The sequence below is a fragment of the Metopolophium dirhodum genome, chromosome 1 (genome assembly GCF_019925205.1).
Source record: "Metopolophium dirhodum isolate CAU chromosome 1, ASM1992520v1, whole genome shotgun sequence".
Classification (NCBI taxonomy): Eukaryota; Metazoa; Arthropoda; class Insecta; order Hemiptera; family Aphididae; genus Metopolophium; species Metopolophium dirhodum.
In genome coordinates, this window is record NC_083560.1 from 146,242,188 (window position 1) to 146,292,817 (window position 50,630).

Sequence of the window (50,630 nt, forward strand, 5' to 3'; positions counted from 1 at the left end):
CAGCTGCGTCCATCGAAGATGAAATTGTCAATTTGTGAACATCAGCGAAAGCAGCCAGTTTATAATAAAGACTATCGAATGACGTAATGAGAGTTTGACTATTTTTCACTAATGTCAGTTATCTCATCAGGGGCTGTTTTTGAATTAACGGCCGATTCCATTATTTGGACATCATCCTCAACTGCAGTTCGAAGAGGGGTGAGCTCACTGATCATTTTTGAAATCTTGGCTCGTTTTCCAGAGTTTGTACGGTCATTATTGAAGTCAATAGAAGCTTGGGCAAAAGATTTCAATTTGGTAATGCAGCGAAGAATGCGCGATTTTGCGTCACTGTAAATAGCGTCCGCCATTGCTGTCCGAATTCATTTGATGCAGCTACAGTTCTACAAAGTAACGTAGAGTATGCGTGGATAACTTCTAGGTCCACAATAATTCAACGACAGTACAGATTTAAAGATGTAGGTACTAGTTTGTGTCTTACAATAACAATAATATCAATGGAGAATAATGATCATGGACTAAAAAAAATGCTTCGTATACCATAGTCATGGTTTGTATTAGTCATCTGGCCCGAAGGACCAAAAAATGTACGCGTCCCACAATAGGGACTACCCGAAGGTGACAACTCGGTGACAACCGAGACGAGATTTCGTGTGTTGATGGCCGTCAATGTCACCACAAACCGACGACAATTTTTGGGTAGGCAACCAAATGTACACTTGCAAGAAGGTGTGGTGAGTAGGCAACCAAATGTGCACGGCGACGACAACGACGAGGACGGGAGGGAACTACCGAGGAATGAGGATGGTGCAAGCTATTTATGGGTGGAGGGTCGTCTCTGTGGTCGAATTGGTTTGGTGCAATGACCACAAAGCTCACAAACACGGGGACAATACTTAATTCTAATGAAGTCTTGAGACAGTGACGGGTGTAACGCAATCGGCAGACGATCTGGGCGGCCTCTCACACAACATACGTACTATATAATATGTTGCTGGCGGACTTACGCAGAGACGAATGATGGGAACAACCGCAGACAACAACCAGAGTCCCGATTTGACGGCGGCGATAGTAATAATAAGAATAAGAAAAGACTTACGGTTGCGTGTTGGAGATCGTATGTTTATTGATGATAATAATTTTATAGCAACACACAATATAATATTAAAAAATAATAAAAATACTCGACAACTGTGTGCACCAATAATAAATGTTGTGTTCGCTTTAATAGCGGGTCACAAATATAAATAATACGGTGTGTTATATAGGGCTAATAAAAATAATAAAGATTGCTATATTAGCGCATTTCACAATATAAAACGTATGGTCGCTTTAATAGCGGGCCAAAAAACAATGATAATAGTAATAATAATAATTAATAGGGCGTTGACCGCAGAACGTAAACGAAAACAAAGCAAGATAACGGGAGATAATATTATATATATCGACCGATAGTACAACAACACAAAGAGATTAAACAAATACAAGAATTATAATAATTCATAATTAACAGAATGAGCGGTGTATGGATGACAAGGGAGCTGATAGGGAGCGGTCGTCGTCGCCGCCGAATTAGATTACGCGATGCGTTAATAGCTTGGCGCGAACAATATCACTTATTTTAGTGTTAGTATTTATAATATTAATGTTTAAGGTTATTACAATATTTTCTTTTTTTGTTTACATAATAAATATATATATACTTTCCTTATGTATTCCATCTCCAACACCATGTTAACAATATTAATTAATTAATTTAATAACTTATATATTTTTTTTCTTTTGTATCCCAGTTCTATATTTTACCCTTACTTCCTACATGTTTACCTATTTACTATACATATATTTTTTTTTCTTTCTTTTTAACTTTGAAATGATTTGATTTTCCACTCGTGTAACAACCAGTGTTACTTCTATTTTGATTATTACCATAATTATTTCGCTGATTATAATTATCGTTATAATTTTGTCTATAATTGTTACTATATCCGCCGCGATTATTATTATTAAAATTACTGTATCCTCCGCGATTAACATTTTTATTGACTTTATTGTATCCGTCACTATAACCATTTCGATTATTTAAATTATTATTTCTACCGTTTCGATTCATATGGCCGTTATTACTGCGGTAAAATGTATTATTTTTACTATTATTATTCTGTTGTTTTGTATTATCCCCATTTACACCCTGATTCTCGTTTTTACTAAAATTTTGACTTTGCACATTATTCTGCAAATTTTCTATATTCATCCTAGAATTATATTCGATTTCCTCGTCAAGAGCCATTTGTATACACTCCTCCAAAGACTTAGGACTTCTTGCTTTCAGTACTATTTATAAGTGATTTGGTAACCCCGTCATAAATATAATCATAGCCTGTTTTTTCGTTTGGTTTTTCACTACAGTTTCCTCAGCTTTGTTCAACCCTACGGTACTGGCTGCACATAATTTGTAATATAATTCCTCGATTCTATTCGCGAATTTCGCTACACTTTCCCCTTCTGCCATACGTGCCGTATTTAAACCTATTGATAAAGCCCTCTCCGAAATTTTATGCTCGAATGCCCCTTTTAAAATTGGTTTTATTGCTTCCCAAGAATCTAACGTGCGATACTTAGTTATTTCCAAAGCATTTCCCGTTAATTTAGGAAGTTGCCAAAAAAGTTGGAATTGATGACAAATTTGATAGTTTACAAAGATCGAGACGTAAGGCGATTCTTTTTAATTATGAATCTCAGGATAACCCTATAAATGATCCAGAAATTCACTTCAAAGTTAATTTTTTTTATCAAGTTTTGGATACAGGTATTCAGTCAATAATTGAAAGATTTGATAAGCTATCTGAGCATAACAGTTTATTTTCGTTCTTATATAACATATCAATAATTGAAGATGAAAATGAGTTGTTAAAACACTGCAAGGATCTACAACTTAATACATATGTAAAATGAAAATGGTGGAGCTTTTCCTAACCTGGTCACAGTACTTAAGATCTTACTGACATTACCTATAACTGCAGCTAGTGCCGAAAAATCATTTTCAAAACTGAAAATTATTAAAAACTATTTGCGGTCCCAAATATGTCAATTAATGCGTTTAGTTGGTCTGGCAGTTATTTCAATTGAAAAGGATGTATCAAACAAATTGGACATGGAAGAAATAATAGAAGAGTTTGCAACATTAAAAGCCAGAAAAATAAAATTTATATAAATATTAAAAATGTTGGATTCTTTTTTTATACCACTTTAAATTTTTTTTAAGTTTAATGTATTTCAATTTCAACAAAAATGTGTACTATTTATATTTCTATAGTTGAATAAAAATATTTTTTTGTGAATTATAAATTATGACTATAACGTGATATACTGTGACTTAAGCCCGAAGTAGACGTAAATATGTTTGAGGATATGGTGGGGGGACAAGGGGTAAATAGAGGGATCAAAAATGAAAGGGCGGCAAATTTTGATTTTGCCTATGTATACATCTTGTCTAGAGCCGGCCCTGCATGTTATTCAATTTTATACCTGAACTTAAATGATTATAAAATATTATAATGTAGTATTATTTATATAAATATCACCTATATAATTATTGTTCGAAATATTCAAACCAAATTTGGGTTCATAATACAAAAATAAAAATGTATTAATTCGTAATAACACATTCGTTTACACGTGTGCACGTCAATCTTTTTTTTGCCTACAACAATACTGTTTTCTGTTAGTTGTTACTATTACTGCAGTCGTCTCATTTTGGTCTAAACTTGAAATATACTCCGTTTTTACTTACGAGTGAGTTCATTTTGCGTCCATCGTACGCGCACAGTTCGTTTAATAGTTAATACGCCGTTCAAGTGCCACCGTAATTCGTCCAGAGTCAAGTGAACCTGCAGTGACAAGGAATCAAGGAACACCACACATTTGGTTACAGGTCGGTTTATTCTAATTAATATTAATATTATGTTACTTCATGATTTATGATATTATAATTATAATAATATCTTATATTATATATTATAACTATATCATCATCAATATTATATAGGTATATTTCTATTATTTATATAATATATGTTACTACCGTAACTACTTAAAAATCTATCAATTTATCACTCTTTTATAAAGGTACATTTCACTATCCATTACACATTACCATTTACCTATACACACTACACAGTGCGTATAAAATCATATTATATTAAATTTTACATTTATTATATATTATACGCCTATATATAATATAGTACTTCTGTATACAGTTATCCGAGTATATATCCCCGCCAAATAACATAGATTTATTATTAATTAAAAATACTATTGTACTCGCGCATATACGTACATAACTATAATAAATAATGTATAATTCGCGATCATATAGAACCAAACGTAGAAGAATTCAAAATGAACTGCTAGCTTTAGAATCATCTTGTTCCGATGATGATGATAATAATGTTGATGATGACGATTTGGTTTTGAATTATAACAGTATAACAAATAATCAAAATCGACATGATTGTTCTTGTATGGTGGAAAATAATTCCAAGAATGTATCAATTGAAAATTTATCTGTTGAATTTGATAACTTGGACCACATTCAGCATGTCATAACTAATAACGAGGGAGCATCAATAAGTGGATTAAATGAAATTCATGAAGATGATGTACATTTTAACCATAAAAAAAACGTTAAACAAGCTATTGGGAAATGGGCAGTAGATTTTAATGTTCCTCAAAATGCTGTAAATGCGCTTTTAGACGTACTAAAAAATAAAGCCGGCCTTGACTTTTTGCCTAAAGATTGTATGACATTGCTACACAATAAATCAACCAACATTTTAAATTTGAGAACTATGATCGCCACTACTGAATATTATAATTTTGGATTGGTTAATGGTATTAAAAGATATGCATCAATTTTTTCTTTAGATGACGAAGTTAAAATCGCAATTGGTATCGATGGACTGCCTTTATCAAAATGTAGCTCCAGTCAATTTTGGCTAGTATCGGCTTATATACAACCTCATCATAAATATGTGTTTCTAGTAGGAGTATACCATGGGTATGAAAAACCAAAAGACAGCAATGAATCTTACAAGATTTGATTTCAGAAATTGTAGAGTTAACTGAAAATGGTATTACTATTGCTAATTTAAAAATTAAAATTAAAATTCAAGTAATATGTTGTGATGCACCTGCCAAATCCTTTATTATGAGAATAAAGGACCATTCTGGCTTCTCTTCTTGCACCCGCTGTGTACATGAAGGAGAATATTGTAACAACCGTGTTTGTTTTCCTTACATTGATAATGGTAGTGCAAATAGAACTCATGATGATTATGTGTGTATGAACAATGAAGAACATCACATTTCAACTACTATATCATGTATATTACTTATCCCAGACATTGATATTATTTCATTGTTTTCTATGGATTACATGCATTTAGTATGTTTGGGTACAACGAGAAAATTAATTAATCTTTGGATGAAGGGACCTCTTAATATCCTATTACTTAAGTGGAAAATAAAACTAATAATCACATCACTTTGTAGCTTAAAGATAAATATCACCAGTGATTTCTCTAGAAAACCAAGATCATTGAAAATTCTCCAGATTCGGATATTGGAGTCGGCTGCATATTTACATACTCGGTTGTTCTTTGCCTCGAATAATTTGTGCTATATTTTCAATAATTTCATTTTTTATTTGGTTCACATTCATGAAAGGTAGGTGTTTAAATCGGGGATCTAAGAATGTACACTTAGAAAGAGTCATACTTTTTTCACAGTTTTTAAATCCATCCCTTGCATCCATATTAGCTAATAATTTTTTAGCTACAATCAATGCTCTTGGGGACAAATTAATTTTTAATAAACTATTGCACACTTTGTACAGACCCTGGACTATAACAATTACAAGCGATGCTGTCATATATTTTTGTCCACTTATTGCTTTAGTAGCCTCTTCGAAAGGTTTTAATATTTTAATTATATCTTGTAAAATTATCCAATCTTCAGGCCTCAAAGTATCTGGAGCATTATCTAATAAACCTAACGTACCTCTAATTGATGTTTCCATTTCAACAAATCTATTGAACATGTAACTGGTAGAGTTCCAACGAGTTTGAACATCTTGTATAAGCTTCTTTGGCTCTTTTATTCCATTATTTATTTGGTAATTTTTAAATGCATTATAGGCTACAGTGCTTTCCCTGAAATGTGATACTATACATTTAACTTTGTCTATTAGATCATTCTCAAGAACAAGTGCTGACTGTACTATTAAGTTCAATGTATGAGCAAAGCATCCCATATTTTTAAAAGAAAATTGAGGGCATTTTTAATATTGGAAGCGTTATCGGTGACCGAAAATGTAATTTTGTCTTTTAAATTCCAAGAAACCAATACTTGTTTAATTCCTTTGATCAAATTAATTAAATGAAGTTCAAGTCAAAAGAACGGCACTCTAAAAGTATAGACTTTAACAGATACTCGGAGTCAATGAAATGAATGGTGATTGCCATAAAACTTGCATTGTTCCTGGATGTCCAGCAGTCAGTGGTCAAACAAGCACTTTCAATGGTAGACACCAACTCTTTCATTTCTCCTAAACATCTTTCATACATAGCCGGAATATGGACTTTTGATATAGTGTTACGGCTTGGCAGTTCATAACTGGGGTTCAATGCTTTATCAAATTCTTTAAAACCCGAATCTTCAACAACTTTAAATGGTTGAAAATCTTTTACAACAAGTTTTAAAAGTATTTGATCTAGTTTTTTTTTAGCATCTACTGATATTTTTTTAGGCAAATAATTTAAAATAGATGTTTGTTTACGTTTGCGCACTATAGAATTTGAAGCTTGGATCAAGGAGAAAGCATTTGACAAAGATGATATAGATATTTGGTCAGATACATCAGTCATAGGAGTAGATGATGTTGGTGTTGATGGTAATATTGCAGAAGAACATGATGCAACTGATGAGGGATCATCAATTTGTTCACTTTCGTTATGATTCTAGAATAAATCAATTACAAATTTGATAAAATATAAATTTAAAAATTTAAATAGTTGCTAGAGTATCTATAAACTTTGTATCTTGATCAGTTTTTAATTTAATTTCATGAAATATTGTACATTAATTGGAATATATTTTAAATAAATGTAAATATGTGTAATATTGGTATTAAAAAGATATCAAACTAATAAAATTAATTAATGTATCAAACTATACTTTTAATAACTATTCATTATAAACTTGTTGATTAAAGTTAAAATTGTATAATATATTATTAAACTATTTAAATATAGTAATTAAATTTATTCAGTTATTAATTAAAATATTTGATTTTATTAGGTACTTTCTTTCGAAGAATTTATCGGCAGTTCGATTCCATGACAATTGGATAAATGTTTTTTTAAGATTATATATAGTTGACTTAAAAGAATATTTTTTTCGACATAAATCACATTTAGCAACATACTTATTTTGGTCAAAAATAGTGAAATGTTCCCAAATATTACTCGTGCGTCTATCCATATTTTTAAAAAAATGATACAATTTGTTTTTACACTTTTAGAAACTTAGTTCACTAAGACAATAACAGTCAATAGAAACTAGCATTTATTTGCAAGAAATCAGAATGAATTATGTATAACAGATACAGACTATAATACTAAAATATTTTACTGTAAGATGGGACACATATATTTCAGGAATAAACCTGCATAATCCTGTTTGCAAAATCTTTCCTTTACAGACTATAGTACTAGTACTACCTATACACTATACAGGCATAATATTTTAATTGGGATATCATGTTAACTTTAGTTCACTGCTGTAAATAATATAACAGCCCAAAACCCCTAACAAAACCTCAGACAAATTTGATTATATTTTAATTAAGTGATAATTTTAATATGAAACAATAAAAATAAATAAATACACATTTTTAATGCTCAAAATATTTTTATTTACTAATAATTAATAATAATATATAAGCACTATACAAATACAATTAAATAATTAGTATAAGCCACAAACGGCACAAACTATAACATGATACACATATACAATTTAAATATGTACTTATTCAATATCAATTAGTGGGAAAGAAATCTATGTACACTAAAATAATTTGTAGGTACCTACTAAGTACGAACACGTTGATATTTAAACATAAACATTTTAACACATAAGATGCTTAGGCAATTTGAGAACCAAAACCATCCATCAGGTACCTATCTATTACTAGGCACTAGTTATTTAAAATTTTAAAATATAAATATAAGAATATAACAGGAAAATAGGATAAATCAGAACTGGTACCATCCCTGGAATACAGTCAGTAACATAATAACAATTGATGCTTTGGATGAACAAAAATAACAGTAACAGTTATTATTTTCACTGTTATTTTATTTGTAACTATAAAACGAAGACTCCCGGGTTTGGCGACTTGCGGCTACAACCACGGACCTCACATTAGCGCTGTGCGCTAGTCGTGAGCCGCGGAGCTTCACGGTAGGGGTGGGAATTTATCGATAGTTAACACCATCGATATTTTTCGATAGTACTGGTTCGTATCATCGATAGTTAACGATAGTTATCGATAGTTAATTATTTTGTACTAATGAACTAATTAATTTGTAAAATAAAATTGGGCAGCGTACATTTGTTTACCATTGAAAATAAAACAAGAATTAATGAATGTAGAAATATGAAGGTTGTAATGTTCTCGACAGCTTGGTACCTACTATCGTAGTTCTAATAGTAGATAAGTGGCTGCCGAGATATTATCGTTGCGGGTCGCAGACAATTTGTTTGATGTTGTAGTCGTGGTTGATAATAAATAAAAGACAATTGTTGTTTTATTGTGAATTTTATTATATTGTTGATAATTTTTCTAAGTCCAAAATATGCTCGTACAGAGTGGCGTGAAGGTGCTTGCACTAATGGGTGGTAGTACACGTCTGAAAACAGGCCGATTCGGGCTCCCTTATATATGAAGTTCCCCGTACCCCCTGCCTATAGATACTGTATCTCGGCTCACGGATGTGATGTGTGTGACCAGCGTTCCGGCCCACGCATTTTATGACTTCCTTATATTTCTACGTATTGCTAAAAATGCTAATCTATGATTCAATTGAATAATCATTCTACTCTTTTATGTTTCTATATTGAACTTTGTCGCGTACCGCGTCGTAATTAAATTAACCATTATTTTATATTTTTATATTTGAATATTGTCGTACACAGGACTCCCCGAGTAATTATATTATTCAGTGAGCCTGTCTTCTCATACTAAACAGTAGGAAATCCTATTTCCGTTTCTAATATCCGATTTATGCCGAATTACAGTATAGCTAATCTATAGTATAGTATAATTACTATTATATTACAATGGTGTTGTTAAGTAGTAACTGGCTTACTACATCTCCCCCTTTAAAAGTTGATTTTTATCGTCTAAAATGAGAAAAATTAACTCAAACTTCCTCCGTTAGTTCAAGCACTTTCCTATGATTACAAATTTTACATATATCTATTATTACATTACATTCAATTATTACATGTTTACATTTTATGTTTTACATTAAATACATCATTATAATCATATGGTACATTTCACCATATTAATTATTATTGACAGAATACAGATTATGATTCACAATATTACAGTATATATTTTGCTTATTATCTAGGTTAGTATCTTATGTGATTAACAATATATTCTTTTTTTTTGTGTTTTTGTTTACATCAATAATCTTATCTTAGTGTTAATATAATATGTGTAATAATATTTTAATATAACATGAATTCTTAAAATCTATTACAATATATTTTTTTTTTCCGTGCAATATATATATATATGATAAAATAGTGGTGTTTACTATATTTTATTTTCCATTACCATGTTAATTATATTTTAAATAAATTAGATTAATATATTTCTTATTCCATCACCATGTTATTTACACCAATATATGCTAATATGTTCCTAACTTTCTTTTTTTTTTCATTCTACGTTTACGTTTGCTTCTATATATATATTTTCCATTAATCGCTATATCATTATATTTTATGCCTAGTTAATATTACTATCCCTATACTGTAATTAGATTGTATCTTTTTACTACAGGTCCAGACCAACAATAAACTATTGTATTCAAGTTTTATTACATGAGGGGCGACAATGCAAAACGTTCTATTTCCATTTTTTGTTTTTTCCAGAAACATTGATTTTCTATAGTAGCTTATCAAAAAATCATAGTAAAAACCTTAAGTATTCAAAAATTACATAAAAAAAAACTGAACCTACTTATGATATTTTTTTATATTTAAATTTAAGTTTTGGTAAATTTAAACGTCATTTCATAAAGTGAATCGTGCCAAAATGTACTATTTCCACCACTTAGTTCGTTTTGTCAAAATTCAATGGAAATAGTACGTTTTGGCCATATTTCATCATAACGTACTATTTCCATTAAATAGTACATTTTGATATAATTTAAAGATTAAAGGTAGTTAGATATATTTTTTATTAGCTATTTTTTTTAACAAAACGACCTAGAATTTTATTTTTCATAATCAACTATTTCATGAAAAAACCAAATATACTCCATACTTATTTTTTTTTCTGGTAAATTGCTATAATATTTTGTATTATATTTATAAATAATAAAACCTTATTTTATAATCATTAAAAACAAAGTCCATAATCATACAAATAAAAATAAAAATAACACATAGGTATTAGATACTTTAATTTTAACATAGTTTATTTACTTTTTTATTAACAATAACACCTTTTTTTAAAACAAAATAACATTTTTATTCATAACAATTTTTTAGTTTGCAGTCTTTGCTCTTAAAAACTAGTCTTTTTCTAGTATTATTTTATCACAAAATATAAACAAAAAAAGCTTATTTTAGGTATATAGGTATATTAGAAAAATAAATTCATAGTACATTATACAAATAAAAACAAATAATAATTTAATAAAATAAAAACAACTTATTATTAAGCATAGTATTTTCCCTTAAATAATAACATCTAATGAGTTTGAATAAAATAACATAGTATATGGTTTTACTATAGGTAAAATTAAATTTGTTATTAAATATATGAAATTAAAACAAATATCAATAAATTTAACTTATTTTATACATATTAAAAAAAAATTCATAGTACATTATAAAAATAAAAACAAAATAATAAATTAATAAAATAAAAACAACTTATTATTAAGCATAGTAAAATATTCTCTTTAATAATAACACCAAATGAATTTGAATAAAATAACATAGTATGGGAGAATCGACACATTATTTTGAATTTATTCATTATCCTCTTCATAATAATGAATATCTTCATCTGAAGGATCATCATTATTATAAAAAATGTCTTCATAAAATTCTTGAGCGTCTTCTGGTATTGTGAAAAATTTTAAACGTTTTTTGACATCATTTTGCTTTGGGAGTTTGACATAATTTGTTTTTGGTAAGATTTTTATATTATTAAATAATTTACTTATATCAGAATGTCTTTTAATAACTTCAAATTCTTCATAAGCTCCAGCATATGTTTTGGAAACACTAATACTTGAATTTTTGCCTTTTAAATAAGAATACACCTTTTGCTCAGTAGATTTAAAATCTATTTTAGTCTTAACAACTGTTTTGACTGCACTTTTAATGTCATATATTTTAAAATCTTTACCATATGCATTAACAGTGCAAAAGTTCTTAAAAATTTCAAAATACTGATTTGGTGACAGAATAGTTTCCTTTTTTCTTAAAACCTGTTCTATTCGACCAAAGACTCGGTCGGGTGGCATATAACTGTGTCCCCTTACAGGAAATATATGATTGATTTGAGTAAATACAGTTGCTTTGTAATTTATGTAATACAACAATGTAATCATTGTAAATTGGTTTTTATTTTGGCCTGAGCAAGAATCTGAAAATAAATTTAATATAGTAGGTGGTGATTCACTTGTTTTTAATCGATTTTCCAATGATTCCAAAAAATGTATCAGTGCTGAACAAACTTCATTTGGGCCACGTCCACTTTCAGTTTCATTCCATGAGTACAAAATGCAGTTTTCTCGTTTTTGATTTGAATCAGATATAACAAATGTCAAATTATAAAGCCAGACTTGGCGACTGTAAAATACATCAGTCACAGACAACTTTGGTAAAGGTTGGGTTTGCATCATATCAAATGAGCAAGATATTTCCCCAGGAGTTTCTGTTTTTAATGGTTCAAAAAAACGCTTAGCTTTTCTCTTATGTAAGGTTAATTCTAACATTAACTCACATTTTTTGTCAATATCTTCTTCAGTTTGAATTTTAATTTTTTGTTCCATACAATAACTGCAGGTTGTCTTGGCGTGGATGTCCAAAACTTATGTTAAACTTTGTAGTAAATATTTTCTGATATTTACTCAAAGAAGCAGTTTGTTTTTTTTCTAATTTTATTTTCTCATACCAATTTTCCCACATATACTTAATAAAATATGTAGGTGGTAAATAGCTTCGGCCAGTATCCTTACGTGTATGATGACTTTTTCTGCATTTGAACGCTTTAATATGTTCTTTTATTGAATCTGTTATTTCATATTGAATTAAATCAACACGAATACCACCTCTTTTTTCAGTAGGACTAGAATGATTTTGTTTGAATGTTTTACTTATTATATTTAATCGTCTTCTAGTTATTGATGTAACAGAAGAAATTGCATCAAGACAAACTGGTATTAAATTACCTCTTATTTGTGGTATAAAGTATTTCACAACCATACGATGAGATCTATTAGTTTTTTTACGGTCAGTTCGTTTGACATCACTTACAGTCATCATTGTAATTAGAAATTTATCCTGTTCAATTTTTGTAGTTAATTTACACAAATTATGTTTAAAATCAGTCAAGTCTTCTTCTGATAGTTCACTAACTCTACATACATTTTTCATTATCATTTCAGTATGATTACATTTTAATTCCAATTCTCTTGGTATAATATTTCTTTGTAATTGTTTTTCTTTTCTTTTATTTTGAATTTTTCTCTTTCTACCTCCATTAGTTTCAGTTATAGGATCAATATATTCTGGATCATTATTTATTGATACATTTGATACTGATTCCATCAAAGGAAGAAAATCAGTATTTTCTAAAATCAAATTAGCATCAACTGTTGATGTATTTGGTTCAATTAATATTTGATTAGTTAATATTCTTTCTGTATATAAATTTAATGGTCTAAAATCAGTCTCAGCATCTTTAGTGGTAATGTTATTATTATTTTGAAACAGTTCTGTATTCATGCATGATGTATTTGTTTCATTAGAGATCTCAATCAATACTGTATTATTTACTATTTTTTCTTCAATATTTAGAGGCTGTACATCTGTAATTATTTCAACATCCATGTCTTCAATATTTAGGTTTGGTACAGAATAGTTCAAATCAGCAGTTTCCTAAATTTAGTTATTATTATAATATTAAATATATTTCTTTAAATATAATATATTAACTTAATATTTAATGTGTAAAAAAAAAAATTAATACAAATAATATTGTATTAGAATTATTATTATAATACTTAAAGATTTTAATTGTAAATATAATCTATTAGATATTTAGGTTTACCAATAACAATATATTATATAATTTAAATTTTCTACCCTAATAATAAAAATATATAGAATTCAATAGATTTTAGTTAAATTTTATAGCATAATCTTAATTATTTGATAAATTGGACCAACCATAGTAAGTTATAGTAAATAATAATATAAATAAAATAAAACATAACAGCTATGATACAAAATCAAAAGAACTAGGTATTTTTATTATTAAATAGTATTTAAAGTAATACATAAGTATACAGTATTTACCTACTGTTCAATGATTTAACAATATAATAATTAAAAGTCTTACATAAATAAAGTTGTAAACCAATAAATTAATTTTTTCATACCTCTAACCACCTTGAAACTTTTTTAATGGATTCATTAATATCCATTTCTTCTTTAGTTTTGACTAGTTTGAGTATCATTTTTATTTTTGTTTAAACCACATGCGGCCATTTTAATGGTTCTAGAGTTGAACATTTTAAATACCTACTAATAAAACATTAATAAAATGTCTCGTAAAATGTACATGCAATTATTAGTAGGTAATTAAAACAAATAACAATGAACCAGTACAGAGAATGAGAGAACAGTAGATGAATTGTATTATCATAATACTATGATAGTCATCATACAAACTTTTGGAGGGAAATAATTTGTGATAACATTCAACACCAAGACTTATACTGAATTTTTTCAGTTGCACCAACTAGTAAATAAAATAAAATAATGTAGTCCCATATTATATCACCATGAAATAATTAAAGAATAATTAATTCAAATTGAAATGTCAACTTCACCTTTTACTCTTGGAAATAGTACGTTTTGCAAATAATTAATTTAGTATAGCTACATTTTAACATGGGAAATATAACGTTTTGCTTCAATCTGGAAATAGTACGTTCTGCACATAATTTAAAAAATAGTACGTTTTGCTTTAATAATTATTAAATTTACACTAAATAGCATGGAAAATAGTACGTTTTGATGTAATTTGGAAATAGTTCTTTTTGAAACGATTTTAGCGATGGAAATGGTTCGTTATGCAGAAATCATGAAACTTTATGATCAAATATGCACTGGAAATAGTACGTTTTGGTCAAATCTGAACACGCCATTCGATTCCGCGTGGTTTTTACTATCAGAAATGATGTATAACTCAATTTTGATATTTTTGGCAATAGCACGTTTTGCATTGTCGCCCCTCACATGATCAAGACTAGTATTAAATCGATTCTATTCTATTCTATTTTCGTAATGATCTCATCTTGCTAATTGAACCCGTGTCGCCAGAGTGTGCTGCAAATCAAGCATCCTCCCGCGACACTGGCTAAACTAATAAGATTTTGTAATTTCTTATTGTGATTTATCATGGCCATTTGGTCCCTTGGTGATCCCGTTAAAAAAAATCTGTAAATTTGTAAATCTCACATCAGTCTTTGGGTCGTGAGCGTATGTTATTTTATGTTTTTGTGTACATACGCCGCTATGCGCTTCCGTTAAATTCAATAGCCTACCCCTTTTCTGGATTCTACCTACATTAAATTCGAAAATTCTTTCAGTTATTTTTCCCCTCAATTTTTCTAATATCATGTAGAAGTCCCCATCGAAATTCAAATCATAGCATCTGATATTTAGAACTTCTATGTGTCCTAACCCTAGTCTACTTAAAATATTCCTATCGTATGATCCCCCAAACAATACCACTACATTTATCTTATCTCCACGCAAAATATAATTTTTTATGAATTCTGGTGTTAGGTTATTTAATTTCGAATTCAGACTTTTGTTAAGTTGCGCTAAACAGGTCGTCTCCACTTCCTTTTTGTTGTGAAAAATCCGCCTTATCGATTTCTCTGCCAACTGTGTTTCACGAACAGTCATAACTCTCATCTGTTCGTGGAGTGGCAGGAGAAGCGGTTTCCCCTCGAGCTTACGAATTTTACATTTGTTTAGGCTGTTTGAGATTGCTCCTGATATTAGTACAATGTCTGTTCTCCTCATATTGGTAAATTCGAAATCCATGACAACGAACTTGACTTCCCTTCTAATTCATGTCATTATTAACTTACAATTAGTGTGTTTTATTCTAATTTACTATTTCTAACTACATGTGTAATTATTTTCTATAAAGTTTCTAATACTTTCTACATATATATTCTAATCATATAACAACCTAACCTAACCTAATTATATATATATTCTATCAAAATATTATTTTTTTTTGGTTATTTTATTTGAGGTGGTACATCCTCCCCTCCGAGTATATTTTGCTCGTCTACCTTATTAAACTTTTGTTCAACTTTGATATTATCCGTACAGAGTTTACTTCTACCTAATCGTACCATTTCATATTGTGGACGTCGCAACGTAGTAAGCCTACATTTATACGTTATGTATATAAAAATGATTAACATGACCGAGAATACTATCAAGCCCAATGTTAAATAAAATAAATAGTTACGCGTATCGCTTACTTCTAACTGTCCTGATTGTGTTAATATTTCATTGTCGATTTGTTGTTGCACTTTATCTAACGATTGTACTATTTCGTGTATTTTTTCGAGTTTATGTGAATCTTGGTTAACCATTATCTTAGGTAGGTTCATACTCTTTATTCTCTCGGATACTTTAAATGATATTTTTCCCTGTCCTACTTCCGGTATAAAGTTAACATAGTGTTTTGATTTTATTTCTTGTGTCGGATTTAAAATGATATCGTTTCCGTACGCTCTGCATTTTGAGCTTAACCAAATTAATCCTTGCTTCCGTATTTTTGTAATATATGGTTCCAAGTTTTCCCTACACGCAATAGTCAATGTTTCACCCTTTGTTGTGTATATCCAGGTGTTTGCATGTTTTAATTTATAAAATATGTCTTTCGATAATACTAGGACTCCCGTCTCGCATGTTTCTGGCAAGACATCCGGATTTTTGAATAAAGCTATCTCACATGGATTTTTGTTGTTCGAGTGAACGACTGGTGAAAACTCTGGACATATTATGAATATTTCTGTTTCCGTACAATGTAAAAGCTGAGTTTCTGTGAACGTGGTATATTGTTCCCTATTCTTTGTAATCGCTACATATTGGAATTCCGGTTTTAAAACAATACTATGATTTTTATTCTTTATTCCGTTTATCATTGTTTCGACCGGCTGTGGTATTGGAAGTATTCTGAACAACGTGAGCTCCAATTCGGTAACCAGCGGAAGTTTTATTACGAATACTATTTGACTATCCTTATAGAACACTGCCATTTTTGTAATTTTACTTAATTCGTAGATTTCATTCGGATTTGTGCCCATAGGCAAATTTAAATTAATAGGTAAAGTTAACTTAATTTGCGTTAAATGATCTGCCATTTCTCGTGGTGTCATTAAGCTTGGGTGTATTACCCCTGTCCTAGCCACAGTTATAATAGCACCTATCGATTGCGTTTCCATTGAATATTGCGATAACAGTGCTGTGAATATACCATGTATTTTATTTGATAAAACTAATGCTTCTAACGTGTTTGTTTTGTTAATTACTTCGTTTATTATATCTTTTTTATTAACTAATTCATTGTATAATTTATTTATTTCATCCGATGTGGTACTAATCCCCTTTACAGTAGATTTAACTACCGTAGTTTGGTCTTTAAGTATGTGTAACATGCGTTCATTAGTTCGTTCTATTTTACCTATTTCCTCTACCGATTCTTTTGCACATTCTTCATCACATACCCCGAATAATGTTTTCATGGCCGAACCTACGAAATTTATTAGACCCCGCCTTTTCCTACTTGTGTACGTGGTTGTTTCCGATTGTTCGGTGTACTTACCTCCGCTTTTGAATTTTACGACGTCGCCTAAATCTTTATGAGATTTTAATTGCTTGTCTCTACCAAATCTCATTTTTAATTCGTAATTAATACCTGATCGAAAATTATAATATTTTTCAATTTCAGATACTATGTGGTACTCCGACGGACTATTTATTAGTTCGCCGTGTACTTCTTTAACGTCTTTATTAGATATTAACTAATATATACTCGCCAAACATTCTAGTTCCGTTGCCGAATAATTACATTCCGCCCTATTTAAAGTTCTAGAACTGTAAGCTATTGGTAAATCCGATCCTATTTTACCTTGAGATAATATTGCACCTAGCGCCCTACCGCTAGCGTCTGTCGTTAGTATAAATTGTTTTGTAAAATCCGGATATTGTAGAATTGGTTCTGAACATAATATTTCTTTTAATTTATCGAAAGCTTTTTGACAGTCTTCGTCCCAATTGAACCTTACGTCTTTTCTTAATAATTTCACTATTGGATTAGCAATAGCACTATAGTTTTCTATGAATTTTCTATAATACCCACTAAGTCCTAAAAAACTTTTTATTTGTTTAACGTTTTTAGGAACCGGAAAATCTTTTACAGATTTAACTTTTGCTTGGTCCGGTTTGATTCCTTCGTCACTAATTACATGACCTAAAAATAAACATTCCCGTTGTAAAAAACTACATTTGTCCGGTTCTATTTTTAGATTGTGTATACGTAATCTCTCGAATACGTTTATTAATTTTTCATTGTGGTCTTGTAAATTTTTAGCATACACTATTATGTCATCCAGGTATACTAAACACTTCATTCCTATTAACCCTGATAACACGTTTGTCATCATTTTTTGAAATGTCGCCGGAACTTAGACCCATAACTAATCGTTTAAATTGATAATGCCCTTGTCCCGTTGAAAATGCCGTAAGTTCTTTTGATTCTTTAGCCAAGGGTACCTGAAAATACCCCGATTTCAAGTCTATCAAACTGAACAGTTGACATTGTCCTAATTGGTCTAATATTTCCGTTATATTTGGTAATGGGTGAAATTCATTTAAAGTTACTTCATTAAGTGCCCTAAAATCGATAACTATTCTGAATTTTTGTTTCCCCGAGGCGTCCTCCTTCTTTTTGACTAATATTAATGGTGCGTTAAACGGACTCATTGATCTTTCTATAATTTCATCTTTCATCATTTGACCTATTTGTTTTTCTATCTCCGGTTGTTGTGAAAACGGTAAACGATATGGTTTTTTATAAATCGGTTTCAAATCCTTAGGAACCTTTATTACGTGTTCTGCTGCCGTAGTACACGTAAGATTATCCCCTTCTAAATAGAAAATGTCCGCGTAATTGGAGTTAAAAAAAAAAAAAAATGATTTAAAATAATATAAAAATTATAAAATAGTTACTTTCTTTTTGGTTTAAAAATCAACATATTATCAATATTAATTTCTTAATATTATCATAAAAATATCATAATAATAATAATAATAATCATAATAATCATAAAAATTATCATACTATTTATGTCAACCAACAATTTTGGTTTAAGAAAACCAACATGTCGACATTTTTTGGCTTAATTCTAGATCTCTTGACTGATACCACAATTCCTGTTTTGCTAAACATTCTCTCAGAGGGAACGGATGTAGCCGGTGTACACAATATATTTTTTACACACCGTTGAAGTGTCACAAATTCATTACCATTCATCTAAATTAAATAATAACAATATTTAATGTATCTACCTTACTAACATAATAACAATTTAAATGTAAATGTTTATGATATTACCTTCCAATACATTAATGGGTCTAAATCACTTTTTGCATTTGGACGTTCTAAATACTGTCGCAGCACTATAATAGAGTTTACTGTGTCTGTTCTACTTCTTTTTTTTGCATTAATCCTTTCTTCCATGAAACCAAACAATGAATTTGATGTTGAACTATTTTGACTTACATCATCTTCATCTCGATTATTTTCATTTAATAATACATGGTTATTTTCATGTTGTGCTATCTCAGATTTAAGTAATGAAACAGCAGTTTCAGCATTGTTAGTTGAACGAAATGCTTCTTTTTTCATTCTCGGATCTAAAAGGGTACTTAAACGAGGAATAGTACGTTCTTCAAATGGAAATAATCGTTTTATAACAGACTCTAATACGCTTTGTAATATAATGTTAGGTGTAATTGGTTTTTGAGATGAAAGATTTCTACGAATACCACATACTAAGGGAATAACAAGAGAAGATGTAACATAATTTCCCGAAATCTTATTTGTGGCTTCATCAAACATACCCAAAATCAGTATTAGATCTTGCAATATAAGATAGTCTTCCAGTGTTATAATGGCAGGTGCTTTGGGCATTGTCGATAACGCAACTGTTATTTCGTTATTTATTAGAGATATTCTTTGGATCATGTGTAAGGTACTGTTCCACCTGGTAGGACATGATTGTACAAGTTTAAGAGGCTTTTTATTTACTTTTTCTTGTTCATCAAGTAACTTTTGTGTTGCTATGTTACTACATTTAAAATATGTTACAATATCTTTGCATTTTTTGACGACTGTTTGAATATCTTTATGACTTAATGCATCTTTAAGAACTAAATTTAAAGTATGCGCAAAACACGGAGTATGTCGAACTTTTAAAATTTCACATGCTTTTATCATAGATGATGCATTGTCTGTGACAATAGATACAATTTTTTCTTTTATTTTCCAGGCATTACAAATCATTCGAATTTCTTCTGCAATATTTTTTGCAGTGTGGTTACCTTTCATTAAATTTGTTGATAAAACTGCACAACGCATGTTAAAATCAGTATCAATAAAATGAGATGTAACAGTTAAATATCCCTCATTTCATCTAGATGTCCATAGATCACATGTTAAACTGATATATTATGATACTTCTTCAAATATTGCTAATAGTTTTATTTTACTTTCTTCGTATTGTCTTTTTAATAATACATCTGTTAGTGTTTTTCTAGATGGTAAATCATACCTAGGGTCTAACAGTTGAATAAAATTTTTAAAACCAACATCATCTGCAATAGAAAATGGTTGAAAGTCTTTAGATACCATAAATACAAGTGCTTTATCCAACTCAAGTTTTCTGTGACTATTGCGGTCATATGCAGTTTGCTTTTTGAAAAATGATGGAATTGTTACAGAGGAAGTATTTGCGTCGTGTATGTCATCTTCACTCAGTTCAGTCGACTCTAATTCGGCGTGAAATCTTTTGAGGTGATCCCTCAAATTGCTAGTATTTCCGCTTGTCTTGTATTCTTTTTTACATTTGTTACATTTCGCTATACTTTTTTCCTTGTTTCTCGTAAAATGTAACCAAACGTTAGAAATATGTCGACGAGACATATTCAAAAAATATTCGACGCGATTACACAAAACACGATTCAAAACTAATAGATGACTATCACGACTGATCACTGAGACTGACATCCTAAATGGTTTTTTCCTTGATTAGTGTTTACTGTTTTATTTTTATACCAAACAAAATACAAAATAATATATAACAATTTTTAAATATTTCCGAAAAAAAAAAATTATCGTTAAAACTATGATAAATGGACCATGATAAGGACTATCGCTTACTATCGATAGCTAAAAATTAAATATCGATTGTAGACAATAGTTTAAACTATCGATAGTATCGATAGTGCTATCGATAGTTTCCCACCACTAGTTCAGAAATTTTTTTAAGAAATGATACATTACAAAATCATGAGGTTGACTGTTGAGGTGGTTGTTGACGTTCCGAAGATATGGGTAGGCTGACAAAACTGTCGCCGGCGCACACGTGGCCGGCATGGCCCACCTGGTTGTCGAAAACGTGGATCCACATTGTGGAGTGGAAACCCATCGTGTCATATGGCCACCACGGCCCACTGGCATTGCTCAGCCCATCATGATGAGGTTTCAATCATGGTTTAATACAGAAAAAGAAAAAAACAATGGTTGCCGTTGAAAAACGTGGATGTACGCGTACGAGTTGTATACGGCAGAGTCTTGCAAGTTCCGCTGTCTCGGTGTAGAAAAAACAAGAGAGCGGAGAGGCGTCAGCGGTCGTCTTCGGCCGTTGGGCCCTGGTCGTCTTCGTGGTATTGGTGGGGAAAATCAGTGTCGCATGACCATGGGAAAGTTACATTAATTAGGGAATGACAAACTGCCCTCTCGGCGCGCACCGACAGACGCGTCGGTCGCGACCGACGGCGACAACCGGCATCAGCGGCGGCCTGTCGACAAGCGGACACTGCAGGTGTTATGGGGGTCGGGGATCGAGTAAAACGTAACATTGCTCATGATAATAATTAATGACATGTGGTTGGTATAATAATATTAAATAGTGATAAAATTCTGTGACGTTACAATCTGTTAACCACATAGTCACAGAAGTAACAGCCACTTCGAATCTTTTCCGCCTACAGCGGAAACGCCATGTGGGTCACGGCGTCGATTAACTCTACGCCGTGGGGGCACCACATCCCGAAGTACCATTCTCGCTCCCGCTAGGAAAGCACATCAATGGTGAGATGGGCGGACCGAGCTTCGTCGGCGTGATGCCTCAGCTGTGATCCTGCCGAGATTTGGGCCGTGTACCGTGGGCTGACGGTGGGCCCTCACCGGCAGCGCTTGCCGCCGGACACGCCTCCCAAAGGCATCACCGAAGTGATCGACCCGCTCTTTGCGAGGTCGCGGTCAGAACCTCCAACACCCTAGTCCCTGAGGGTTTCGGTGTGTCCGCCTCCCTGAGGCCTCTCCGGAGAGAGCGACCCGCTCTTCACGAGGTCACGGTCAGAACCCCTGCCAACGCCCTAGTCCCCGAAGGTTTCGGTGCGTCCGCGCTCCAGGCGCCGGCCCCGCCTGGCCAGTCTCTTTTAGTCGCCTTTTACGACAAGCAGGGAGTACTGTAGTCGAGTTCTGTCCTCGGCCCCGACTACAGGGCCCCACTCCCCGTCTCCCCCTGACGCGTGAGCACGTCGCTTGTGCCGCTTTCACCATACGTGCTCACCCGGGCCACCCCGAGTCTGTTGCACATACACCGCTGCGTCCTGACCTTAATAGGTCCTACCTATCACTTCTATTGCGAAGGCTTTTATTACTAAATGTACGTAATGGCTTCGTACGTTTTCTTTGTGTGGAGGAATGCACCGTTCCTTGGTGGCCACGTTTCCCCTTCGTCACTCATTGCTTCTATCAGCCTCTTCCTGTGCTCTTCGTTCCTTCTGCAGAATAGCAGTACATGCCTGACTGTTTCCGAGCCGTTGCCGCACGCGCAATTTGGACTCGGAACCAGCTTGAACTGGTGGAGCTTCCCATTAAAATCACCATGCCCCGTCAGGAATTGGGTGGTGTAATGGTCTAGTGTCATTGGCAGTCTGTATCTTCGGTTTAGGTCCGGTATCATTACTTTCGTCCATTCTCCCTTTTCTATGGAGTCGTATCGCATTTTCCATTCACCTCTGAAGCCGTTCTTAGCCGCTTCGTGTTCATCCTGAGAGATCAGGCCTTTCCTTAGTCTTATCTTGCTGACCTGAGCCCTGATCTCGAGGTCTAGGGGGAGTGCACCCGCAACTGCCGTAAGACAGTTCGTCGAAGACGTCCTGTACGCACTGGTTATGGCGATCATGTGATCTCGCTGCATGCTGCCCAATATCTTGATCGCCTTTTTCATATGGCATGCGTCAGTAGTATACATTTGTATGTTCACAGTCTTTTTTTTTTCAACGCGGTAATTTCGCAACGTTCAAAGGAGGATGTCCCGCTTGAACACAATGATTTTACCGTGATAAAAATTACGGGGAGATTTTACACTCGTTGTCCACCTATTCCCCCTTCACACAAAAATATTTACCGTATAGCATTTTACAGGGAGATTTCTCATTTTTTATCCACGAATTCTCCCCTTGCACAAAATATTTACCGTATTTTAAAATTACAGGGAGTTTGCACCCTAAAAATCGGTTTTGCCCCTTACTCAAAAATATTTACCGTGCACACACCAAATTTTATTTTTTCCCAACAAACCTTATTATGAAACTGAAATTATAATTTTAAGTACAAAACATAAATTATGTAATTATAGATTTTTTTTTATTGTTATAAATTAATTCTTAGTATATTTACACAAGTTTTCTTACTTCTCTAGTAAAAGGTACATATTCTACAATACGATCATGAATTAACAAGCAATAAGCAGTTACACCTGCAAGCGAATCTGAAGCTTCAATTTCCAATTAAACATCTACTGCCTAGGCTGTGGCTGAATCGTTCTGTTTTGAAGTGTCGATAACTATAATTAGTGCGTTTGCTAGAAAAGTAGAAGGACTCAATATCGGGTTACGAATACTTTTTTTAAAGTACGATTCTTGAAACGATGTATACATATTATATAATATAGTAAAATTATTTTTCGAAAAATCTAAATTCAAATTATCGTATGGGTAAGCTATTGAGTTCAGAAATACTTTGACGTTTGTAAGATTACAATGATCAAATATACTACAATCTTTTGATAACATATTTTTACGTCCTTTTGTAAACCGATTATGATAAATCGTGGTTTTTCTAATTTTGAAGCAGTTTTCAAATTCCATACAACTTTTTTAGTGGTTCCGAGTTTAGGGTATTCAAAAGTTTCAAAAGATCTAAAAGGAATAAACAAACTTTTTTCTTTTTCTATAAGTTTCAATAATTTTAACCTTTCTTCATCGTCGACCGTTATATGTGGGACTTTCCAGACTATTTTGTTTATAACGACTTTACCTTCAGAAGCAATTACACCAGTTTTTAAACTTAAAGCATTTAAATCGCTATGACTTTGAGTTAATATTAATTCCAATCTAGAATTAAAACAATATTCTTTTATAGTCTTCAAACAAACCTAACCAATATTTCAATGGTATGCAAGCACTTAATTCGCCTATCTCATTTTCCGATTGCGTTGCGTTTTTAAAATTCCAACCAGAATTTTCATAACAATTATAGTTGTGTGGTGTACCAGATAAGTATCCTTTCAACGAGCTAGTAATTCCAAGGACACTTGTGCTATCTACTTCTATCCCATTGATTTCCAATCGTATTTGCTCGAAGAGGTAAGAGTAACCGTTATTAGATAGTTTCACTTTGGTAGCATCAGTAACTATCCCTTCCAAAAAAATAAAGCTTTCATGTAGATATGGATAAACATCCGTTTGCTGGATTGATATACGTATTTCATCATTATTATTAAATGATGTTGTATACGGTGTATATGAATGATATTCAATTTTCGTAATTTTAGAATCCGTTTCGTACTGTGAAGTTATATCTAAAATATCACTTTCATTCTGCTTTAATTGATAGCCTAGAGATTGCAAAATTTTTTTATTTTTCACCGTCTATTTTTTTTTTTTTATTTGATGTTGCTGCTAGCACATTAGGCTTATGACTAGTTAAACTGATTCGAAGTAGCGGGTTTATATTGAATTTTAATCCCATCTCAAGACCCGTAACGTTTAATATGTAACACAATTGTCAATGTCTCACCAAAATTATCAATCCGATTATGATCTTGATCAACTAGCTGAACGGTTATCGTATCAATATTTGTTTTATTCAATTTGTAATATATTACATTTGGTGGTGACTGTTGTAATGATATGCTCACACATCATTATAATAAATAAACTAAAATCTTACAGAATGGCCAGACTGTCGTTCGTAGAAATCGGTCTAAAAGGTCTTTGCCGCCGAAGAGAAATCTAGTTCGGGCAAATTCAAAAACGTTTGATAAAAACCGCCTACCTCTCTCTGGTCGGCATATCCGTGTCGTCCCTTAAACCAGTGCATGAGCACCAACCACCAAAGTAACAACCTCTCAAGTACCAAAGAAAACCGATTTCAACGAGCGACAACTGGACTTCTTATGCAAGCAATAATCAGTGCGTTCGTTAATTCAATTTGTGTATTTGAAGTAGTACTTTATTTTATCTAAAACCTAAAAATCCTACAATATTGTCTACGAACAACTGCGAATCAGGTAAGGCATTTAATATAATATTTTATATTTATTGCGTTAATACACTATATTATGTGCTTTTTACATAAAATTACATTGTACGGTGTATTTGATCTAATTCTCGAATACACGATCTCGAGAGCCCTCCGAACACCTGGAGGAAGGTAATAGCTTAATTTTACTATTTTAACATCTATTTTAATATAAATATCGACAGGAGTCGTATTTATATTCGTATTTTTATTTTATCTATTTTTACGTTATTACACTGTACTACTTTCGATCCTGAACTTTCACTCGGGAAAAACTCATAAATTGAATGACTTTGAAGATGGTTGCTGAATTATCCTTGAGCTATATTGCACATTACTTTTATAGAATTAATTGTGTTTAAATTCACAGCTTTTTCTGATCTATGAAATTCATACTCCGGCTTATATTCTCGTTTTTCAAAACCCAATACAGGTGCTATGTTATGTGTAACGTTCCCCAGTCAATAGGATTGAAGGATGATGGAATAAATGTAAATCTCGAGTGTTTAGTATAATATGTTTGATTTATTTAACTTAATTAACTGTGACTGATTATAACAAAATTACTATAAGTCCAAATTTTAATAAATGAAGCTAGCGAGATGTGACATAAATTTACTGATGACTGTTCCAAAGCTCGTCGGTTGTTCGTCTGATGAACGCTTGTCCATCAGCTCTCCTCGATGGGTCTGTCCCTGTCCCTACTTATTCTGGATGACCATAAATAGTCATCTTGCGGTTAGGCCTACCGTGGGATTGTCACACGCTTGCACACGGCCGGATGAACATATATGTGTTGTTGTTGCGCATTTGTGGTGTTTGTGTTATTCCACAAAACCATACAGATCTATACGGTCATTTTATACGAGTTATTTATATACGTAAGCATATATACAATATTGACGCACGCCGTTCAGGGTCACGCGCTCGATATTCGCTGTACTACTACACACGCAGCGCGGACGCTATTACTATTACTATTAATGTTACGCGGCGCGTACTATTATAATATATGATTATATATACACTTTTACACTGCCTAAATAAGTGTTATATATTGGGTAATATGATATTAAGTCACAGCTCGCTACACCTCACCGCCCTTTCAAAGGTTTTTGTAGGGCTACAATTTGTAGAACTACAAAAAGCTTTAAAATTTAAATTTTACATAGATTATACAATTTACATAGATAATGTTTACAATGTTTTTACATAATTCAGTACATTCAATACATTTAGTACATAGATAAAATAGTTAATTATTGTCTTATTATGACAATTTACATGATGATAATTATTAGTTACACATTTCATTATTATTATTTTTTTTTTGATTACTCGATTAAAGTATTACAATTGATTAGATTGACACAATTATATTTTTGTTAGTTAACATGATACATAACTTAAATACAATAAAAATTGTTATTAGTAATATGATTAAAATAATATAATTAAATTGATAAAACGATAAAATGATGATTAAAAATAATACAATAGTTATACAATTTCAATATAATAATTTAATTTACGTTATTATACATAAAATATCTTTGATTACAATAAATAATTATTTAATATTTTAAATCTCCAATGGTATCATAGACCAGTATATATTTTTATTCCTTTATAATTAATTATGTTATATTAACTATCTTTCGTAAAACAATAAATCCTTTGCACTAGGTACAATATTAATATATCTGGCCAAATCCAAACAAATTGGATTTGCCAAATCTCTTTCTATAACCATATCTGTCATGAATCTTTTTATACATTTAATTATTTCTAAAATTTTCCTATTTTCTGTCATATCATATAAAAATTGTGTTATATTCTTAGTATATTCTTTTAATTTGGATCTCGAGAATGGTTCAGTTAAATTATGATTTGCTATGCTTATATGTTTTATTAAACATTTGGGTATTTCATCTGGGCGTAATATGCTATAATGGTGGGTTTCACTTCCGATAGCCCGTTCTAATTCCAACAGGAAATTCCTCTGTTTTTCCCTAAAATTTAAAATATTTTCTTATCACCTACGTTATTCACTCAATAATTTACATCTATATCTATCTTAGTTATCTTATTTAATTCTCTAACTGGAACTTTCATGATATTTCTTCACATCATTTCTATGTACCGTGACCTTCCTTCTCCCCCTTTGAATAACAATATTCTCAGTATCTAACACCTCTAATATTTCATATGGTCCCTTCCATAATGGCGTTAACTTATTCTTTTGGGTATTATCTCGTAACAGTATTGAATCTTTTACATGCAACTCTTCGCTATGAGCGTTTTTATCATAATTCGCTTTTGATTTAATCTTTTTCTTTATTAACCTTTCCCTTGCTATTTTATGAGATTCCTGCATTTTCTGTTTCAAGTCATACAGATAATCATCGTAGTTATATCTAGGTTCGGGGTTACTTTTCAAATTTACCGGAATATTTAGTTCTTTCCCATACAGTAATGTATATGGCTGATAATTTGTGGCTGAATGTTCAGTCGAATTATAAACGAATAAAGCATAAGGTAACAGTTGATCCCAAGTATTTAAATCCTTGTCTACATAATGCCTAAGACTCAGCTAATGTTCTATGTGATCTTTCCAACCCCCCATTAGTTTGCGGGTGATAAGGGCTGGTGTTTATCTTGTAAATCTTTAAAAGTTTGTATACTTCTGCGAATGTTTTACTTAGAAAATCTGTCCCTTGGTCAGTTAATATGGTCTCTGGTATTCCATGAATACAAACGAAATGTACTACAAAAGCTTCAGCTACAGTATTGGCTGTGTGGTTTGGTAATGGTACTCCCAATGAATATTTAGTTAAATCATCTTGCATTGTTAAAATATAAGTATTTCCAGATGCGGTAGTGACTAAAGGTCCTACTATATCCAAAAATATCTTTTCAAACGGCTTTGAACTTGTGGTGGTTATTACTATGGGTTGCTTAATTTTTCTATTTGTAACTTTATTCTTTTGGCAGGACTCACAATTCATAATATAGTTTTTTACATCTAACTTTAATCCTGGCCAATTAAACTGACGTTTAATCTTCCTAATGGTTTTGTTTATTCCTGCATGTCCTCCAAGTACTGAATCATGAAATTGTTTAAATATAATCAATTTCTCTTGCTCTGTATATTCCATTTTTGAACAAACTAAAATTTCTATTCCCGTGTTTCGAAATATATATCTAATCATAGCTCTAACCTTGTCCCATTCTAATCCATCCTTTCGACCTAATTGATTCATTATGAGTTTCGTTAAAGAATGCTTTTCACTAAAATGTTTTAAATTCAATAAAGCTGTATATAGATTTTCATAAGTAGTGTTCTGCCTAGACTTACTCTTGGTTATTAAGAATATTATATACCTATTTTCATGTTTAACCTTTGTTACTTCTCCTACTTGTTTGTTGGATTTCAAGATAACGGTATCCTCAAATTTCTGTTTTATTTCATAGTTGGTTCCTGACCTGAAGTTATAATACTTTTCTATTTCAGTAACTATATGATACTCAGGAGGTGACTCCAACAATTCTCCATGTACCTCCTTAACGTTACCATTGGTTATGAATGTGCTTTCGAATTTTACAAGGAAATCGTTATAGCTTTCTTCCTTTATATCCTGTATAGTATACATTCGTGTCAAAGCATCTACATTAGCATTCTGAATTCCAGGTTTGTATTTAATGACGTAATCGTATTGTTCTAATTGTATTCGCCAGCTAGCTAACTTTGATAAAGGGTCCTTTAAATTAAATAACCACGCTAATGGTCTGTGATCGCTCAAAATAGTAAATTTCCTTCCATAAAGATAAGGTCGAAATTGCTTAATTCCATAGACTATAGCTAAACATTCTAACTCTGTTGTGGAATAGTTGAATTCGCTTGGACTTAAGGTCCTTGAAGCATATGCAATGGGCAACTCTTTTCCTATTTCTCCCTGTGACAATATGGCTCCTAATGCCTTCCCACTAGCATCTGTTGTTAAGATAAACTCCTTTGTAAAATCTGGGTATTGTAATACGGGTTCAGTGCATAATGCATGTTTTAACTTTCCGAAAGCTCTATCACATTCTTCACTCCAATTAAACTTTACATCCTTCTTTAACAAATTAGTAATAGGCCTAGCTATTGAACTATGATTTTCAATAAACTTCCTATAATATCCAGATAATCCTAGAAAAGATTTAATTTGTTTTACATTCTTAGGTTCTGGGAAATCCAGAACAGCTTGGATTTTCTTCGGATCTGGTCTTATTCCTGTTTCAGATATAACATGCCCTAAGTATATACACTCTTGTTTTACAAACTCACATTTATCTGGCTGTATCTTTAAGTTGTGCTCACGCAAACGTTCAAACACATCTATTAACTTATTGTTGTGATCATCCAAATTTTTCCCATAGATTATTATGTCGTCAAGATATACTAAACATTTTATGCCTATAATTCCTGACATTACATTATCCATAAGTCTCTGGAATGTGGAGGGGCTAGTCTTCATCCCCATCGCCATTCGTTTAAAGTGGTAGTGTGCATTGTTAGCTGAAAAAGCTGTAAGCTCTCGTGAAGATTCTGATAACGGAATTTGGTAAAAACCTGAAGCGAGGTCAATTACGCTAAACAATTGGCATTGTCCTAAATGATCGAGTATTTCCGTGATATTAGGTAAGGGATGAAATTCATTTAAAGTTACTTGATTTAAAGCTCTAAAGTCTATCACGATACGAAACTTTTCTTTTCCACTGGCATCTAATTTTTTCTTAACAAGTAATAGAGGGGCATTCCAAGGTGAACTAGATGGTTCTATAATTCCATCCTGTTGCATCTTATCTAATTGCTGTTTAATCTCAGCTTGTTGTGAATGTGGCAACCTATAGGGTCTTTAATATATGGGTTGTTGGTTAACGTTCAAATTTATAACATGCTCGGCTGCATTTGTAAAAGTTAATCGATCGCCTTCTAAATGAAATATTTTCGCATATTGTTCACATATTTCAAATATGGATTGTCTCTCATCAATACTCATATGGTCACTTCGTATTAAATTCAAAATTCTATTGACTCGATTGTCATCATTAATCTCAGTATGTACCGCATGTATACTATAGGTCGTGGCGGTATCATACAATATTCGATTCATAATATTTTCGTTAATTTCTTTAGTTACTTCTGAAACATTTAATATACTGACTAAAACCTTTCCTGACCTTACTGTCCCTACCACATTGGCACAGTATACGTCTTTAATTAATTCCTGTTTAAGAACTATAACATCTTTATTTTCCATAGCCGGATCGGAAATTGGCACGGTCACAACTGTTTCAGTTCTTGGTTCCAACTTAAAACATAACTTATCCTTAATTATCTTATTAACTATCTTATTATTTATTACTAAAGTGTTGTTTGCTACATCTATTACTGCCTTATTATTCATTAAAAATTGTTGTCCCAAAATACCATCCTTAGGTATAGGGAACGAATCACGTACTACTTGAAATTCTGTTTCTATATTAACATCATTAAATCTTAAGGTTATTTTTATTAATCCTACTGTTGGCACTATCCTATCGTTAATTCCCTTTAAATATATATTTTTATCCTCCTGCACTAGTGTGTCTCCAGTTAAAGTACTAAATTTAATTAAATTAATATCGCTCCCAGTGTCAATTAATAGTTCTATGAATTCTTTTTTTTACATTGGCAGACTGACAAGTAATATGGTTTTTGTTTATGACTGACTTGATGTGTAAACATCTTCCTGGCAACCCTCCTCTACTGTGGCTATTAAGTTTATCGGTCGAGCGCCACTCCTGTCGTCCGATCTTGGTAAGTTTCCCGAATTGTTATTACGCCTATCATTATTCTGCTTTCTAAAACATTTGGTGACGTCGTGTCCAGGAACTTTACAATATGTACACATAAGGTTTACCGGTGCGTTATAATTAGTAGGTTGTCACGTGGTATTATTGTTGGATGGACGCGAATTTTGATTACAATTTCGCGCAATGTGGTTACCTCCACACTGGTAACACTGTATGGCATTATTTCGATAATTACCACCTTGATTGTTATTAAAACCATTGTTACTATTTCGAGACTGATATTGATTATTTCTATTACCGTGATTTATATCAGGTCTATTAAAATTCGGATTCCGATTATACTGTGTTCTATTAAAATTCGGATTTTGATTGTATTGTGGCCTATTAAATGTACTAGTACTCGGTCTATTATAATTATTATTTGATGGATTATAGTTATTATTGTGGTTACGATTATTGTTGTTAAAATAATTATTCTGCCTATTGAAATTATTGTGATTAGAATTATTCTCTTGTCTACGAGGGTTATCACCTCCGTAGTACTGGTATGCCTCCGATTCAGATTTAAGTTCAATCTCTTCGTTCTTAGCAACCTGTATCGCCAATTCTAAAGTGGGTGGCTTTTGAGGTTTTACTATGTTCTTTAAATTAGGTGTCAATCCCTTAATAAATACTACTAATGTCTGTTCTTTTAACTGATCGCGAATGGTGGTTGCCTGCTCTATACTCTTATTTTTTGTACTAGCTATGCATAAATTGTAAAATAGTTGTTCTACGCGTCGTGCATATGCACCTACATCTTCGTTATTCCTCATTCGGACGGAATTTAATGCTACTTGCAATGATGATGTCGACTGTTGTGGTTCAAATGCGTCTAATAAAATTAATTTTATTCCTTCCCAATCACTAGTGTCCCTATATCGACACGCAGTTAAAGCCTGGTCAAACAATTTAGTGTTAATGTATTTCGTTAATATAGGCAGATCTTCTTTTTCTACGGCGGAACATGCTAAGTCGCATGCCTTAATGAACTGGTATACATCCCTTTCACCAGTACAGGTGGGGATCATTAGGGTGGCTTTGTCTAATGGAATTTTACTAGTCATTTTGGTTTTTCTTATTCGTTTAACCTCTTCTAATTGGGTATGTACTATTCCTTTCTGAGTCCGGGTACCTATTTTCCGTAATTCCGTTTCACTTACTAATATCGGTCTTATACTAGTATTCAACAAATTCTTTTCCCTGATGGCTGTTAAATATTTTTCCCTATCTAAATCTACAGAATATTGATATCCTTCGTCTGTACTTAAGTCGATTAATAAATCCTTATTATCGCTATTTATTGTTTCTAAGTTTTCTTTGTCAGTTCCCTTATTTAATTCACTATCACTTGTTACTTCTGTGTTTACGGAAACTCTAACCTGATCTATTATTTGAACACTTCCGGTTTCGCTATCAGTTAGGCTAACATTAACTTCTTTTTGACTCATTAAATAATAGTCATAATAATTTAATTAAGTAAATATAGAATTCTAATTAAAATAGATTAATTTTTAAACTTAACTAAAACGTAAATGACACACTAGCGTAAAATAAATTAAATCGTTTATAATAATTAAATATACAATTAATAGCAGCGATGAATGAATACTAAACAAAATATTAAATTCGTATAACTAACGATTAATAATAACACCGTTATTATATTCCCTATTTAAAACCCTTTTAAATTTTTTTATTCAATTTTTTTTTAACTTAATTAATCAATCCTAGGACATCTATACTTAAATAGTGACTCCTACCAACTGTATTAATTAAATTAATTCAATTTTTTATTTAACTCAACACTTAAGGACTTATTCCTGCCTTATATAAAATAAATCTCAAAATATAGACTCACTGTCTTCAAATAAATTCACAAAATATCAGGACTTACCACTTGGCCTATAAAATTCAATAACTCGACTTAAATTGTCGTAATAACTCAAAATTCAATAAAACTCGACTTCAATTTGTCGTAAAAATTCAACATAACTCGACCTCAATTGGCGTAAAAATTCAAAATTCAATATAACTCGACCTCAATTGTCGTAAAAATTCAATAAAAACGGAAGGACTTACTACACGGCCTATAAAATAATCTCAACGAAGACTTCAATGTCTTAAATAAATTCAACAATATAAGGACTTACTTCTCGGCCTTTAAATAAAATTCCCAAATAAATTCACAAAATGTAAGGACTTACCACAAGGCCTTAATAATTTCCCCCAATATGAACAACAATGTCCTAAAATAATTCACAAAACGTAAGGACTTACTACACAGCCTTAATAAAATTCTCAAATAAATTCACAAAACGTAAGGACTTACTACACAGCCTTAATAAATTCCCCCTATATGGACAACAATGTCCTAAAATAATTCACAAAACGTAAGGACTTACCACACGGCCTTAATAAAATACTGTTTCAAAATAAATTCCTAATTTTTTTATTTATTTTTTTTTTTATATATATATAGATTGTGGCTATATTCAACAATAAGGACTTGACTGCCTTTCAATAATTAAAATATCAAATAATAATTCTCAAAATTATTATAAATAATAAGCACGGTTTAATTCAATTAATTATTACGTAAAATCTGGATTTTTGTTCAACCTAAATAATTTAATTTATTTATTAATCAATCGTAAAAGTTTTATTTAAATATCTAAAATAATCAATTCAATTTTTGTTTTATTTCAATCATTGATTAAATATACATAGATAGCCCAAGTAACAGTAAAATTTGTTAACGCTTGATAAAGTGAAATGGGAGCCAGAAATCTAGTAGTGTGGGAGCCATGCCAATAGGTTGCGCTGATCATAATTTATTCTGCCATGAAAATGTTGTTTTACCAAGATAATTGAAAAAATGATATATAGGTTTGAATAGCTATCAGTTATTAATGTTATCATTAATAATATATAAAAATTTAAATCAATGTTATTGTTGTCGCGAATAGCATTATTAGCAAGTAGCAACAGAAATATTTGAATAATTGCGATTTTCATTTTTCAATATGTCACGTCCTTGTGGATTGAAATGTGCGTATGTCAACTGTGGTAAAAGTGCGCGATCTGAGGTAGGTCTAAAACTCTTTCGTTTCCCCAAAGATGTAAATACATCAAGACAGTAGATATCGAACTGCGGTAAGAATATTTAAAGTAGCTATTAAGTATTTATTTATTTATTTCTTCTAGTTCTTAAACCATTGATTAAATATACAATTTTAATCTTAAACATCTTAACCCGTCATCAGTATCGGTGTTAGCGTTCCGCTAACATCAAACTTAAATTAGGAATCACTTGTTCAATTTAAAATAGATTGTTTTGAAACTCCATGTACCTCTTATTGAAATAATATTATACTAAAATAACAACAAAATCAGTACAAAAACATCTATTTGTGGATATTATGCCCCATTCAATTTTTGCAGTACCGATTTTGTTAGCGTCCCGCTCACACGATAGTAACCGTGTCATAATTTTTTTCATTTGATTTCTTTTACAAAATAGACAAACATTTTTAAAATGTGAGGATGATCACATATTAAAGTATCAAGTATTGATCAAAAGCCAACAGAAGAACTTCATGGTCAAATAACTCTTGAACACTGTTCTAATAGTTATTTTGCAGGATATTTAAGCAAAAAATGTTATGATAAGTTTAAATGTGTTAATTGTACTAATATTACCATGCAACCTGATGATAATAGTTTTAAACAAGAAGAATTTTTAATTTTTTGTAGGAATTATGATTCTTTAACTAATGGATTATTTTTAAAAAAACCTACTAGTTGTTTTACAGAATTTGTTTCTATGGCACAACAAATTATAAAAAAAACTGTTGAGAAAATGCCAGAAAAAAAAAAGATCAGAAAATTTCTTTGTGATAAAATAAAAAATGAAAATAATATTTGTAGGTTTATTGAGCCTTGTCAAGATCATTACACATACATAATTGAACATCTTATAAATTGTAAACTTTTAAGGGATTTTAACTGGAAATCCAAAAACTTTAAAACAAAAAGAGCTGAAAAAGCTAAAACTAAATTAAATATATTAAGGAATAATTAATTAGATTTATCAATATATAGAATATGTATGTTATAAATTTATGTATACTAATATTAAAGTAATAAAACCTATTTTATAATGCTACATTTATTGTGTAATTAGACACTATTTTTGAGACAATACTTAGACCAATCGATGTTGTACCCTCAATTATATTATACTGTATCGTTTTTGTAATGGGTAATTTTTCAATAATCTTATTGAAAAACATAAAAAAAAAAAGCTGGTAAGTGGATGTCGCTCTGCTGTAGGTACAGTAGGTTACAACTTATAGGTGCCCCAACTTAATAAAGTCGCCAACAAACGATAAACTAAACCCATAATAAATAAACCGGACTTTTATTAGATCGGACTTTTTTTCGCGGGTCTTTTTTTACCAGACTTTTGTTCGTGGATTCCAAAAAAACACATCATTGTAAAATCAATATATTTATCAATCCGCTCAAAATCTAAAATGTTTCTACGTAAGTACGTTTTATCTATTTTTTGCATGAGCCAGAGAGAGAAAACAAACAGTGCGCGTTGCAAATATCATCTTATGTGCAATGATTTAATTGTCTTGAGTTGCAATTTTATGAACAAAAAATAAATTGTAAGAAATATCAAATAAGAAAAAATAATGTAATAGGTAAATAAAATAATATAATAACGATTTGAGATTATAATATCTTATCGTAAATTATTTTTACTCGAACTGGGATTTCTACGAATCAACAGACAACAGTGGACTTTGGACTGTCGTTTCTACTTTATTTGTGTGATAATAATTAAATTGTTAAATCGTGACACTACACGCTCTCTATTGACACATTGCGCTATTAATTTAATAGTTTCTATTATGCCAATTGACTTGGGCTATCTATGTATATTTAATCAATGTTTCAATGATTTATTTTTTTTAATTTAAAAATAATTATTAATTTATTTATTTACGCGATGTATTTTCTCTTTAAAAAATTATTATTTCTTTACGTATTATTAGTTTAAGTTCTGAATAATTATTTATTTATTTTATTTAAAACTATTATTAATTAATTTATTTAAAATGATTGAATTTAAAAATAATTTATTATTTTATTTTAGTTAAATGACTGAAAATGTATTTTATTTTATTTTAAAAATTTATTTAATTATAGCAATAATGTTTCAATAATAATATTTTATTTTATTTAAATGTTTTAAAAATGTATTTTAGTTTAATTCAAAATTATTTAATTATATTAATAATAATATAATATTAATACTTTATTTTATTTAAGGATTGCAAAATTTATTAAAAAATAAAAATAAAAGTATTATTTTATTTAAATAATAAATAATTATTAAATAATTAATTTAGTTTATTTTAAAAAACTATTTGATTATATTAATTATATTATAATATTATTTTATTTAATTTAAATGACTGTAAAATGTTTTTAATTAAAAGTAAAATTAAAAATTTAAAGTATTATTTTAATTTTATTTAATTGCTCTAAGTTTTATTTTAATATTAAATTTATTTAATTTATTCAAATGTTTGTAAATTTTGTTTTATTTAATTAATTATTGAATTATTAAATTAATAAACTATTATTTGTTTTAAAATATTCGAACTACTATTTAATTTAATTCAGTTTGATTCTAAATTATTATTTAATTTAAGTAAAAGGTTGAACAATTTTATAATATGTTTTTAATTAAATCGAAAATTCATGTTCCACAATCTTAATTAACACAACTTTTTTTTTGTAATAATATACTATGGTCATACGCTATACCATAGGAGACGAACAAATAACGGAACTTAACTAGATACTTACAACAACGCAGCTGGTATAATTGTTGACTTTCTCGCTGGCAATTCCATTGCTTCGACGTATTGACTAGTAATTGTTACTTGTACAGGGTCCTTTCTCGGAGTTGTTGGTAGGTGATCGGTCTCCCAACGGTGTTTCGATGAAGAAATTGCCTCCTTGAATGGACTTAGATTGAAGAAAAAATTTCAAAAATTTTCGAAAATTCGAAAAAAATTTTAAAATTATTTTTTTCCTGTTCTCTAAGTATCTATTGAGATACCCTGTCCACAGCGCCAATTGTAACGTTCCCCAGTCAATAGGATTGAAGGATGATGGAATAAATGTAAATCTCGAGTGTTTAGTATAATATGTTTGATTTATTTAACTTAATTAACTGTGACTGATTATAACAAAATTACTATAAGTCCAAATTTTAATAAATGAAGCTAGCGAGATGTGACATAAATTTACTGATGACTGTTCCAAAGCTCGTCGGTTGTTCGTCTGATGAACGCTTGTCCATCAGCTCTCCTCGATGGGTCTGTCCCTGTCCCTACTTATTCTGGATGACCATACATAGTCATCTTGCGGTTAGGCCTACCGTGGGATTGTCACACGCTTGCACACGGCCGGATGAACATATATGTGTTGTTGTTGCGCATTTGTGGTGTTTGTGTTATTCCACAAAACCATACAGATCTATACGGTCATTTTATACGAGTTATTTATATACGTAAGCATATATACAATATTGACGCACGCCGTTCAGGGTCACGCGCTCGATATTCGCTGTACTACTACACACGCAGCGCGGACGCTATTACTATTACTATTAATGTTACGCGGCGCGTACTATTATAATATATGATTATATATACACTTTTACACTGCCTAAATAAGTGTTATATATTGGGTAATATGATATTAAGTCACAGCTCGCTACATATGTAAAATTTCAAAGTGAAGTATTCCATTACCAGGGGCGGATCCAGGAATTTTCTGTGGGGGGGCGCACATTTTCTAGACATTTATGTATACCAATTACATTGGTCTTCCGATTTTTCGTCAAACTTTCTATGTAAGTTAAAATTATATTTATGTAAAATTAAAAGTATTTTCCCAAATACGTTTATGATTTTATTTATATCTAAAAATGTAATAAAGATAGGTATAGAAAATAAGTAGATATATAAAAATAATGAATCATAATTACTATTTATGATAAAATAAATACTTTACTTAAGCAATAATTAGTTTAAGTATTACTATACTTTAAATAGGTACTACATACTTATTATTATATATAAATGTATTACCAATTTATAACTTACGTTCAAATAAAATTAATCACAGTTTAATTCAAGTAGGTATAAAACTTTATTTTCTATTAAATAATCAATAAAACAAAACAGAAAATAAAATAGTTGTTACTGTTATTATAACTTCATATATAGGTGCTTAATTATAAAATAATCATTGTACAGTTAATAAAATTACAAAATAAAGTCCAATTTTCTATTTTTATCATTAGCAAATCTATTAATGATATTCTCAATATTATTATGAATATCAATATTTTTGTGAATGTATAACAAAGCTAGACCAGTTAACCTTTCTTCGCTCATTCTAGTTCTTAGCCATGTTTTTAGTAAACGTAGAGAAGAAAAGCTTATTTCTGCTGTAGCAATAGATATTGGGAGAGTGATTAGAATTTTAATAAATAAAGAAAATACTGGAAAATAGTCACAATCAAGCTGTCTAGAAATGTTATAGCTGATGTTATAGCTGATGTTATAGTTGTTAGGTCAGTATCTGATTTTAATTTATTTTCCAATAGATTTAATTCTCCTCTTAGTTTTTTTCAATAGAAAATATAGATTCACCAAATAACTCACTATATTGATTAGAAATGTCTTTAATTGATTGATTTAACTGTTCAGTGTTTTTGAAACATTTCATGAGATTCGATGGCATCAAAAAATTAAGATTAAAGCATTGCATATTATCACTAGAAAACCTATTATCAAAATCTTTTATTACTTCATCTAAAATAGGAATATAAATTGATATTCTCCAGTAACCTTGACTGTCTTCTGGGTTGACTTCAATATTATTTCTCTAAGTCTGCCTTTTAGTAGTCCTTGGAAGTTTTAGTTCAGTGCCTAATTTTGACATCATTTCAACAACATTATTATATATAATATTAAAGCTCTGATTTGCATCGTTTCGTTTTGTACTTAGTACTTCTCTAAGTTCTTTTATTTTAGTAGTAGCAGAAAAAAGGTCTAAATTTTACTTAAAGGTCGTGTTTGACACATTATGTCATTTAAAGAGAAAATACACATAACAAATTCACTGTCTTGTATAGTTTTACACAATGAATTGGCTTTTGATGAAGTTGATATATCATGCCATGTAGAAATTTCAGTTAAACTTTTCAATATAATTGGAAGGTCATTTATAAATTGTAATACAGAATCATGCCTCTCAATCCAGCGAGTTATGCAGTGACTAGTCAGCTGATACCCTAAATGTTTTCTTAAAATAAAATTTATTTTAGCTGAAACATTGAAAAACTTTATTATTTCTTGTATAGTTCCAATAGCGTTTCTTACACTTTGAATCTTATTTGATCTAGATAAATTATTATTCAACGAATGATTTAAACACGGACATATTAAAGCATTCTTGGCAGATTTTTGTATAGTAATTGCTGCTCCACATATTGTCGACATATTAACACTGCAACCATCACAACGATTCCTACACATGATTTTAAGTCTAGTCCCACACTTTTCAACTTTTTTACAACTGTTGAACCAAGTATTTCTCCTGTAATAGTTGGTTCTGACTGTTGTAAATCTAATGTGTTACTTTCATTATCTATATCAAAACCAAGAGCATCTGCACTATAATTGTCCTTATGAAGATCAACAAAACCAATAAAATCTTCTCTGACTGTATTTTCATAAATATATCTAATTGATATACTAAGCTGAGATATGTGAGATACATCAGTTGTTTCATCAAATAAAACACAGTAATATTTTGCCTTTTGTATTCTATTTAATAAAATAGAAAGAACTTCATTACCACAATGATTTATTAACTCATTTGTTGATGTTTTACTAATATAAGTAGCATTATTTTTAGCTGTCATTAAATGATTTTCCAAAACTTAATCCCCACTATCTATTCGGAATCTTAATAATGAACGAAAATTTCCTTCAGTTGCAACAGGACTATTATTTGTATTAATTAATGAACCATCATCACGATGGCCTCTTATAGGTATATTCTGTTGTCCATGTAAATTTAAAGTTTTTATTATTGGAACAAGTCTTTCTCTATTTTCAATAGCCTGTTGTTTACGTGAAATTTCAACCTGATTCCGAATATCATAAGATGGATTTTTATATACTTGAATAAATGATTCACTTTTAACTATTGCCAACTTATGATACTGAGTTTGAGAATGGCAGTCTAAGTCTCCATGTTTTCCTAATAAATTAGCAAATTTTATAAGGGGTTCTGTCACCAATTTTTTAACAGATATTGTTTTTTGACCACCTACTAGAATATCATTAGTAAAAATGGCGCATTTTTTGCAAAAAAGTCCTTTTTTCACATCGGAATAAACTAACCAAGAATAATTAGATAAATGCTGATGATTAGGACGTCGCTTTTCTTCTCTATTGCGTTTGTTATGTATAGAAAAAGGAAATATATAATTTTTTGGAGGGACCCAGTGATTTTTAAGAATCATAAATTTAGTAAAATCATTAATAGAATATATGTGGTCTATATAGTTACCAATATCATAACTTTCCGATGAAGTATTGGAATCATTATTATCATCAATAATACGTTGCGATTCTATTGAGCTCGTCGAAGCAGAAGTCAATAAACTATTGAACGACAAACTTGGAGTTAAAGAATCCACTTCTTCTGTTGATGTGACACTTTCATGGGTTTCATGCAACTTAATTTTTTTTTTTATTACAAATTTGTCCATTATAGGTTTAGAAATATACCATTAATATTATATAATATATTATTATACCGTTATTATAACCATTTAGAAACAATTTAACATAAATATAGGTAACCACGACATAACACAGCTAGTTCAATACTGAAACTATTTTTTGTACACTTGTACACAATACGAAGAAAATCAGATATTGTTGTTGTATAATTTAAATTGTAATCTGTCTAATCTGATGAATAGTGAAATATTATGTGTATAGATATCTATTTCAATTATTACGATAACGGGGACTGTGCCGTACGTCGCGCGTCGTGGCCCGAAAATAATATGAATGGAATATTTATTTTTAGATATAATTCAAATACTTATCAAGATAATATTAATAATACGTAAACACTAAACACTACACATGTAGAAACACTAGAAACTAGAAATAACCTCGAACCGCCGTCCGGCGATGCGGAATATAAAAATACGTCTTATTATTATTTATTAGAAAGTACGTCATTACGCTACACACAATAATTTCATAAAAACATTTTACAATTTTTAAATTGTAATTAAAATGTAATTTTTCAACTAAATAAAAGCCGAGGGGGTGGCGCGCGCCCCCTGCGCCACCCCCCTGGATCCGCCCCTGTCCATTACATTTTATATATGATCTGAAATCGTTTGGATCAACCGAAATGTCAAATGTTAACTTAGCTTTGAATTTCTCATTGTAAATATTTATTTGATCCATAACCCGTTGCTTAATATCTTTAATTTCATAACATCCCTCTTCCAGTTTAATATAACACCACACACGATCATTATTATTATGGTCAACTACTTGTATAGCATATTTATTATTATCTTTGTTGATATTCGGGAATAAATTAAATGTCTGTAAACATAACAAAGCAATTTCTGAGTCTTCGTAAAGGTTTATAGACGGAAAATAATTTGTAGATAATATGGTTGTGTTCCCGGTTAAACTTAAAGTAACTGACTCGTACATCCTGATATCTGAGATACAAATTTAATAATGAGACTCGTAACGTTTAATATGCAGAACAACTGACAATGTCTCATTAGAGTTGTCGATCGGATTATTGTTTTGATCAACTAGCTGCACAGTTATTGAATTAATGTCTGTTTTGTTTAATCTGTAATATATCAAATTTGGTGGTGACTGAACTACTTTCGATCCAGTTCTCCCACTAAGGAAAAACTCATATATTGAATGACTTAGAAGTTGGTTGTTGAATGATCCATGTGCTATATTACACATTACTTTTATAGAGTTAATTGTGTTTAAATTAGCAGCTTTTCCCGATCGATGTGCTTCATACATTGGTTTATAGGTTCTCTTTTCAAACCCAAAAACAGATGCTATACTGTTTGGAATATCCAACATTAGTATTCCATTACATTTAATGTATGTTCTAAAATCAACAGGATCAATAGATACGTTGAATGTTAGCTGTGTTCTAAATTCATTATTAAAGTGAAATACCTTTTTTATAATTTTGTTGTTAATATCTTCAATTTCATAACACCCTTCTTCCAAAATAAAGATAAACGTGTTTAGAATAAATCTATTACTTGTTGAAGGAATTACCTCTATCTCCAGCCAGTTATTAGTAGAATTTATGTTTGGAAATAAATTACGTGTTTGTAAACATAACAAAGCTATTTCGGGAACGTTTATTTTTAGGTCATGTAATTAGTGACGAAGGAATCAAACCGGACCAAGCGAAAGTTAAATCTGTAAAAGATTTTCCGATTCCTAAAAACGTTAAACAAATAAAAAGTTTTTTAGGACTTAGTGGGTATTATAGAAAATTCATAGAAAACTATAGTGCTATTGCTAATCCAATAGTGAAATTATTAAGAAAAGACGTAAAGTTCAATTGGGACGAAGACTGTCAAAAACTCTATAAAAGTAATGTGTAATATAGCACATGGGTCATTCAGCAACCAGCTACAAAGCCATTCGATATATGAGTTTTTCCCAAGCGGTAGAACAGGAACAAAGGTTATTCAATCCCTGTTAAACTAAACTATTGTGCACACAATTTATGGCCTATCTTCAGATAAAAGAACAATATTTTAACTTCTGGTTTTTAATAAATACAACTACCGCGATTAAGCTACGCAATACCGTAGCGTCTCTTATTATTTGAAATAACCGTATTCTGCCAACGGATTATTTAAAATGAAAAGTATAAACGCTAACATTAATTGTAAAAATATTATTATACATTTCTGGTAATAAGCACATGAATTATTTAATCAATAATTGCGGGTATCATTGTATTAATATAGTTTATACACCAGTACACAACTTATTATTATAATAAATACAATAAAAAAAATAGTAAGATTTTAACATGCACCTATTTCAAAATGTTCATATAAAATAATTTCAAAATGATTTATATTTTTTGAAATTATAATGTTTCTAACATAAACTAGATCGTATATTACTTAACAAGAATATTGATATTTAAAAAAATGGTAAAAAATCAGCCACTTGACTTAAATAAATGTTTTTACGATATAAATTTTTCTGAAAATCAGATTTACAAATTGGCTATTTTGGATATTTTGGAAATTTTTTTTATCAGTTTTTAAGTTTTTTATTTTCAGTATTAAAAAATAAAAAATAAAAAATGTATACTAAAAATATAGCGCAATAGTTTATGAATTATATTTAAAAGAAAATTTTCAAAAATATTAATTAGAACAAAAGTTATTTAATTTGTCAGATCTCAGTGGGACACCCAGTATAGCACATGGGTCATTCAGCAACCAGCTACAAAGCCATTCGATATAATAAGAGTTTTTCCCAAGCGGTAGAACAGGAACAAAGGTTATTTAATCCCCGTTAAACCTTATATATAACAGATTAAACAAAACATATATTAATTCAATAACTGTACAGTTAGTTGATCAAAACAATAATCCGATCGACAACTTAAATGAGACATTGACAGTTGTTCTGCATATTAAACGTCACGAGTCTCATTATTAAATTTGTATCTCAGATTTCGGAATGTACGAGTCAATTACTTTAAGTTTAACCGGGAACACAACCATATTATCTGCGAATTATTTTCCGTCTATAAACCTTTACGGAAGACTCAGAAATAGCTTTGTTATGTTTGCAGACATTTAATTTATTCCCGAATATCAACAAAGCCCTATTTAAAGTTCTAGAACTGTAAGCTATTGGTAAATCCGATCCTATTTTACCTTGAGATAATATTTCACCTAGCGCCCTACCGCTAGCGTCTGTCGTTAGTATAAATTGTTTTGTAAAATCCGGAGTAGTACGGAAGCGTTGAAGGGCCAACCATATGTTTTTTTTATCTCATTAATATGGATTATCATAAGTCATTATTATAGATTAAAACTCGTAATAACGGATTCGACAACTCGTAATAACGGATTGACAACTCGTTATTACTTATTACTAATTACGAGTTGAAAAGCCATCTACATGTTTTTTTATATCATAATTATTGATTAACACAAGTCGATATTATGAATTAGAACAAGCCAGTGCAGCCTAGCTGTGGCAGTTAAATACTTTAATCGTGTGAGAAAGTGACTTATTTAGTAATTTCGTTACCTACGTCTCAGTCATTGTAAATGTTCATTTGGAAATTGGAACTATTTATTAAAAGGTATGTTCATAGTCATTATTTACTTTATAATATTATAAACTATATGTCGTAATTATCTGATTTAATGATTTATAGGTACCCATGATACATACCTATTGAATTAAAACACATTTTTTACCATGGATTTAAAAAAAACTATAAAGAAATATTTTGATATGGGACTCAATTATTCAGAAATCATAGAATTTTTACATAAAAATGACAATATTTCTATGAGCTTACGCACCTTGAAGAGAATATTAAAAAGCTTATCACTTGCTCGGCGAAAAAATTTTTCATCTATTGCCACTGTTGCTGATTTTTTGGCATCACAAGTCCAAGGTTCATCTCAACTCCATGGCTACAAATGGATGCATTTAAAGTGCATTCAGAATGGTTTTACTGTTAAGCAAGAAACGGTTAGATATTTATTGAATGACTTAGATCCTGAAGGTGTAGCTATTCGAAAAAGAAAAAGATTAAGAAGGCGGCAATATCATAATAAAGGTCCGAATTACCTATGGCACACTGATTGTTATGACAAATTAAAACCCTATGGAATTCCTATTAGTGGATGCATTGATGGATTTTCTCGTTATATTTTATGGCTAGAGGCGGTACCAACTTGTAATGACCCTAGAGTTATTGGTGGATTTTTTTTTGAATGCTGTTAGTACTCTTAAAGGTTGTCCTACTTCATTGAAAACTGATGCGGGAACGGAAAACCGACATATTGAACAAATACAGACATTTTTCCATAGGAATAATCATTCAAATAATCGACCATTTTTATATGGAACTAGCCCAGCTAACCAAAGAATTGAAGCTTGGTGGGGTCACCTTCGAAAACACTGCAGTCAATTTTGGATGAATACATATCAGTTACTTAAAGATGATGGATATTTCAGCGGATCATTTGTTGATAAAAATCTCAATAGATTTTGTTTTATTGATTTAATTCGAGTATGTTTAGTGTCATAATTCATAACTTATGTTTTGTATTAAATAAATTCAAATTTTTGTTTTAGAGTGAACTGAATAACATAAAGGAAGAATGGAACAGTCATAAAATTCGAAGCACCAAGAATGCAATTGCACCATCTGGTCGTCCAACTAGCATGTTTAATTTACCTCATTTGTGGAACTCTGAATCATATCTGTTTGATGTACAGGACGAAGACATATCAGTGTGTAAAGACGAATGCGTATTTGTTTCTCAATTAATATGTGATGAAACCATTTTTGAGTTATGTCATATTTTAATTGAAGAAAACAATTTAGTTGTAACAAATGCTCATGATGCCTATGATGCTGTAAATTTATATATTGAGTTAAAAATATTATTTGATAAACTGCTTGAAAATACAATTTAATATGATGAAACAAATCTTAATAATATTTTTATTTTTACTTTTAGTAGTAGTTAAATTTAGTAATTTACAATTAGACTAAGCAATTATCTAATAAACAAACGTTTATTAAACACCCAAAGACAGTGGCGCCAAACCATTTTTAAATCACTGGAATAAACTTTTTTTGGGTTTCAGACTTTATGACTTCATGTATACTATTTTGCTATTTACACTATATAATACTTATAATATGTCAAGCACTAAGCAGTCACCCACCATCTAAAAAAGTTCTGGGGTAATTAACCCAGTATCCATGTAATGTAATGGAATCTTAGTTCTTACACATACACATCATAAGCTCCAGGATGGCTATAATGTAATCAAAGATCAAACATGTACTGACTAACTCACTGATTCACTTGCTAGGAATCAGTACAATCCTATATATTATATAATTAATTAATAATCAATTATTATGGAAAGTATATAAACTTTTAGTGGTGGCACTTATGCGAGGTATACATTTTTAAATTAGTTATTATTAATTATACAGTTAATAAACCAGAAGGGATGGTTGAGAGGGTCTGGGTTAAATATTTTATTTCTGCTACATAACTTATGGAAACTTGATCCCACTGCTAAAAAGATGTGAAATTGTCAAATTAAAAAATACCTTTTATAATAGGTATATTGTTTATTTTTTAAAATGTATTGAACATTTAGAGTATAGTATAGCATACTACAATATCAGAATATAGAGTTTGCATTTTTAACTGGCAACAGAGTGCAAGAGATCAGTGGCGTATTTAGGAATTTGTCATGGAAAGGGTCCAGATAATTTTCAGAAAACAGAACCGAGAAGGGAAAAGCCTCCCACACCACCCAATTGCTCTTTATTAAATAAATATACCACATTTATAAGACTATTTAATTATTAAATAATATGACGTACAAAACAAAATTTAAAAAAGCGGGTAAGTGGATGTCGCTCTGTATTAAACTTGAATTCAATGATATAATCTCATTGTACAAGAAAAACGACTCTGAGCAGAGACGGTTTGTCAGTCTGGATATTTTATAATTTTATTATATGGCCTGCAAGTTGAATTAATATTGAAATATATTTATTTTTTTTTATTCATTTCTATGGTGATAAACAAAGCGTTAGAAATTGAAATCCCATTTTTAGCAGTTTTTTGTAATTTGTTGGTGGTTTTTCCCTTGGAATTAAATATCTATTGAGAAAATCAAAAAATGGCCTCCCTAAAGTACTATTTTGATCCAATTTGTTAAAATATAAGATACCTACTACAAATTGAAATCGAAGCACTCTTTCTGATAAAAATGTTGTATACAGGAAAAAAAAATAACAATAAAAACACCATTGTAAAACCAGTAGCTTCATCGCTCTGCTCAGAATCTAATATAGTTATGTTATAACTTGTAACTTTTATAAAAATATTTCCTAAAATACATTATTTCATTCATTGTTGATCTTAGATAACTTTTCAACCTTTTTAAAGTTAAAAAAGATCTCTCTGGAGTGGCTATAAATACTTGGCAATGTACAAATCAATCAAATATTTTAATTAAAAAATTAACTCTGTATTTTTCAACCATTTTCAGTACCAAACTTTTAACAAAAAAAAATCACGATATTAATTAAAAATGTTGATAAATGAAGCTTCAAACATTTTTTACAAAATCCTTCGTATCGTATGTTAAAATTTGTTTTTCTTAATCATGTAAAAACACAACAATTAACATGTGCGAGGCACGAGTCAGTGGGGGGGGGGGGGGGGGTCCGGACCCTCTTGACCTCCCCCCCCAACCTCTCCCGTAAATACGGCACTGCAAGAGGTCAGCTATAATATTACATTAATAAAACTATAAAAATTACAAGATGTAATAAATTTTCAGTCTTTAGAGTCAATTTATTTTTAAAGATTTAAACATAACATAACAATTTTTAAGGCTAGATACAACATATATTTTTCAGTCTTCTCGAATGAATTTAACAAAAAAAAAAAAAAAAAACAGTGAATAAAAATGCAATATATAAAAATAAGAAATAACTTAAATAAAAACCTACAGGATATCCATTACCCAAATATTTGATGTCAGTATGCAGTTAAGCTCTTTCCGAAAATCCGCAAAGTATTCATACTTGGAGGGAAGCTCTAAAACGCCTGAACAAGTATGAGCTACAGGAGCACGAGCCAAGCCAACAACGTTTGTGAATTCTACTTTAATATGATTGTGTGTTATAACGTCGGCTCCAGTTGAAAATCTTAAAAACTTAAGGCGAATCTCATTTGTTGTTTCTTTGATAAACCTTAAAAAGATAAAATATAATGATTAAATGTATATAAATAGCAAATCCAAATTTAAAAATGATTTTGCGTTAATGCAATAAACCTACTTTTTGAGAAATCCAAATGTCTTGATTTCATCACTATTGGTTTCGTGGCATGATAAAATGTTGAGGATATTTTTTGCGGTAGGCTCCATTGATTTATATAATGTAAGAAGATTTTCTTCACTTATAAGTGTGTTCATCCTAACTTCTTTGAGCTCTTTACGGAATTGTTCAATGATGAAATGCGGTTTTTGTATTAACTCCTTATGAGATATTTCTTCCAAAAGTTCAACAAGATTGTATTCATTGGGCACTGTTCTGCATTCAAGAGAGCTAAATGCCTCCAACAAGTCATCCTTGTCTACAGATGCAATATCTTTCAGCGCGGAGTTCAATATTTGGTTGTCACTTTCACCAAGAGATAGCAAAAATGTTGGATTCAATTTTGAAGTTACATGACCATATAGCATATTTTGTTCAACGATGGGCATAGCTAGTTGTTAAATATTCGTCTATTGTCCGCTGTGTTAAGCCATCACTACATATTTTATACAATTTTTTTTGCATTTTTTCATAAGTTATTTTTTTTTTCACTTATTTCTTATGGTTATAACTTATAGATAAATACCTATTACCTATATATAAAAAGGGTTAAATAAATTGTCTTTTTTATAATTAAGAAAATGAGATTAGAGTTGTCTTCAGATGAAACAAAGTTAGCCCAATTCGTAATAGGCAATTTAAGTGAAAAAAAAAAAAAAACTTATGAAAAAATGCAAGAAAAATTGTATAAAATATGTAGTGATGGCTTAACACAACGGACAATAGACGAATATTTAACAGCTATTGCTTACACAATACGATTATTTTTATTATTTATTATTTTATATTATATTTTTAAATTGTAAATTTTAACTTTTATAAATTATATTTATTGTTGTATTCAATTTTTACATTATTATATTATTATTTATTATAAAATGTACAAGTAATTTTGTAGTTGAAAATTCATATGATACTTGATTTAAAATTCGTCTTTTTTATCCGTGTCTTTTTTATCGGTGGCTTTTTTATCCTGTGGATTTTTTATCCCATGGCTTTTTTATCAATGGATTATTTATCCGTGGCTTTTTTGTCGGTGGCTTTTTTATCCGGTTACCTTAAAAAACACATTTTGAAAAAAATAAATTTGAAAAATGAGCTTGAGCCATAACCTAGATTTATACCCATGGGTACAGTAAGTGGTGAGGTAGATTCGAATAATCCATATTTTATTTATTTTCATTTTTGTTTATAGTCTGGTTATTTGTTTGATATTGCCGCCTATTAACAGCATGCAATAAGATATAGTCTGACAGTCCTTGGACCCTAGTATGTCCAATATTGTCCTGGCACTCGTGTTACCATAACCAGATAATGCATACACCAAGACATGTTCGTTCTTTCTAAGCACTATCCATATTCTATGCGAGTGGTGGCCGAAAACCGGTCGTTATCTCGTGCACGCTTCGCGCAATTCTATAAATATATTAAATTCCGAGTATTGACCATAATATACTCCGACCCACGAGAGCCCACGAGAACATTGTCGATGTTTGTAGTGTTTGTACAGTACGTCAGCTCCACTAGTCACAACTCAGTACTCACTTTATGCCGTCGTGTTCTACTGTGATTATCTATAATAGTACTGTTCTGCTCAGTTACACATTATTAAATGGAAATTTGGAAATTGAAATTATTTGCTGTCATTTGTCAAAGGTACGTTGATATTAATTGTTTGCTTTGAAATAGATATCATTAATGATATTTCTTTATAACGTACAATTAGCTGCCTATATATTAAGTATCACAATTTAGTATTTGAGTATTTATTGTAGGTATAATATTATATACTATCAATGCTACCTATTACACAATATAATATATTATAATAATATAATATATAGGTACTAAAACTCAATGGCCAAGCATAATAGATTATTCTGTGATAATTGAATCCTGAAATGTAAATCCT

The 50,630-nt window shown here is 30.6% G+C and overlaps 1 protein-coding gene across 1 annotated transcript; it reads right to left on the reverse strand.

The window, feature by feature from the left end:
* Positions 1–5,644: 5,644 nt before the first annotated feature.
* On the reverse strand, positions 5,645–6,316 carry LOC132933211 (E3 SUMO-protein ligase ZBED1-like). The gene has a single exon (XM_060999524.1). The coding sequence runs from the start codon at positions 6,314–6,316 to the stop codon at positions 5,645–5,647; it is 672 nt and encodes a 223-aa protein (XP_060855507.1).
* Positions 6,317–50,630: the final 44,314 nt, after the last annotated feature.

Coding starts and splice junctions, on each gene's coding strand:
- LOC132933211 (XM_060999524.1), bottom strand. CDS start 6,316: ATGGGATGCTTTGCTCATACATTGAACTTAATAGTACAGTCAGCACTT.